Consider the following 72,089-nt stretch of genomic DNA (forward strand, 5'->3'; position numbering starts at 1 on the left):
TTGAACTCAGGACCTCTGAAAGAGCAACCAGTGCTCTTATCCTCTGAGCTATCTCTCCAGCCTAGGAGATTTTCTAGATTCATCCATTAGCCTGCAAATTTCATAAAGTCATTGCTTTTAATAGCTGAGTAGTAGTCCATTGTGTAAATGTACCACATTTACTGTATCCACTCCTCTGTTGAGGGACATCTGGATTGTTTCCAGCTTCTGGCTATTATATATATGGCTGCTATGAACATAGTGGAGCATGTGTCCTTATTACATGTTGGAGCATCTTCTGGGTATATGCCCAGGAGTGGTATAGCTGGGATGTCAGGTAGTACTATGTCCAATTTTCTGAGGAACTGCCAGACCTTAGGATCCATCCCACATGCAGTCACCAAACCTAGACACTATTGCAGATGATAAGAAGTGCTTGCTGACAGGAGCCTGATACAGCTGTCTCCTGAGAGGCTTTGCCAGATTCTGACCAATACAGATGCGGATGCCCACAGCCAGCCATCGGACTGAGCACAGGGACCCCAATGGAGGAGTTAGGGGAAGGACTGAAGGAGGTGAGGGGGCCTTATCTGACATCAATGGAAGGGGAGACCCTTGATCCTGTGAAGTGAAGGCTTGATGCCCCATTGTAAAAAATGCTAGGGTGGTGAGGTGAGAGTGAGTAGGTGGGTAGGGGAACAACCTCACAGAAGCAGGGTAAGGGGGGGGGGTGAGAGAGGGGGTTTGCAGAGGGAAAACCAGGAAAGGGGATAACATTTGAAATGTAAATAAATAAAATGTCCAATTAAAAAAGGAAAAAAAAAAAGAGCCGGCCTTGGAACAAAGGTTCATAATGTCATGTTATGTATTGAACTTTCTTAGTGTGGATTAACTAAAAGGTAATTGGCTCCATTGGAATCTGCCAGGAGAGTTGGCTTCTTTGTCTTGTTTTTGTTTTTGTTTTCTTTGAGAAAAAGAATACATTTTAAAATAACATAACCTCTTACTGTTAAGTAGACAACTTCATTGAGAAAATATTTATTGAGTCTTTGTGCTGCTGCCTTCTCTGTGCACTATAAAGATAGTAAAGTGTCTATTGTCGTGGAAAAAAAAAAGGAAAATAACTAAATTAGTCGAACAGGGACTGAAACTCAAGTCATCCCTTTAAGCTGTTTCCCAGCTGTGCCTGCAGTATAACAGGAAACAAAAGCAACTCTTACTAGAGCAGATTCTTCTAGCTTATGAAGTGGAGCAAATCAGATAAAAAAATGACACCTGAGAAATGTTTAAAATTATATACTAAAGCAATCTGATCCTTTATTTTACATTATTCTAGCTGTATATCATAGAAGAAAAAATATCTCCTGAAAGCTAGGAGCATAGTTATGCAATATACATTCTATAGACAGTTTTTAAGTATCTTACTAATTTGAATTCCATATGAATAGGAGGTAAGGGGTAGGAGCAGAAATCTTAGTGTAAGAGAACTGTATAGAATACAAAAGAAGATGAAACAATTTAATACATACATTGATTAAAATGTTACTGGTGTCTGATGGCTACTTATGTGAATAAATGATAATGTAACAATCAAATAAAACATTTTAATTTGTATTATTATGAATTGAATTGGAGCCATTTAAAAGTACTTTGTCATTTCATAATTACTTGCTTGATGTTTTGAATGGGTAATACAAATTAAAGAATGAGAAGAATGAGAATATATCGTTACAGACAAGCACTTTTTTTCTGCCTCCAAAGCCCTTTAATTGATTTTCCCCTCCCTGTGTGGTACTGGACACCAGAGCAAAGACCTTTCACATGCTACCATCTCAGCATGCTTTCCCAAACCTAAGGGACTCCTAAGAGAATAAATGTCAGAGGAATACCAGTACTAATCAATCCTAAATTTTCTAACAAAAGAATCTTTAAATAGTTTTGAAATAATTTCTAATTTTAAGGAGAATGCGCATATATGTAAATTATTGGACAGCTCAATATGTCAAGGAAGCAAAGTACAGGGAGAAAATATTAGAATTCTTGACGTTACTTTCTTATTCTGCTTGTTTTTATTACTGAAAAAAAGTTTTGTATGTTTCTTTTCATTTTATTGGTGCCTAACCCAATCCTGGTCAGAGAGATTTTTCTGTGGGAGCAGACACAGAGATCCCCAGCCAAACATTAGGCATGACTTACGAGAAGCCACAGAAGAGGGAGAGGATGGAACCAAAGGGGTCAAGGACACCAGGTAAACAAGGCCTACAGAATCAAGTAAGCAGGGCTGGTACTGGCTCACAGAGGCTGCACTATCACAGAGCCTGCATGCATTTTCTTGGGGGGGGGGACTCCTAACAAAAGGACTGTGTGTGTGTGTGTGTGTGTGTGAGTGTGTGTGTAACTCTTTTGCTGCTCATGGAAGCCTTTTTCTCCTACTGAGTTTTCTCCTCCAGACTTGATATGAGCGTTTATGCCTAGTCCTATTGAATCTTAATATACAGAGTTCGATTGATTTACTGGGAGTCCTGCCTTTTTGCTGAAGGGGAAGCAGGATGAGGAGTGGATATGGGGGAGAAGAGAAGTAGGGAGGAGAGGACTGAGGGTGAGGCAAAAGAGGAGAAGGTGGAGTCAGGATGTGTAGTATGAGAGAAGAATAGAGAAGAGAAAGAAAAAAAAACAGTTGATGGCAAACAAACAAACAACCCCCCCCAAACAGTTAATGGCTTAGGTTTCTATGGCAAAACCTGTTAATAAAATAAAAGATATATACATATGGTATTGGATGGTATTGGTGTGTGTGTGTGTGTGTGTGTGTGTGTGTGTGTGTGTGTGTGTGATTTTACACTAAGATTTGATAAGTGTTCTTGGGTATATGACAGGAGGACAGAAGCACCTTTCACTGTTGATCCACTGTAGAGTCAGTCTTCATATGTCCTGTGTGCTCAGAAGGAAGGCTGTCTTTTTCTCTCAGGTTTTTGAGAGCGTATATCCAATAGCATTCCACAGCCTGACAGAGGGTGATGGGAGCTGAAATTCAGAGCGTGACCTTACTTGTGTTCATAAGATGGAGGTTCTGCAGTTCCCTTCAGTGCAGAGGTGTTACATTTCAAGAAACTATGCCTGGAATTCCATCAGCTTTCAATCTCTTCTTGAGGTGTATTTAGAAATGAAAGGAAAGCTAGGCTTTGTGGCACTTGTTGCCTAACAGAATCAGAAGCATGCATGTCTCTACATTGGTGGTGGTGGCATTCACTTAGTAAGAATGAATAAGGAATCTGCTAAGGGCATCCCAAAAGAAATAGGCAAAACACTGTGGTTTTTGAAGGTGTCCCCAAGTTAATGGGTAAGTGAACAGGTACATTTGGTGTCTGTGGCAGCCATCAAAGAGGTCACATGACTCCCGGCTGACCTCCAATTTCCTCAGACAGAGGCTGAAGCTACAGGACAGCATTCCTGCTTTAGGAGTGCATGTTAGAGCTATGGTACAGCTCTCTGTTTAATTCCAACGCTTTTAAAGGACATTTTAAGTTAGAATATAATTACATCACTTCTCCCTTTTCTTTTCTTTCCTCCATCTCTCCTCATGTTTCTCCCTCTAACCCTTCCTTTATTTTACCCATATCAAAACTGAAAGCCTCTTTCTCTTTATAGTTGTGACACATATGCACCAATATATAAACAAAATGTACTAACTCCATTTTTGTTGTTTGTATGTTTGTGGTTTGGGGGCCAGACTACTTTGTATTGGATAGCCAGTTAGGATGTGCATCCCAGAGAGAACTGATTCCCCCTCTCTTAGCAGTCATTAGTTGCCTAGGCATCTTTGTGTAGGGATAGGACACCATAAATGTTACATGTTACATGTTAGCATGTCTATTGATATTGCCATTGTTCAAGTCCTGCTTATGCAGACATTTCTATGAGAGACAGTCTCACAGCTAAATTCCTGATATTTTGGATCTTATAATCTTTTTCACCTCCTCTCCTTTGATGTTCCCTGAGGCATGGGTACAGGAGCTGTGATGTCTATATGTCCATTGAGGCTGGGCTCCTATGATCCCACTAATCTCTGCAATGCATACAATTAGGCTTTCCTGTAATGCTTTTCATTTGCTGTAAAGAGAAGCTTCATTGATGAGAAATGTGATAGCTGAAGGTTTTTAGTTTGTTTGTTTTTGTCATCTGTATATATTTAGAATGTATCTAGGAATTATACTGGCCTAGCAAAGTGGCAGTAGTAGACGCTTTAGGATTTATGACCTCACTAGTCATGGGAAAGTACTTACTTTTTCAGGACCAGGAAGATTTTTCTCCTGTTGAGTGGATCTTAAGTCCAATTAGACTTCCAGATTACTGCCAGATGGGAGTGCCATTATAGCACTCTTACAGATATCTTGTCGTTGCTGTAGTTCATTGATGTCACAGCTGGGAAGGACTCTTTAATTCCTTCTCTCCATTAGCAGTTCCAACAATATTTTATGATACTATGAGAGCTAGATCACAGGAAGACTTTCAGATTAGATATATCTCAAATCATAGAAATCCTAAGACGTAAGAGTACACTGTCTCTTCCAGTAGGGTCTTATATTCAACCTCTGAGGGGTAACCACAGCCACAGACATAGCTTCTATTGTTTATGGATTTCCTTCTACTTGGTACTGGAGTTTTTGGTCAGTCTATGGCTCTAGAAACTTAATTCTAACTCTTGTTTCATAAAAGTAAACTCCAAAAGAGACAGAACAGGCTACACACGGTAAGGATATCCAATAGCTCATAAATTGCAAAGTTAAAAATGTGGGAAAAGGATGTTGTAAACTCTTTCTTGTTTGATGAATCACCATAACCTTGGGCTTTAGGACAAGGATTTATCATGCCCTGGGTATAAAAACCTTGGCAGAACCACTTCTCTGGAGATGTAGCTTTGAATATTCTTTATAAATATAATGATTCTCACATGGATATACCTAAAGCCCACTTTATTTTGGACATTTTCCCAGAGCAGATTAAAAGTTTAATATCTAACTAATTTTTGTTGCTAATTAGCAATGGATATGATAGGAGACAAATGGATATAAGCACAGCTTTTGTTTTTTGAAATAACACTCTTCATACTTCTAAATCTTTGCAGGCGTTATTTCTTTTGGGTTTAGGCCTCTGGATCCAAGCTAATTTGCAAGACCAATTAAAAGTGTCTGCAAAGTTGATATCTATTTCCTGAGTATAAATGGCAACAATTTATCTTTCCCTAACATCATTAAAATGTAATCTTAAATTTCCTATATTATATCCCTAAGCAGATGTTTGAAATTTTTTTTCATGATAGAATGTCAAGAAAGTGGATATATGGAATAATAAGTAATTATGCATAACAGGTTAACCAATAAAGAAGGCACTGGTTTTTCTTTTCCAGAATTAATAGTGTAATTCACTCAACTTATTTAGGTAATATATATTAAATAAATGTCTGTTTCCAGTAGAGTACCGAAAGACCCGAGCTCAATTTAAACTTACCCACCTAACACTTCATTACGTAACGTCTAGTATTGCTGACAATATGTTCGGTTCAGATCTTAGCTTCCCTGGCAAATCATGAGTTTCCTGAGGATAAGAACTGGGTTTATATTACGATTGCACCTTCATAGCACCTAATACTTGTTCTTGGATAGAGAATATGCTTAAGGTGTTAAGAATGAATTGTGTTCTCTGTATTTTGAAAGTAATCCATTTTCTACTTCAAGGGCCCATAAACTGCACTTTAAGCCTTGTCCATCCATGTTTTTATAAATAAATATCATGGTGGCACAGGCATGCCCAGTTGAAAATGTATTAACTAGGATTCTTTCTTACCATAGTGGCAGAGCTGAATAGCCAACACTGAGTGAGACCTTACGGTCCACTAAATTAAAGTGCTTACCAATTAGCACGTGCAGATCTATAAAACTGCTGACTTCTGTGCTAGATGTTTATCTTCCTTAAAAACAATAAGTATTTGAGGTTTATTGTTGGTGTCCTTTTGTTGTTTTTAATACAGTTTGGCTCTCTTCCAGCTTATACTTGCTGCCACTGTCTTTTAAGGATTTAGTTATTATTTTTATTTATGTGTATGTGTGTGACTGCATAAGTTTATGTGCACCACATACATGCTGGTCCCCATAGAGGTCAGAGAGAATCAGATCCCTTGCAACTGGCAGTAAAGATAGTTGTGATGTGGGTGCTGAGAACCAAACTCAAGTCTTCTGCAAGAGCAGCAAGTGCTTTTAACCACTGAGCCCAGACCTTAAGGTTTGAACCAACTCATTTTTATCTTTGTTAAAAATGAATTAGACAATATTTTTTCTAATGTTAAATGTTTATTTAAGAATTTCTGGTAAGTACAAGTATAAAATATGATAGAGACAATACTGATTTGTATTTGAAGTTCCTTGTTACAACTACTGTATTTCTTTTGATTGAATCTAGAACCAATGCTAAAAATGGCATTTGGTGTCCTGCCAAATGAGTCTTTATTAAAGCCAAAATTCAGCTTAAATTAAAAGGTTGAAACAGTCATATTATATTAGAGAAAAGACACAGCTTCTTTAGCAGATGAATGTGTTTTCTGGTTGTTGTAAGCTGCGTGTTGGGGATATCAGTCTATCCACGGTGTATTCAGAAAGCACTATCAGCTGGCTGACAGAACGGTGTGCTTGCTGATGTGAAGAAAACATTGTGTTGATTTTACACGCGTGTTCATACTGCAAAGGTGAAGCTTTGTCCGGCCATTCTCTGTTGCTTTAAGATAATATGATTGCACTGCAGAAATTAATCAGTCATTTCTTTATTATTATTTCCATTGGGCATAGTGAATGGCATCTATTTATGTCACTTCTGGAGCCAAGTAAAACACCATTGAAAAGTTAACATACAAATCATTATATTTAAATATTTTATGCAAACTATAAATTTGATATTTGGTGAATAGAAGCCTATTCCAATTATTCAGCATCTCATATTTCCTTATTTCAGCTATATTTTTCTTCATTTCAGTGTTCTTCCATAATGCTTGTCAGTAGATATTCAGTTCAATATATTTCACCTGCATGATTGACATAAAAGTATTTCTCTTTATTATAACAGCTAGAAAATTTAGAAAGAATAATGATAAGACTAGAGACTCAAAAAGATCAACATTTCATAAGTTTTGATCCTTAGCATCTACATGGAAATCTAGGCATGGCTATGCACGAGCCTGTAAATCCAGTACTAGGGGTTAATTGGAACAGAATATAGCTTTTCCCAAAGAAAGTGAGAACCAGGTCCTTTAAGTGACCCTATCTCAAGGGAGTAAGATGGAGAGTGATAAAGAAGGACACTAAATGCCTTCCTCCGGCTTTTGCATTACATGTGTAGGTGTGTACACCTACATATAAACATGCATCTATACACATACAGCACACCCAGAAAAAATAACTGCCATTTCTACATATTGATATTGAATACTTATATATTATTCCTGTGTGTCAGGATATGTACCTACATAGGTAATAGTATTCCTACTCTGCAGATGATTCATTTTTATCTGATAATATTCATCCAATTAGCAATCTATAGATCTGGGCCAGGTGCCACTGACTCTGTTATATTTGTGAATTGCTTCAGTGACTTCCCAAGTGGATAGAATACCACAGAGCTCCTCTAGACTAAGAGAAGTTTGGGAAATCCAACAGTCCCATGGAAGGTACTAGAATACTCAGAGGCAACCTGGAAGCAGGACGTAGTTGCACACTGAACTCTAATCACGTAGCTAACTTTTCTGGAGAATATTCTATTTTGTGCATACCTACTGTCACACATTCCTCCCATACTATAGATGAGAATCTTAAATGTTAAATTCAGTAAAACCAACATTTGTTGGCTTTGTTAAACAACATCTTTAAATTTATGAACATGAGAAATTTAAAGTGTTTTAGTTAGGAAATTAAGAGTTGACTAGTGAAGAAATAGCCATTGCTCTATTTTATCCATTAAATACTAGAATTTGTTTACTGTAATGTAAGAAAAATTTCCTGTCCTATATGAAATGAAGTCTCTGATATATATGTAAAATGAGTACATTGTAACTGTCTTCAGACACAACAGAAGAGGTCATCAGATCCCATTACAGATGGTTGTGAGCCACCATCTGGTTGCTGGGAACTGAACTCAGGACCTCTAGAATAGCAGTCAGTGCTCTTAACCTCTGAGCCATCTCTTCAGCCCAGGCTTATAATGTTTATTGTGTTAGTATATAGAACTATTTACTATATACTTCTTTATCAAGTTCTTGATATGTTTATCACACCACCAAGCAAGATTCTTCTTGAGGTTGTATAGCATATTTTTATAATTATTTGTTTTGAGAATTTTCTGCATTGGATTTACTATAAAATTTTAATATAAAAATGGATTTCATATTCTAAACTGATTCAGTTAGACAAATGCACAACAACTAGAAACTGGCTTAGTATTTAGCACTTAAAACTTCGAGTGGCTTTGTTCTTTTCTTCTTCCTTCATTTTTCTGCTAGGGTGTGAATGTGTATGCCTTTTCAAAAATGTATCTGTTGAAATCTCATGATGGCAGAAAAGGGGCATTTGGGGGAATTGGTTACATAATAAGGGTAAAAGCTTTATGAATGAGATTACTCTCTTCACAAAGGGATTGGTTATTTGCACTATGACTGAAGCAGACATTATCTTAAGGAAACGGAGTCTCACCTGCCTTCAATATGTTGCTGTCCTGAACTGTGAGCTGCAATTTCCCGTTTGTGTGTAACACACCTATTTATGGTATTTTATGTGGATTCGAGTTGGATTGAGGTATTTGCATACTATAAATAATTTAAACCATAGGAAATAAATGAAAGATAACTAAGTATCTGAAACATTTAGTTAAAACACAATTATTCAATTAACAAATACATATCTGAAAGGATTCTCTACCCTACTCTGTCTAAATGTGTTTTGAGTGGCATAATGAAATGTTTTAAGAGAATGTTCAGTTACATTCTTTATTATTCCTCCCTCAAAGAGAGACAACTGAGAGAACCCAAGGGATTCAGACAAGCTGTGAAATCTCCACTTCATGGAAGATATTTGCTAGACATACAATCAGGCTAAAATCAGTGGTGAAGGTGATTCACCACTTTTTACTATGAGTATTGATGAAAAAGATTTTAGCCTTATTTCTGGTAAGTTATGACACCTTGAAATTTTCCACGATTTCACTTGTGATTGCATTAATGAAAGGGCTTAAGGGACCAGGAATATGTGACCAAACTGGCTCCAGACAAAACCAGAATGCCCTGCCCAGAGCCAGGGCTCATCAGTGACTGATGAAAAATTACATGGATCTGGGGCTGAGAATCTCACTGCTAAAGCTGGATTTTCAAAAAACAGGAGAGAGGTGTAGGTGCTTCACATTTGAAAAGTCATAAAAACAAAAATCAGACAAGTTCTAGTTTAGGTTGGGTGTCTTTTCTAGATTCTGATTTTAAAAACAAGAAAGAAAATTTGTAGTGTGTTGCTCTCCAACAAACACCACTCACAAATCTTGAGAAATGAATGCACACACTCAGCAGTTCTACATGCAGGGAGGTACATGTGACTTTTAGGGTCAACAAATTGTATCAGCTTGAGAAAACCATTCAAATTTATCTTTTTTCCAACATCTGAGATGAGTACTCTCTTTCCTTTTGATAAATTAACACTTTGTGCCTTAGGCTTTCAAGTGTTAGACTTTGTTAAGAAGTATGTACAACTGGGCAGTGATTACACATGCACTTAATTCTCTGTAATCCCAGCACTCAGGAGGCAGAGGTAGGCAGATCTCTAAATTTAAGGCCAGCCTGGTCTACAGAGCAAATTCCAAGACAGTCAGGTATACACAGAGAAACCCTGTTTCAAACAAAACAAAACAAAACAAAACAAAACAAAACAAAACAAAACAAAACAAAACAATCATTTAGAGACTTCCATCAAATACATACTTATAGGTGCATAGTCAATAGACCATATAATTCTCCATGGCTTTACTGTTTCTCAGTACATTATGGAACGTTTAGGTTCTTCATGGGAGGATGCTCTGGTTGGCACTGCCCATACAGGTGAACTTGCTATTATTTTTTGTCTAGAACTATGAGAACAATTTCATGTATATGCTGGAAATGTCAGTGTTGTGAGTATCCTCTAATACTGATCTGAACCCAGCTCTAGAGAGCTATGAATGGATCATACTACACAGAAAGTTCAAGGGAGTGTTTAAGCTTTGTGTTACATTTAAAAACTTGTTCTTTTATCTATTTTAAATCATAATGTGTATCCCTCTTCCTCTATCTTAGACTTAATCTTTTCAAAACTTCATTTCTTTTTCTTGTCTAATCCTGAGTTAATATCGTAATTATTTAGTATATTTTTACCTAACCTAGCTTATTTGTAAAATGTTTTCTACAATTTTAAACATGGACAAGTGACATTACAATTAGCTCTACTCCAAGACAACATTGTAGACTTCAAACTATTAAAGTTCTCTAGCTCCTGCCTCTTTTGTGAGAAGGCAAAGATTTACATCATTTAAGCTATAATGATACAGTAATACAGTTGTCTGTGTCTAAGGACATACTATAGCTCTAACATCTAATACCTTCTATCTTGGGTGAACTTATTTACTACTATGGAGTATGATTAAGATGTAGTTATTATCCTTTGAAGGGCTGGGTTCCTGGACCCACAATATGAACTAACCAGTACCCCGGAGCTCATGTTTCTAGCTGCATATGTATCAGAAGATGGCCTAGTTGGCCATCAGTGGAAAGAGAGGCCCATTGATCTTGCAAACTTTATATGCCTCAGTACAGGGGAACACCAGGGCCAAGAAGTGGGCGTAGGTGGGTAGGGGAGCGGGAGTGGGAGGGTATGGGGGGACCTTTGGGATAGCATTGGAAATGTAAATGAAGAAAATGCCTAATAATAATAATAATAATAATAATAATAATAATAATAATAAAAAGATGCAGTTGTTGGACTGGAGAGATGGCTCAGAGGTTGAGAGCACTGACTGTTCTTCCAGAGGTCCTGAGTTCAAATCCTAGCAACCACATGGTGGCTCTCATCTGTAATGAGATAGGATGCCCTCTTCTGATGTGTCTGAGGGACAGCTACCGCATACTTATAAACAAACAAACAAACAAACAAACAAACAAAAAGATGTAGTTGTTGAATACCAACCATTTTGTCTTCCTTTTTTATCCCAGTGGTCAGATAGCAAATCTGGGCTCTACACTATTTGGCTCTTACAGGAGTTTTATCTCAGTAAAATAATCAGTTATTAATTGCAGGCATAAATCAGAAAGATGAGTAGCCATTTTCTACAGAAAAGGATATTTCCTATAATAGTTTGGTGCCTCTCTAACAGAGTTAAGAGAAACAATCATTTTGGAACACAGACAGGATTGGGTAACTTTTTTTTCTCCAGAATCTCTGTAGCAGAGAAGTGCACCTGGGAATTATTTTCAATACACAGAAGTACTTAGACTTGAAGCAGTTCTCAACCTTTCTAATGCTGAGACCCTTTAATAAAATTCATCTTGTTGTGGTGGCCCCAATGATACAACTATTTATGTTGCTACTTCACAACTTTAATTTTTGCTACTGTTATGAATTGTAATGTAAATATCTATATTTTCCAGTGGTCTCAAAGGGATTGCAACTCACAGGTTGAGAGCCACTGGCTTAAAGAAGTTAAAAAGGGCTGAATTAATTTCAGTGTGCCTCATGATTTGCTCACAGAGAATTCAGCACAGTGACCAATTATCTCAGTTGTATGCTAGTTGATAATTATGACCATTTAGGGAGACAGATTAAAACGGTGATGTTATCCATTAATTATCAGCTTTAAAATGGTGATAATTTCAGCCTTTCCACTGACGTTAAGATACTATAAAAAGTCCCCTGAGATTTAATGATATCTGGTGGAAGGAGTAGGAAGAATTTAAATCCACTTGGGACATAATTAAAATGACTAGACTCAAAAATTAAGCTCTTTTACATCATTGAGGTAGCATAACTAAGTTCATGTGCTTTCTTTTCAAGACTGTTCTCTTCTGGACCTCATCTCTTGGCAGGTGTATCTCAGGATTACAAAAGGACTGCAATCACAGTCATTAACTGTTTGGCTTTTGTTTGTTTCCATTTAGACTAGGGGTTTCTCCATTTAGGTAGCGATATTCTTCTAATCAAGAAATAACAATGCTATATAATTATGATCAGATCATTTAGCTACATACCTACTCTTAATACTATTCACCATATCAATAAAAGCTCATGTTTTTGTCAGCTTAGATTTAATATTTCATATCCCTGAATCTACAAATGATCTAGAAGGCTTAGATATCTGGGTTTATGTTTGTAGCTGGAGTGCTATCAGAATATTCTACAATGGTTCAGTACTCTGTAAATAGGCCAACATGGATAAATGCTTTCTTTATAATTCTTTTACCAGTAAGTCTAATCTTTTTTCCTTTCTAGAATTATTATGTTTCAAATTATTCTCATGAAAACTGCCAGGGCATTAATTTTGTCAACTTGATAAACTAAGCTATGCCATTGAGGGTATTCGCAAGAAAATATATGACTCTCTGTTGCTAATGGACTGCTTCACTTGTTCTAAAATTAAAACAATTTAAGGCTTAGTAGATAAAACTCACTGCTGAGAGCATCTTTGGGGTGCCACAAATTAAATAGTTTTTGGAAAATTACCAAATCTAAATTTTCTTTTTACATATCTTTAAGGCTAGAAGGTTAGTGATATATCAATCAATTAGAGACTGTTCTTGGCTCTGACTAGGTAAGTTTTTGGACAAGATGAGTCATTGATAAATTAGAATAAAACGACTCAGATCTTTGTGTATTGAGAGACTCTTAATATGCACTTCATAGATCCTAGGGAGTGATTTCAGTCTGTATTTGAAAGTCAAATTGAGAGCTTCTTTTTGCAAGCTTATTTGACACAATAGGCTATAAGGGGTCTTTTAGGGTTCTTTGGTCTCAAACTACTTAGAAAATTATTCACTGTAATGGCTACTTTGGAGCAGAGACAGGACTTAGTATAAATGTTTGTTAAGAATACTAGACTTTGCTGATTACATTTCCAATAATGTCAAATAGAAGCTAAAAGGGAAAGCAATGATTTTGGAAGCAAGATACTATGCTACTTGGAGATGACAATACTACAATTCAGGAAAGAGCCAGTGTCAGTCATTGATAGAGAGTTGGTGAGTTTATACATGTCAGTTTTATTTGGCACAATGAGAATAGCATTTTACATAAATTATAGTGTATATAATACTTTCAACATAAAAGTATATTGAAAATGTAGTGTATATATTTTTCTAACTTTCTTTGCTTCATGTATATTAATCACAAATAGCAAATAACTATTGTTTGTACAAATAAAATACGTATGATATTTTATCTGATAATTCTCTGTAAGTTTTCAGAGCTAATTAGCAATTATGAAATGTTGACTCCTAGTAGACACATAGTTACAGTTAATTAACTTCTATTCCTATTATAACTTAGCCTATTAAATAATTTTGGATGCTGGTGAATATGCTTTCTCAGGACAATTACTTTGCATTAGTAAAATAATAGTAATTTATTGATAATTTTGGTAAGCCTATGCTTGGAATGAACATAATTAAGGGTATGTAAAGACAAAAAAATTCAGTATCAAGTTAATATTGAGCTATGATACCAATTAAACTACATTTTTAATAGTTAATCTACCATTTGACTAAGCTAATGAAATGCTACATGAGACAGAATTACATGAACATTGAGCTCTGAAAAAATTTATGTCCTTTACCCTTAACTGTTTTCTTTCAGGGAAACCCAACCAACCAATCAGCCAACTAACAATCCAACCAAACAAGCATGTTAAGAAAGCACCATTTTTTTTTTTTTATAACATGGGTCACTTTTATTAAAAGCATCATTACTAGCTTTGGCAGAAATTTACATTTTATCTTACATGATAGTAGTTTTCAGAAAAAAAATTAAAAGGACATCACAACAAAGAAAAACATTTACAAAGTCCTGTCTGTAAACTTCAAGGCTGATTTAGAGCTGAGGTAATGCTGTTTTAGCTTTGTGGCTAAAGTATCAAAGTCTTTTAATTTTTCTTTTTAAAAAAGGTACCTGATTCTCACTTCTCTCAATCTTCTATTTACTCTTCTATTTATTTTGTTTTTACCAGTGCATCATAAGACCACAAGCCAATGGAACTGCAGTTGTCTGGCAAGAACCCTCCTAGAAGGTTAGTTTTCCAAAGGGACCCTTCACATTCAACAGCTGCCTTATCATTGCTGAGCCTCGGGACAGAGGCATTCACACTAACGTGGAGATTGTCAGAGTATATGGATGTGTGTATGCAAATGTGGGAACCCCCATAAACTCAGAAAGGGAGACGAATGAGCAAGGTATGATATGTATGGTAAATTTCATCTTGACCTTCACAGGAAAAAAATTAAAATTAAAAAATTAAATATATAACTCCATAGTTCCTCCGAGTAGCACTTCCTTCCACTAGTGCCGCTCTGTTACAGATTGCTCTTTAGTATAATACCAGTGCTACCCAAAGAAAAAAGCAGAGCATTATGTAAGTTTCCTTAAAAAGACATGATCACCTCTCAAATGTCATCTTTCCTAGGGATAATAAATAATGCACTACACAATACTCAGGACCAAGATACCTTCTGACACACCTAATAATGTACCGTCTTTACTATGGTTGAAGTGAAATACAGATAGGAACAAAAGGTCAAGGAAGAATAGGGAGACAAATCAGAAGACTCCTACAACAATCAACAAGAGATTCTGAGACTAAGAAATAGAGATTTTTTTCCCCTCATCACAGTACTTGTAACTAAAATAATAAAATTAGTATTTGGAGCGAGACAAGGAAAAATGTGCTAGCCTTCTACCCTGATAATATAATTGATGTTGGGGGTGTGGAAAATGTTTACAGATTGAGCAAAATGAGGATAGTGAGTTCTAGTGAGTGTTCTTGGTATAGAATGATGATCTATGTCAAAACTGCAATATCAAGTTTGGTGTAGATAGTCTTAATACCATGGTAATTCCTGTGTTCTTTTTTTCTTTTTTGTTTTTTATTTCTTTTATTTTTTACAGTCCAGTCATACAACCCTCCCAGTCCACCCTTCCACAGTTCCTTATCCCATTCCTCCTCTCCCCTGTCTCTGAGAGGATGTTCCCCTCCAACCCCCACCAAGCTTCCCCTCTCCCTGGGGCCATAAGTCTCTTGAGGCTTGCACCCTACTCCTACTGAGGCCACACTAGGCAGTCCTCTGGGGTATATGTGTCAGAGGCATCCGATCAGCTTGTGTATGGTGGCTCAGTGTCTGTGAGATCTCAGGTCCAGGTTAGTTGAGACTGCTGGTCTTCCTATGGGGTCACTCTCCTCCTCAGCTTCTTCCAGCTTTTCCATAATTCAACCACAGGGGTCTCCAACTTCAGTCCAGGAGTTGGGTGTAAGTATCTGCATCTGTCTCAGTCAACTGCTTGTTTGGCCTCTAAGAGGGCAACCATGCTAGGCTTCTTTCTGTAAGCATCCCAAAGAATCAGTAATAGTGTCAGTCCTTGGAGCCGCTAACTTGAAGATGTATTCCAAGTTGGGCCTGTCACTGGATCTCCTTTTGCTGAGTCTTTTCTCCATTTTTGTCTTTGCAGTTCTTTGAGACAGGAACACTTCAGGGTCAGAGCCTTTGACTGTGGAATGGCAATCCCATCCCTCCACTTGATGTCCTATCTTTCTACTGTAGGTGTACTCTACATTTTCCTCTCCCCTCTGTTGGCATTTCATCTAAGTTTCCTCCCTTTGAATCCTAAGAGATAGTACTACCTGAGGATCCAGCAATACCTTTCCTGGGCATATATCCAGAAGATGATCTAACATATAATGAGGACACATGCTCCACTAAGTTCATAGCAGCCTTATTTATAATAGCCAGAAGCTGGAAAGAACCCAGTTTTACCTCAACAGAGGAATGGATACAGAAAATGTGGTACATTTACACAATGGAGTACTACTCAGCAATTAAAAACAATGAATTTATGAAATTCCTAGGCAAATGGATGGATCTGGAGGGTATTATCCTGAGTGAGGTAACCCAATCACAAAAGAACTCACATGATATGTACTCACTCATAAGTGGATATTAGCCCAGAAACTTAGAATGCCCAAGATACAATTTGTAAAACACATGAAACTCAAGAAGAACAATGACCAAAGTATGAACACTTTGTCCCTTCTTAGAATTGGGAACAGAACACCCATGGAAGCAGTTACAGAGACAAAGTTTGGAGCTGAGAAGAAATGATGGACCATCCAGAGGCTGCCCCACCTGGGGATCCACCCCATAATCAGCCATCAAACACAGACACCATTGCATACGCCAGCAAGATTTTAGTGACAGGACCCGAATATAACTGTCTCTTGTGAGGCTATGCCAGTGTCTGGAAAATACAGAAGTGGATGCTCACAGTCAGCTATTGGATGGAACACAGGGCCCCCAATGGAGGAGCTAGAGAAAGTTCCCAAGTTGCTGAAGGGGTCTGCAACCCTATAGGTGGAACAACAATATGAACTTACCAGTACCCCCAGAGCTCGTGTCTCTAGCTGCATATGTAGCAGAAGATGGCCTAGTTGGTCATCATTGGGAAGAGAGGCCCCTTGGTCTTGCAAACTTTATATGCCTCAGTACAGGGGAACACAAGGGCCAAGAAGTGGGAGTGGGTGGGTAAGGGAGCAGGGTGGGGGAAGAGTATAGGGGAATTTCGGGATAGCATTTGAAATGTAAATGAAGAAAATACCTAATAAAAATTTGGAAAAAGAAAAAAAAAGTCTCCCACCTCCCAGGTCTCTGGTACCTTCTTGAGGATCTCCCCTCCCCTACTGAGGTTGCATATTTCCTTTCATTCTGCCTGCCTTCATGGCTTCTCTCTTGTTTTTCCCCTGCTCCCAGCTCCATACCTAATCATGTTCCCTTTTTCCCCTTCCACTCCCCTCTCCCACTCAGGTCCATCCTTCTGCCTCCTGTGATTGCTTTTTTTCTCCCTCCCAAGAGGACTTGAAGCATCCTTACTTGGACCCTTCTGCTTAATAACCTTCTTAAGATCTATGGATTGTATCCGAGGAATGCTGTACATTTTTGGCTAATATCCACTTATTAGAGAAAACATACCATGCATGTCCTTTTGGGTCTGTGTTACCCAACTCGGAATGATTTTTCTAGTTCCATCCATTTACCTGCAAATCCCATGATGTCCTTGCTTTTAATAGATGAATAGTATTCCATTGTGTAAATGAACCACATTTTCTGTATCCATTCTTCTGTTGTGGAACATCTGGATTGTTTCCAACTTCTGACTATCACAGATAAAGCTGCTATGAACATGGTGGAGCATGTGCCCTTTTGTATGGTGGGGCATCTTTTGGGTATGTGCCCAAGAGTGGTATATCTGGGTCTTCAGGTAGATCTATTTTCAATTTTCTGAGGAAACTCCAGATTGATTTCCAGAGTGGTTATACCCATTTGCAATCCCATTAGTAATGCAGGAATGTTCCCTTTTCTCCACATCCTCCCCAACATGTAGTGTCACCCCAGTTTCTGATCTTAGCCATCCTGACTCATGTAATGTAGAATCTCAGGGTCGTGTTGATTGCATTTTCCTGAAGGCTAAGGACTTTGGACATGTCTTAAAGTGCTTCTTGGCCATTCGATCCCTCTGTTGTGAATTCTCTGTTTAGCTCTATACCCTATTTTCTGAATGGATTGTTTGGTTTCTTCAAGGTTAACTTATTGAGTTCTTTATATATTTTGGAAGCTCTCTACTGGATGTGGGTTTAGGGAAGATTTTTTTCCCAATTTGTAGGTTGCCGATTTATCTTATTGATTATGTGCTTTGTCTTACAGAAGCTTTTCAGTTTCATAAGGTCCCATTTATCAATTCTTGATCTTAAAGCCTGAGCCATTGAAGCTCTTTTTATGATTCCCTTCCCCACCCTCCCCCATCAACGAGTTCCAGGCTCTTTCCTACTTTCTCTTCTATGAGATTCAATGTATCTGGTTTTATGTTGATGTCCTTAATCTGCATGGTCTTGATCTTTGTGCAAGGTGACAAATAATAGTTCTATTTTTATTTTTTTACATAGCAACTGCCAGTTATACCAGCACCATTTATTGAAGGTGCTTTCTTCAATTCTATTCAGTTGATCAACTTGTCTGTCTCTGTACCAATACTATGCAGTTGTGTTTTTTTTTTTTTTTTTATATCACTATTGCTCTGTAGTACACCTTGAAGTTAGGGATGGTGATTCCCCCAGAAGTTCTTTTATTGTTAAGAAATGTTTTCACTATCATGTTTTTTTGTTTGTTTGTTTGTTTTTTCAAATGAAATTGAGAATTGCTCTTTGCATGTCTGTGAAAAGCTGTGTTGGAATTTTCATGAGGATTGCATTGAATATGTGAATCATTTTTGGTAGGGTGGCTATTTTTACTGTGTTAATCCTACCAATCCATGAGCATAGGAGATCTCTCCATTTTCTGAGGTTTTCTTTGATTTCTTTCTTGAGAGACTTGAAGTTTTTGCCATACAGATCTTTCACTTGCTTGGTTAGAGTTACCTCAAGATATTTCATATGATTTGTGACTATTCTGCAGGATATTGTTTCCTTAGTTTCTTTCTTGGTCTGTTCATCTTTTGTATAAAGGAAGGCTACCGATTTATTGGAGTTAATTTTATATCCAGCCACTTTTCTGAAGTTGTTTATCAGCTGTAGAAGTTCTCTAGTAGATTTTTTTTTCAGTTGCTTATGTAAACTATCATCTGCAAAGTGCTACCTTGACATCTTCTTTGCCAGTTTGTATCCCCTTGTTCTCCTTTTGTTGTCTTATCACTCTAGATAGAACTTCAAGTACTATATTGAATAGATGCCGGGAGAGTGGGCATCCTTGTCTCTGATTTTAGTAGAATTGTTTCAAGTATTGATACTTCAAGTATTTGATATTTTTGTTGGTTTGTTGTATATTGCTGTTATTTTCTTTAGGTATATATGCCTTGAATTCCTGATCTTTCCAATACTTTTAACATGAAAGGGTGTTGAATTTTGTCAAATGCTTTTTCAGCATCCAATGACAGGATCATGTGACTTTTTCTTTGAGTTTGTTTATACAGTGTATTACATGAATGAATTTTCCATATATTGAACCAACCATGCATTCCTGGGATGAAGCTTCCTTGATCATAGTGAATGATGGTATTGATGTATTCTCATTCTCAGATTTGGCTTGGTAGAGTTTTAATGAGTATTTTTCCATCCATATTCATAAGCAAAATTGGTCTCCAGTTCTCTTTCTTTGTTGAGTCTCTATGTAGTTTAGGTATTAGACTAATTGTGGATTCATAGAATGAATTATGTAGTGTTCCTTCTGTTTCTGTTGTATGGAATAGTTTGAGAAGTGTTGGTATTAGGTCTTCTTTGACAATCTGGTAGAATTCCACACTAAAACCATCTGGCCCTGGGCTTATTTTTGGTTGGGAGGCTTTTAATTACTTCTATTTACTTAGGGGATATTAGGGGATATCAACCTGTTCAGATAGTTTACCTGCTCTTGATTTAACTGTCTAGAAAACCATTCATAGATTTTCCAGGTTTTTTTTTTTTTTTTTGAGTATAGACTTTAGAAGTAGGATCTAATGATGTTCTGAATTTCTTCACTTTCTGTATTATGTCTCCCTTTTTATTCCTAGTTTTGTTAAATTGGGCACTATCTCTGTGCCCTTTAGTTCGTTAGGCTAAGGATTAATCTATTTACTTGATTTTCTCAAAGAACCAACTTTTGGTTTTCTTGATTTTTGTTGATTTCTATTGTTCTTCTTGTTTCTTTTTGTTTCATTTCTTCTCTGAATTTGACTATTTCCTGCCTTGAACTCCTCTTGTGTGTGTCTGCTTCTTTTTGTTCTAGGGCTTTCAGGTGTGATGTTAAGTTGCTAGTGTAGGATCTCTCCAATTTCTTTACAAGGGAACTTAGTGCTATAAATTTTCCTCTTAGCACTGCATTCATTGTGCCCCATAAGTTTGGGTATGCTGTGTCATCATTTTTATTAAATTCCAAAGTCTTTAATTTCTTTCTTTTTCTTTCTTTTTTTTTCTTGATATTTTCTTTATTAACATTTCAAAAGCTATCCCCTTTCCTAGTTTCCAGTCCGAAAGTCCCCTATATCCTCCCTCTTTCCCCTGCTAATCAGCCCACCCACTCCCACTTCCTAGCCCTGGTATTTCCTCACACTGGGGCATAGAGCCTTCATAGGACCAAGGGCCTCTCCTCCCAGAAATGACCGACTATGTCATCCTCTGCTACATATGCAGCTAGAACCATGAATCCCACCATGTGTTTTCTTTGGCTGGTGGTTTAGTCCCAGGGAGCTCTGCGGGTACTGGTTAGTTCATATTGTTGTTCCTCCTATGGGGCTGTAAACCCCTTCAGCTCCTTGGGTACTTTCTCTAGCTCCTTCACTGGGACCCTGTGCTCCATCTAATAGATGGTTGTGAGCATCCACTTCTGTATTTGCCAGGCATTGGCAAAGCCTCACAGGAGACAGCTATATCAGGCTCCTGTCAGCAAGCACTTGTTGGCATCCACAATAGTGTCTAGGTTTGGTGACTGTATATGGGATGGATGCCCAGGTGGGGCAGTCTCTGGATGGCCTTTCCTTCAGTCTCTGCTCCACACTTTGTCTCTCTAGCTCCTTCCATGGGTGTTTTGTTCCTCCCTTCTAAGATGGATAGAAGTATCCACACTATGGTCTTCCTTCTTCTTGAGTTTCATATGTTTTGTGAATTGTATCTTGGGTATTCAGAGCTTCTGGGCTTTTGGGCAAATATCCACTTATCAGTGAGTACTCCCCTATTGCTGGTGGGATTTCAGCTGCTACAACCACTCTGGAAATCAGTTTGGCAGTTCTACCACTCCTGGGTATAGACCCAGAAAATGATGCAAAATGTAATAAGGACACATGCTCCACCATATTCAGAGCAGCCTTATTTATAATAGCCAGAAGCTGGAAAGAATCCTGATGCCCCTCAGTAGAGGAATGAATACAGAAAATGTGGTGCATTTACACAATGGAGTACTATTCAGCTATTAAAAACAATGAATTTATGAAATTCTTAGGCAAATGGATGGATCTGGAGTATATCATTTTTCCTGTTCTCTTCTTTCACTGTTTATGTTTGTCTACCCTTTAGTGTCGACACTGAAATCATGTAATGTAGTATAGTTATTTCTTCTATTGTTTTTGTTTCTAATTACAAGTAGGCCGTGATAATTTGAACTAATAAGAAAGTTGACAAATAGTTTCTGTAAAACAGACGTCTTACTGAAAAATTTGGACATATAAGCAAGTGTCAGAAGCCAAAAGACACTAGCCTGAATTTGTGAAGCACTAAAACTAGACATAGAGAGAAGCAGGACTTTGCCAAGGGAGGTTTGCTGATGTTTCTATTGTGTCCCTCAAGTTTGTGTCACATCTACAATATGTTCTGATTGTATCAATGGGGTTCTTGATAGCATCTCCCCATATGTGTTTAATACAATTGGAGAAATTTGCATATTCTATTCAGGCAAATGGCAAAAGTCTACAATCTATGTATCTACCCTACGTTTTTTGAGTTCCATCACCTTGACAGACAATACAAAAAACAATGACATGAGTGCTTAATTTCCGGTAAAATGGTGTTTACTTCATAATCCTCACTTTCTTCTTTAAAAGCAAACATCTATAAACTAGAATCTCTGTGAAGACAGAAGGTGACTATGGTGGTGGCCTTGCATGGTTTCTGTGTTTGTTTGTTTTGTTTTGTTTTTCTATTTTGTAATACGGCAACTCTTTATTGACTTACACAATCAACATCCTGCAGCTAGACAGGTTTCATTGTGTGTAAAATGTCCAGTGAGACCTCAGTGTGCTCTTTCTGGATTATTACATATTCTAGATCTTTCCTCTTCTAACTCCTTGGCAGCTATCCTACAAATTAGCAAGATAATTGATTCTCCTGTGGCCCCAGAAAGATGCAGTACAAATATGTCTAATGCAATTATCTAGTTATTCTTAACTGGGCCTGCTGGAAAGAAATTGTTGATTTCCTCATCTACCAAACAAACAAACAAACAAACAAAAAACGAACAAACAAACAAAAAAACCCAACCATGGTAAAGAAAATAAATTCAATACCAATCCAAACAAAAAACAACCTGCAAACAAAGAGCTGTAAGACATAAACCAAGATTACCCTGGTCTTTGTGTCTAATGGAGAATCTTGGGAGTTTTTCACAGAACTCCTGCTTCAGGTGGCATTTCTTTATCCTAGACTTCCTCATTATAGCTTTTCTGCATTGTGAGAAACAATTTAAATATAAGTAGTAAAGCATTTATAAGGAAATCATTACTCATTGGATAACTGCCTAAGCCACACATTTATTAAACATGAGAAATTCCTTTAGGCTAATACTGCCAGTAGACTGGATTATACTGTTTTTGTTTAAAAGACTGATCAGTACAGGTAGTTTTATTATCCAAGAAATAGTCAGTCATTTACTGAAGTACTGTACTGGCTATTTTTGTGTCAACTTGACACAGCCACAGCTGGAGTTATCACAGAGAAAGGAGCTTCAGTTGAGGAAATGCCTCAGTGAGATCCAACTGTAAGGCATTTTCTCAATTAGTGATCAAGGGGGAAAGGCCCCTTGTGGGTGGGACCATCCCTGGGCTGGTAGTCTTGGGTTCTATAAGAGAGTAGGCTGAGCAAGCCAGGGGAGGCAAGCCAGTAAAGAACATCCCTCCATGGCCTCTGCATTGGCTCCTGCTTTCTGACCTGCTTGAGTTCCAGTCCTGACTTCCTTTGGTGATGAACAGCAGTATGGAAGTGTAAGCCGAATGAACCCTTTCCTCCCCAACTTGCTTCTTGGTCATGATGTTTGTGCAGGAATAGAAACCCTGACTAAGACAAGTACTTAGGACTATTTACCATTGTATGGGCTTTAAACTAAATGAAACAATTCGTGCACAGGTAAAAAGATCAAATCTTCCTTTAGTTGCCTGTCTTCTTCCCAGTTTAGAATGGGGAAACAGCTTCTGGGAATGAAAAGAAATCATATGATGCTCTGTGTTCTTCACACTCTTTGTACAGTTCTTTTTCTCTATACTGTCTGTATCACATTTTTTGTGTAATTTATGGATTAGAAATTACCATTTTAAAGATGAACTAAACTATAACTAGCTTAAAAATTAGAATATGACACACAGGAAGAGACAATACTAGGACTGCTTGAAAGACTTATTTCATACTAATATAAAAACTATCTTTAAAGCATCCACAGTACTTTCCAGATGGGAGACATGCTCACTTGGGAAAAATGAATATGAAGTATTCCCTCAAGGCAAACTTAAGGACTATCTTTAGTTTTGGTATGAACGTTTGTATTTATCAATAGTACCAAATATGCCCCCTCTTTTAGGTCAATAATAGCAAAACCCAAAATCCCAAAAGCAGCAAAATAAATACATTTAAAAAATATAATTGTATATTTTATATGTGATAAAGTTTTAATGAATCTTTAAAAAGTAACCCAAAGGTTCTAAAGGTGAATAAACTGACTACATCATGACCTTGAGCTCTCTCTGGATCCCAAGATCCCAATGCTGTGTTGAAGATCAGCAAATACAGTCTCTGATACTCAAGAAGTACTGTACCTTCTGACAACGTACAGTTCTGAATTTGCAGTTTTTCTGGTGACATCACAGGACACAGGAGGAGAGGAACTGCTTTGGGTGGATCTTCTGAGTAAATGATCATTGTTTCAGCATAGCTGTGTCCTCTGCAATATCATCATGGAAACAACCTTTGGTGTCAAAGTCTTGAAGAAGCTGCCAAAAGTGAAGTGCTTTTAATGTATTATCTACTTTCATTTTAGGTGTATAAGGTTCTTGGTTTTGTTTGTTTGTTTGTCTTTTGTTTTGGCCTGGATGTTCATAAGTGTACCACATGCTGCATGTGTGCCTGGTGTCCACAGAGACCAGATGACGTGTCCACTGGGATTAGAGCTACAGATATTTGTGAGCTTCCATGAGGGTTCTGGGAATACAATCTGGGCCCTCTGCAAGAAAAGAAAGTACTCTTAGCAACCAAACCATCTTTGCAGCTCTAAGAGGAGTGTTTTCAAACTGCCTTGTAAGAATGCCACCAGAAAATCAACTTGATTTTTACCTTAAACAACTGAAAAGTTAATACACAGGTTATATGAGAAGTAACAACTTGTGAAAAAGATTTTTCTTCTCTTTCATTTGTCATCTCACGATGTTAGAATCTATAGAATACCAGTGTATTCACAAGCCACAGTTGTTTTCCAGAAACCAGTTTGTCAGGGAGTCATGCTTTGCTTAGTAGCTGGCTAAGACAGATGCAAATTCTTTGATATAAATCTTAACTCTCTGATCATATGGTACACACCAAATAGTAAATATACATACACATGTATGTTACAGAATGGCTAGAAATAGTTAGGGAAGCTATAGCAGGGTTCGAGAATTTTAAATAGACTGGCATCAGCTTGGATTCCAAGAAAGATGCAAACACCTCTGGGGTAGCAGTAGTTAGATAACTAACCATGCTGGAGGTATGATAAAATGGCAGGTGTAGATTCACTCTGACAAGTTGCAGCCTTGACTCAGGGTTGAGTCTAGCTGCAGAAGTTAAGTACAGGTTTAGAGAAGCTGTTAAGGTAAAGAGCAGTCCTTGGGTCTCAATAAACAAACAGGAAGACTGATGGACAATAATTTGAGTAGGCGGTGGGGATGGAACCCAACTAAGACGCCCGGGTACTTGGAGTCCTCTGTCTATAAATCCTGTTCCCTTGACATACATTGGATAGTCAGAAATCAGATATGTAAAGTGGTTGCCATTGTAGTGCTCTTTTTATGTAGTATTGGTGAAGACATGCCTTCACTTTTTTATCTATTGCATCTACACGCTTTGTGTCTAGTTTTATGATATGACTTTAGTCTACCTATATGCTTCTATAGTTCCAACTAACTTTGATACATTTATAACATTGTAACTTTTCTGGTTTTACAAGTCAATCTATACCTCTGGGTGGTGCTAGATAGATGTTGTATGCAGTATTCAACAAAATGTAGAATCATCCTGCTTCTGCATTTGTGCTCAAAATATAGTCAAAAGATGCTGACAGAGTGAAGAGTCTCAGGGCATGGTATGGCCTGAGAAACTACTGTTTCTGTGGTAGGGAGTAATTTAGGAAAGGATACAGCCAGATGTCAGCAGGGAAATTGAGAATCAGAGACAAAATATGAGTGGTCAATATCACATAACAGTCCAGCCACTGCAGAGGCTCTAACTGCCCTGCTTAACATGAACAACTAGAGCTCAAAAATGACCCAGAATTCCCTACCCAAGGCAGTAGAAACCTGCAACTTACCTGAATCAACATATAGAAAAGACATTTATATTAATAAATGAAGGGAGAGTAAGTGGTGAAGGCATTTGGAAGGTTAGAGAAAAGAAAGTTTGGATTGTTCTCCTTTGCAAGGGAGAAATGTTTATGCACAGATAAGTCCAGAAAACTGAATGGTGGCTAGATAGTGGGGTTCTTCTATTTCAGGGTCAAAGTTGATATCTTGAGTCACAAAAGCTTTGGAATATAGGGATAAATTTAAATTTAAAGTTTGGACATGATGCCCAAGCTTAGAATCTAGACTTTAACTCGGGGTTCACACACACACACACACACACACACACACACACAAACTGGTGGTATTTAATAGAAGTCTCTCTGGTTTTGGTGTTGGCCCTAACTCCTGGCTTTGTATTAAAAATAATCACTGCACGTAGTCAAAGTTTTTGAGCTAAAAGGTGAGTCTGTTATTCTTAAAGAGTTACATGCTAATGAACGAATGACATGAAAATTTTATTTACACTTATTTTATTGGACAGAAGGACATATCTACTTCCAGCTGATCAGAAATCAGAGCGAAAATATTCAGCAAATTTAGTTGAAAGATCTAATCACCAAAGTGAGCATTTTAGGGGACTTTATAGTTATATTATATAGTCATATATAATATGAATGTCATGTTAGGCAAGACTCTGCAATGAGTCTGGCAGCTGAATGGAAGCCAGGTTTGTGTCTCAACTACATTCCCTCCTATGTGCTTTCTTTTTTAACCCCTTGTTTAAGGAAAACCAAGAGTGTCAGAAAGAGGAGCGGGATTCAAATAATTGAAGTGCTTCTTTTGTTCTCTACTCTGCCTCCTTGCTCCTGTTGGGTAAGTGTTGTCTGGTCCTCTTTACATTCCCTGGCCCTCAGGACTCTCTTTTTCTTTTCTTCCTCTTACAGCAAATTATTGTGTTGCCTGGATCTCATCCACACCATGATTATTTAAACCTTCATTTTTTTATAATGATGCAGAAACAATACATAGCACAAAAACATGTATGGTCTAATCTTTTGCAATATAATAAGTATCAGTAGGGTGGGGGGGGGTGAGGGAAGGGTTGTTTTAAGTGAAATTCAAACCAGACTACATGTGAATTAAACATTAAAGGGATTAATGAATTCTAACGTCTCAACAAGAGAGAAAGCACAGACCTCATTTTACTTAAATAGAGAGCTCTCAAATCCCACGATGGAGGTGTATGAAATGATACGTTATTAAATCTCCAAGCTGGGGTCTATCTTGGTTTCTCTGAGGACCGAGACTAATAATTGCTATGCAGAAAGTGTGCATGTATTATGATGTGCAATGCTCAACAGGGAAGCAGTACAGTAGCCACATTCCCCCTGAAATGTATGCATTCAGAACAAGCAATGTCCTAGGGCTTTATTCAGCACACAGATTAAGAATTTAATACAATTTACTATGTGAGAAGGCTTTAGATTCTATAGCCTGACTGTGTCTTTGGCTTCAATTGAACAGGATGTGTGCATCTTACTGGTGAGGGAAAAACTAAAAATTCTGCAAGATAAACTGGGGACTGAAAAATCAAGCAAAAAAGGGAAAACAAAACAAAACTAAACAAAACCAAAACAAAACAATCCCCCCAAACCCACAAAAACCAAAACTAACCAACCAACCAAACACCCCTCCCCAGACCTGTTGTTTAAGCATATGCCTAAAGACAGAGACAGCTCACTTCTTAGCTGACACTGTGTCTTGTGAAAGTTGATAGATGTTAGATCAGACGTCAAGAAGATATATATTTACAATTTTGAATAACAGCCTCTCTGGACCTCTTTAAGTCTGGTTTAGTGCTTTTCAAATTTTTTTCTTTGTGAATTGTACCTGTTTTCTTGCTGCCTCCACTTTCTGGGAGGTTTCAGGTCTGTCCCCACTGGAAATGCTGGATCATAATACTATAATAACCAGTGCTGTTCCTGGATCCTTCCAATGAATGCCACCCACACAAATTCTTCTAAGTCATGGCTATTTCTCACAATTTCCTGCTTCTCAAAAAAGCAGACCAGATGGCTTGGCTCTCAGTGGCTCTAGTTTTGAAGCTGTCAGAAGGATTTGATCTAGTTCAATATATTTAGAATTTAATGTAAATATCAACTTGGAATTGAAAAATGGACAAGTACAAATCTGTGGTATATATTAATAGTGGTATTTCTGAGGATCATTTCACAGAAAACATTATAAACATTGCTACAGAAATATGAGATTGGCTCATCTTTTGGGGTTAGGTGAGGGTGGGAGACAGAACCCAGGGCCTACTGCATGCTAGTCAACTGTTCCAATGCTAACCTACCACAGCCCGAAGACATCACTTCTTTTGCTTGTAAAACTGTGTCAGGAAGGTTTCTGTCACTCCACTAGTGTCATAAGGATGAAACTTATAAATCTTTAATTTGCTTTAATTAATTTCAGATAAAATTGTAAATTTTATATTTTGGTAATCTGATGGGCTTTTGGCATTTTGAATTTAATAGCTGTGCAATGCATGCCTTCTATGAGAGTGAAAACACTATATACTCAGTTGTGGGTACACAGATAAGTGAGGTAAATGTCTGTCTTGACAGTCTACTTCGGGAGACATTTATGAAAATTATTAGGAGAATCCCAAAGGAATAAATTCTATTTCCAAGATCAGTACAAAGATGGCACAATTGAATAGAGGCCAGAAGGTAATTGATTCTACCAGTGGGGCTCAAGTCACAGCAAAAGGGAGATGTTGTTTGCTTTGTGGTTTCCTTGATTTTTCTTGTTCCTACATTTCTTCTTTCCCCTCTTATTCAGGACTCCCTGAGCTGAACCTATTGTTTGGGTGTGGATCTCTGCATTTGCTTCCTTCGGTTCCTGAGTGAAGCATCTCTCATCATGGATATTTTAGGCTCTTGCCTTCAAATATAACAGAATATTATTGCCATCATCAGTGGTAATTGTTCTCTTATTGGATTAGAGGATTCTCATCCTCTGCTCCATCTTTACTCCTACACATTTTTAGACAGGATAAAGTGTAAGTCAAAGGTTTTGTGGATGGGATGTTTTCTCATTTCCTACTCTGGAAAACTTGCCTGGTTCTGGAGATGGACACTTCAGGTTCTCTATGCTAGGAGATTTAGCTAAAGTCATCCACTCTTTTCAGTGCACAACCCTTTATCCATGACGTCTGTTCTATTTCCCCTTATCAGGGGAATACATTGGTTTCACCTTGTGCAATCTTTTTTTACTTAGCTTTTTTTTTTTTAGGTTTGGGGATTTTACCACATCATGGACATTCTTAAATGAGGAAAGTAATAATTATGTCTTTCAAAACTTAAGAGATATAATTTCCAATCCAGTTACTATATCCGGTGAGTTTATTCCTTATAATAAAAGGAGACAGAAAATCTTCATGATGAACACAATTATAATAAGTCATAACTGATAATTGAGCACTATGAAGGACTTTAAAAGAACTCCATCATATATAAAAGTAAGATGAGCACAAGAGGTCAAAATAACATATGAACAACATTCAAATGCCTGACAGAACAACAACTGCTAAAAATTTATCAAATATTAAAATAGCAACAACTGAACAATAATTATTTCTTTGTCTCAGTTGAATTAGATGAAATATAAGATATATATATATATATATACACATATGCAATATAAGTAAATTTTTCTTTAATTTATTGACTATTTAAAAATCTTTTGAGTTCTCTGTTCTCTCCTTTTAAAACTTTTAAAATTTTGGGTCCATGCAAATGTCAAAACTTTCAGGTATATTCAATTATGAAGATAGTTTCATTTTAACAATGAAGACCAATTTTAAAGGTAAAAAAAAAACCCATTCTATTAAAGTTTCAATTCCTATTCCAACTTATAGAAACAAACCTCTTTCTTTACTCCCAGTATATCTGTCATACGGGTTAGCAGGCATCAGTAGAGAAGAAAATGTGCTTTTCTGAAACCCTCAACTTTTATGTGTTCAGGGTTTTGAAACGGGGAAGAGGGAATCAGGAAACGAATGGGTATCTTTTTGTACATGGTATTCTTAGACTGTTGTCCCTTTAAGATGGTAATCAGTCTAAATCTGTTTTCTTTAGAGCCATACCTAGGTCACTGATTGCACATACATACCTGTGATTAGTCTTGTAAGTAGATGATATACTCTATGTGAGAATTTTGTCAGGTTATCGTCTACCTTAGTAGAGATGCTTCTTCAGTGAGATGCCTTCAAACTGGCTCAATCTTTATCCACTTCATCTTCAGACAACTTCCATGTACTTAGTTTCCATGGAAACAGTTCTAAGTATATTGCCTTACTTTCTCTCTGCCTTTAATGAAATGTGAATATGGGCAACTTCTTGTATTGACATGAGCAAAGCAAAAACTGCTCTCTCAGTTTGTACTAGAAAATTTGAGGGAAACATGACATGATTTCTCCTATGTTGTTTTGGACAATGACCAGAGTTAGTGTAGTGAACGTTTTACCAAGTGTTTGTAGCCCCAGTCTGTTTGTATGATCTACTTTAAACCTATGATATTCTATCCTGAGTTGTTCCTTTCATTTCATGGGAGATGAAGGCAAGATGCAGCTACTTCATAACTTGCAAGAGAAAAAGGTATAAAATTTCCTTTTTATTAAGATGTGAGGATGGAAGTACAGGTAAAAGAACCACTTTGACCTATTCTGAGAAATCTGAAAAGATAGAGGCATCTGATGGTTTCTTGATGTCTCCCATTAGATTGTACCAATACCACCTATTGCCCTCTCTTTCTGAGGTTTTAGTTAAAATTGTGGGAAAGTCTCATTTGATATTCTTTGTGAAATCCTCTTGAATATTTTACTGTACTTTCTTTCTCAATTTTTAAAATGTTTGCTTAGACAATTCTTGTCTGTCTTCTTGGGATAATGGGAACTAATGAAAAGCAGGGTTTATAAAATGCAGAGTGATGTCCTGCTGGAAGCCAAAGTGACAAGTGTCCTTAGTCAAGGTGAAGCTCAAATGAAAAGGCCATTTGGGGATTCTGGATTGAGCTACACCCACAACCACTTTCTTCCTTTAGAGAGTTGTGCACAGAGCTTTTCCACTGAAGAGCTAAATGTCATCAGAAGAGGATCTCATTTGGAAAAAGATTCCTTTATGCCAGGCAAATCATTCCCATGTTGTATTTAAAAATATTCTTTACTATAAGAAAAAAAAATGAACCTATCTATTCTAATCCTAGGATTTAGGTGGAATCTAAATATCAAAGGCCTGGTAATTGTAATATATCATAAGCAAATAACTCCTAGCTATTATTTTTCACAGTCTGATGCCAGATAATCAACTTAACAACTGACTATGAATTTAGGGGAGAGATTAGAAAACAATGTGGAGGTGTGCTTTCTTGAACAGACCATTTTGATGTAGAAGTTCTATTTTATTGTGATACCATATATGCACAATCTACTTATAACAATTTCTCTTAATTGTTGTTTTCTGCATGCATGCATGTATATATGCATATATATCCATATATATATATATATATATATGTGTGTGTATATATATACTTATTTTTGTGTGTATGTGTGAGAGCCTCCATGTATGCGTGCCTGTTGCCTATAGAAACCTGAAGAGTATTGGGTCCTTTAGCACTGTGGTTGAAGGTGGTTGTGAACCACCTGTGGAAGGCTTGGAGACAATGCTGTGTGCTCTCACTCTAGAGATTCACTGTTCAGAGCCATGCTAGGGAACTTTTTTTTCCAATGAATACTTCCAAAATACAATTGAACGTACATTCTTGCACGTTGATGTGAAAATAGAGATGTAGTCTGCACATTGTGGTGCAAGACATACATAGAAATAAGTTTGCTGATACTACACCAGAGCTAAGCATGGAAACACTAGAAGAATTACATTTAGTTTTTGGCCTTGGCTTTATTGAGGCACTGAATCCAGCTATACTTTTCTTGGTTACAACTGATACTTTCCTTAATATTTACTCAAACAAAAGGGAATTGTTTTTTAGTCTGTGTCTTATCATTCTAAAGTGATGTGTATCTTATATGCTATAATTCTAAAAAAAAAAAAAAGCAAGTTAAGCATGATATTTTAGTTAGAAAATGCCCCCAATGGAGGAGCTAGAGAAAGTATCCAAGGAGCTAAAGAGATCTGCAACCCTGTAGGTGCAACAACATTATGAACTAACCAGTACCCCGGAGCTCTTGACTCTAGCTGCATATGTATCAAAAGATGGCCTAGTCGGCCATCACTGGAAAGAGAGGCCCATTGGACACGCAAACTTTATATGCCCCAGTACAGGGGAACGCCAGGGCCAAAAAATGGGAATGGGTGGGTAAGGAATTGGGGGGGGGGGAGTGTATGAGGGACTTTTGGGATAGCATTGGAAATGTAATTGAGGAAAATATGTAATAAAAAAAAAAAGAAAATGCAAACCTATTTATCTCATTTGTCTTCTCATCTTTCTTCTCTCTTCCTTGTCTCCTGTGGCAGTTGGATTTGTTTAAAGAAATGGCAAGTTGTTAATCAAACAGAGTTGGATACTTATTGAAATTACAACCACTTTGAACTCAATGTTCTATCTCCCCAGTGGAAATGATAATGGTAGGATGACTCACCTCTTAAAGCTGAGACCACATGTAAACTTTATAGAAATTGTGTGATACCTGCGCTATTACTGTTTTCATTTTATGGAGAAGAAAACAGAGAATCACAGAAGTTTAGCCACTTCAAAGTCATACTTCTCATAAATGGAAAAGATGGAAAAGGCTCTGGCTTGAACTCATGTCTATCTCTCCTCAAAGCTTTGTTCCACACTCTTTTATAGCCTGAGTGCTTACTTCTGGGCTGCTATGTCTAGCCTGAGTGGGAGAGGAAGCACCTAGCTTTGCAGATACTTGAAGTATCAATTACCATTGGAGATAATGTCTTCCATGAAGTTTCTGCTGGGTAGTTCTGGGAATGATTGTTCAGTGTTAGGCACATGCATAATCCCTGGAGTCAGGGGTACTGAACTTGCCAAGGGTTGTCCAAAAGCTCATTTGCTTTTAGAAAGAGGAAGGTATCACACCTAATGCCAGTCAACAATAATGACATGATTGAGTTCCAATTTCAAATTTTCTTCCTAAACTTTGCAAGGTTTTCATTTTTATGTATAGGAGGGCTTTAGTATGAACAAATGATAAGGGATAATTTTTATATTGTAACTCAAATATTAAAACATTTGATTTACTTTAAATAATGCATCTGTTAATTTATATAACCACAAATGTTCCTGAGAAATGTCTTCCTATCTTGGCCATAGTGGAATGAGTACATGAACACATGGTACAGCCATTCTGAATGTTCAAAACAGAAGGCATTATGGGGCATTATGGGGGCTGGTGTTTTTTGTTTCCTGTTGTAGTGTCACATGCTTAATGGGCAGAGAGTGGGAGAAACTGGCAAGCTAGTCACATAGTCTCAATGTGTGGTATCTGAGAAAGTTAATAAAATTCTATGTAATATATTGAGGTAAGTATATTTATTTAGAGTGATAGAAAATGTATCCAATAGCAAATGAGTGTGATATGCTTGATGAGTGAGGTGAAAAACATCAATATTTAAAGTAAGGAAATAAAAACATTGTATCTTCATATTAATAGTTTTGTCAAAGAAACAGCTGTTACATTAGTTTTCACATAGAAGAACTAGCACAGGATTGTAATTTAATTTCTTGGACCCAATGTTGCTTGGTTGTAGCACCACTACATGATTTAAACACTGAAAAGTTTGGCTTTACTACTAATTCAAATTTTATACTGTGCCATCTTTTAAATTGAGATTTATCCAAACTAAAGGTTATTTTCAGGCCTTTTTTTTTTTTTAAACTAGACTTTCTCAGCGAATTTCACTTTCTGCCTGAGCTCTAAGCATTAGGTTGAAATGAGCTAATTATGCTAGGCCATGGTGTTAGCATGTGTCAGTCTCTATTTTCATCAGCATTTTGTGCTTTCATGTGTGTTTTTGTTCCAAATACTAATATTTTGGTGCTTTAATGTCAGGAAGATGATTTTTCAGGAAGAACTGCTACCCACAAAGTCTTAGAAAATGTCACAGGACAGGCAATTAACATTCTGCACACACACACACACACACACACACACACACACACACACACACACACATTCACATGTGCATGAACACACCAGTTATGTTGTTTGCCATTATATTCACTTTTATTTTGATGGAGTTACTAGATAATAAACTATACACAAGAATCATAGAATACAATGAAAAACCTAGAAATTCTCCTGTTTATCATAATCCTCAATTTCATGGGCAGTAGTGTTAACTGTGGAAGTAAAGGAATTTTATTTATTTTAAAAATAAAGTTTCACCAAATCTTTATTAATACCACACCTCTTATACAAGTAGACCAGCATCATTTTCCTTTAGATACTACATAGATGTTAAAATTTATTTAGTCGCTTGAAAAATATGTACTGAATGTTTGTACTGTGGGGTTCAACTGTAAAAAGGATGGATTAGGGCTCTGAATCCTTGTAACTTAAGTTTTAATGTGGACAAGTAGAAGTAAGTCAATTAATAAGCAAATTATAAATATTCCAAGGTTTTAAGTATGAAAATAACTATGTTTTATATATATATATATAAACATATATATATATATATATATATATATATATATATATATGTTGTATTTTAAGGCAGAACTTGTGAAATTAATGTCTTCCTGAGTATTTGGAATTTCAGTGGGGTAGGTAATTGTCTAACACTTCTCTCCAACAAATGCTTTGCTTGCCACTGTTTACTTTCAAAAGTCAGGACTTTGCATTTAATCTAGCTTATAAAAGAAAGGGTATGGATGATTTGACTAAAATACTAGATAGAAACAAACTGCAGGTAAATGGATATAGAAACTGAGTGCCTGATGTATTTTATAGTAATAGTTTCCTTCTAAATGTAGGTAGTAGGAACAAAGAGAATACATGGAATGAATAGAAAGTTATTATTCTGTGGAAAAAAGGGAACATGTTGGCTTTCACCATCATAAATCTCAAATGGCATTATTGTATCAAGAAGCTATGACTAGATGTGTTATAAGGCTTAAGACTGGACTTAGTAATATTATTTTTCTATTTCATGGACATAATATTAAGTCAACTACCGATGGCTTATGGTTTTAATATAAATTAATAAATCTCCCAGTCACACACATCAAAGGTGCTTCTATTTGAATTAGATTAACAGAGATCTACAAAGTGCAGAGAATAACAGAGTGTGGAATTTCCAGCCTTCTGTATCATCCACCCTCTGTCCACTGAAGAGTATAAGAGCTAGATGTGAGACTAGCCCTCTCTGGGACGAATTTGAAATTAGCAGGCAAATGGATGGATCTAGAAAATATCATTCTGAATGAGGTAACTCAGTCATAAAAGAACACACATGGTATGTACTCACTGATAAGTGGATATTAGGCAAAGACTGTAGAATACCCATGATACAACTCACAGACCACATGAAGCTCAAGAGGAAGGAAAACCAAAGAGTGGATGCTTCAGTCCTACTTAGAAGGGGGAACAATATAATCAAGGGAAGTAGAGGGTGGGAGGGACTTGGGAGGAAGAGAAGAGGGGGAGGGGAAAAGAGGGGCAGAATTGGTATGGGAGGAGATGGAGAAGATGTATAGAGGATCAGGAAATTGAACAGTGTTATGTAGCAGTGGGGGATGGGGAACTGGGTGTAGCAACCAGAAAGTCCCAGATGCCACGAAAGCAAGAGGCTCCTAGGACCCAATGGGGGTAATATTAGCTTAAATACCCCACAAAGGGGAGGGAGAACCTGTTGAGACAATATCCAGAGGTTAGGCATGGTCTCCCCCAACCCCCAGCCCCACGACTGAGGGATTTAGTCACCCATCCATCTCTAAACTTTTAATCAAGAATTGCTCCTGTCTAAAGGAAATACAAGTGACAAAGGGTGGAGTAGAGACCGAAGGAAAGGCCATCCAGAGACTGTCCTACCTGGGGATCCATCTGATATGCACACACCAAACCCAGACACGATTGCTGATACCAAGAAGTGCTTTCTGATAGGAGCCTGATGCAGCTGTCTCCTGAAAGGCTATGCCAGATCCTGGCCAATACAGATGCAGATGCTCACAGCCGACGATCAAGCACAAGGACCCCATTTAGGAGTTGGGAAAAGGACTGCAGGAGCTGAAGGGGACTTATTTGGCATCAATGGGAGGAGAGGCCCTTGGTTCTGTGAAGGCTTGATACTCCAGTGTAGAGCAATGCTATGGCAGTGAGGTGGTAGTGGGTAGGTGAATGAGGGGCACCCTCATAGAAGCAGGGTAAGAGTGGAAATGGGGGAAGGGGATAACATTTGAAATGTAAATAAATAAAACATCCAATTTTTAAATTAAAAACAATAAACTTCTGCTAGTTTCACCATGTCTTTGTTTAGTTTCTGTTTCAGTGACCTGTCCATTTGTTAAAGTGGGGTGTTGAAGTCTCCCACTATTATTGTGTGGGTTTCAATGTGCATTTTAAGCTTTACTAAAGTTTTTTTTTTTTTTAATGGATGTGTGCCCTTGCATTTTCTTTTGATGACTATGAAGTTTCTTTCCCCATATCTTTTGATTACCTTTGAGTTAAGGGAAAGACTAAAGGAGCTGAAGGGGCCTTATCTGGCACCAATGGGAGGGGAGGTCCTTGATCCTGTGAAGGCTTGATGCCCCAGTGTAGAGGAATGCTAGGGTGGTGAGGTGGGAATGGATGGGTACGTGGGGGACCACCCTCGTAGAAGCAGGGTAAGGGGGGTGAGATAGGGGATTTGAAATGTACACAAATGAAATATCCAATTTAGAAAGAAAAGAAAAGAAAAGAAAAGAAAAGAAAAGAAAGAAAAGAAATGAAAGAAAAGAAAAGAAAAGAAAGGAAAGGAAAGGAAAGGAAAGGAAAGGAAAGGAAAGGAAAGGAAAGGAAAGGAAAGGAAAGGAAAGGAAAGGAAAGGAAAAGAAAAAAGAGCTAGATGTGGTGGATGACTACAAGGAAACTATGCCTTCTGATCAAGCAGGTCAACTGTACATATGAAATCACATTTTTTATTGCAGCATGCACAAGACTGGTGCATGATCAAGACAGATCAAACCCTATCATGGAGAAGGGCAAAGGCACCTTGCCCCACCCTTTACTGAGGAGCTATTAAGAAGTATTAGCTGTTGGGACAGAGAGTCAACTGTGACCACGCTGCAGTAGAAGACCATATATCTAACAGTATTTAGCCAGCAGAAACGGTTCTTAATATGTTTTTAAAACTAGGACACAACGTTTGGTGTTTACGGAAGGGGGGTTATATCTGAGAAGAGTTGAGGGAAGGGTGAAGATGATCGTGTTTGTGCTGGTTTGTATTTTGTTAACTTGGCACAATCTAGGGTCATGTGGAAAGAGGGAACTTCAACTAAAAACATGTCTTCATTATATTGGCATGTAGGCAAGTGTAGGAGGTAGTATATTTTTGATTAATAGTTATATGAGTGGGCACAGCTCACTGTGTGTGGTACCCTTCTGGACAGGTGGTACTGAGTTTCACAACAAAGTAGGCTACTCAATCTATAAGAAACAAGCCAATCAATAGCATGTCTCCGTGGTTCTGCTTCAGTTGTTACAACGGCTTTATTCTTTGAGTTCCTACTTTGACTCACCTAAGTGATGGACTATAAGCTATAAAATGAAATAAACCCTTTCTTCCCCAAGTTGCCTTTGGTCATGGTGTTTATCTCATTAATAAAAACTTAAATAAGACAGTGTTGTATGAAATTTTTGAATAAAAAAGAAAAAAGCAAACAAGAAATACCAAGTGGTTAAAAAAAAAAAGAAAAAAATGACTCTTTTAGCTACTTGCAGTCTCCTTGCACAATGGGTTAGGGAACTAAGCCTTCATGTACCATGATCTTTGAAGCCATTTTTTTTCAAATATCCATTGTTGAAGTTTGTTTTCTGTTTCTTTCATGAAACTTATTAGAGCTGAATTCCTTTCCTAGAATCTGGGTATTATTTCCTGTCCTACAAGATCACCCATGCTTTCATATCATTCAAGAAACTATATAGGCAGATATTGTTTTTATATGTTTTCCATCAATATATATTAAGTTTATGTAATTGTAGGATACAATGTGACAACACAACATATTCATACAATTTATAATTATTAAGGCCAGGTAAGAGGCCCAGCTGTCAATTTAGACATACATCAGTTACTTGAGTCAGAAGCACTTAAAGTTCAAACATCAAAGTTATATTACAGATTGAGAAGAAGACATTTCATTTGAGCCTAGAAAAGAGTTGGTAAGAATATGTGTTTGTGGGCATGTTCAGCAGTAGTTATGTCTTGGCAAAGATTGTACCAAATGACCCTAGCAGGATATAAAAGTTTTTTGTCAGAATGTGAAACAAACATCAACTATAGAGCTTAAGAAGAATAAAAATTGCTTTAAAAAACATCCACATTTATTAGGTCAGAATACTGCTATTCCAGAGAATGGAGATGACAAATCTGCAGTGGCACAAATGTCTACTGTTACATGACTTTCTTCCCAATGGCTGTTTTGTTGAATAAGAGGAGGAGCATGATTTAAAAGTATTTACCCAGTGTTAAAGTTTTCCTAATAAGAAAAATGTGAATTAGAGGCTAATAGTGTGGTGTTGCTCAAAGGTTTTGATTCTAGTACCCACACAAGAAAAGAAAGAGTAGGAAAACAAAATATTTTATGACCAGATGCTCCTATATAAATAATTTCTCCATGAATGTGAGGATCAAATAAAGTGGGAATAAATGCTTTAAGACACACTGAACATTATTTTTCAATATTTGAAAAAGTCATGTGTAGATATAGGTTATGAAACAATCCCCTGGGTAGTTCTGGAAATGGGTATATACGGAAATGGATGTCTAGAATACAATTTTTTGGAGAATTTTTGTAAGAATTTTAAATAAATGTAGAAAATAGAATACCAAGAAGGTAAAACTGTAAAAATGGAAAGAAACTAGAGATTTTGTGGCTAGAATTGAAAGTAGGATCCATAAATAAAAAACATAACATAGTAATTGAAGAGAAAGGTGATGAGGTTGAGGTGGACTAACACTGAACACAGCTATTATAAAAAGTGTTCCATTTTGGATCATGCAGGGACCTCTGAGTTCCCATCCCTAGCAGATGAGCCATTGTAAGTTGTTTGCTGCTAAGGGAGGCAGAGTCACTTTCCTTTGAGGATATTACCATTGGTCGTTGCTCATGTCTGAAGTAGAAATTGAAGCATTCTTTGGAAAGTCAGTTGTGTTGGAAGATGTTTCTCTGGGGCAAACAAGTGAAGGAGTGTTTTCCTGAAGTAGACACAGGTGAAATACTAAGGCAGACTTGTGAAGGAACATTTTACTGAAACAGACACAGGAGGAAGGATGTTCAGCTAAAACAGGCATGTGAAAGGGCACACGGTGAAGGATTCTTCATAAGGACACACATGTATTGTTCTGCTTTATATTGTGTAGTTGAGCTACAGTTGTCAGGACTCCATACAGAGAAAAGTACCAAAAAGCTTTTGGTGGTGTACTGCAGTTTCTTGCCACTTCCACAGGCTCAGGCTGATTGGCAGAGTGATGTCAGCTGAGACAGATGCATGTGCTGAAGCAAGACAGGTGCTGTGGCAAGTCATGTGCTGAGCCAAGACCTGTGAAGGACATGAGATATTTGGAGGATATGAGTAGGACTTAGACTTGCTTATAGAACTAGCTATGTAATGCTTGTTGGTCTCTTGTCTTTGCTGGTCTTTGATTCACTGAGAGAGGCACAGCTGAGAACTTTTTCGAGCATTCCTCCTGGTCCCACCTACTGACTGGAGACAAGGCTGAGGCTTGTCTGTCTCTGTCATCACTGCTGATTCAAGTTTGCTATCCTGACTCTACTGAACTAGACTGCTGGTGTATCTGTGAAGTGTTTGCGAGTGGATCAAGCTGCCATTGCTAACCTGTGAACTGAACTGCTGATTTCCAGACAACACTTTACTCCAAAGAACCTTTCTAAACAGGTCCACTTCCCCATATCCTTTATTTTCCACTACCTTTTGTGAGTGGTGGGCTAGAAGGGAGGTTAAAGTGTTTAAGAACCATCATTAAAAATAAGTCTTGAAAAGATTAAAGTTATACATGCCTGTTTTAGTCAGGGTTTCTATTCCTGCACAAACATCATGACCAAGAAGCAAATTGGTGAGGAAAGGGTTTATTTGGCTTACACTTCCATACTGCTGTTCATCACCAAAGGAAGTCAGGACTGGAACTCAAGCAGGTCAGAAAGCAGGAGCTGATGCAGAGGCCATGGAGGGATGTTCTTTACTGGCTTGCCTCCCCTGGCTTGCTCAGCCTACTCTCTTATAGAACCCAAGACTACCAGCCCAGGGATGGTCCCACCCACAAGGGGCCTTTCCCCCTTGATCACTAATTGAGAAAATGCCTTACAGTTGGATCTCATGGAGGCATTTCCTCAACTGAAGCTCCTTTCTCTGTGATAACTCCAGCTGTGTCAAGTTGACACAAAAATAGCCAGTACAATGCCCCAGTGGGTAATCATATAACTGTGTACATATAGAAAGCATTAATGCAACTTAGGGGTTATAAATGATGAAATAAAAGTAAAAAGAGTCTATGAAGCTGGGAAGGAGGCATCAGGGAGAGGTGGAAGAAGATGGTGCTGGATGGGGGTGATCACTACATATTGTATAAGTGTATTGGATGTTGAAGGGATAGAAATTACTTTAAAAATTAAGAAGGACATATTTTTATTTACTTCTACAGTAAATATTATGGTGGTGATAAAAAAGTATTTTTGAGACCAAAATTCTTGATTTTACAAGGAAATCTTATGTTTCTCTCAGGAGTTATGCTTGTGAATAATACTTGGGTGGCTGTGTGGCTTCTCTGCATATGTGTCCTAGGTGTTTTGTTTGTTGCTTTGTTTTTATTGTATTTATATGACAGAGTCTGAAGTTTCAGGATACCTAAATCTAAAAATTTCTTCTGAGTTTTAGGCTTAAAATCTGTAACACTGAAGATATTCTGTTGGTTTTCACTGACGATAATTTGGAAGAAAGAATTTGGATATCTTCTATTTCCTGTTGTTCCTCAACCATGTTTATCCATTGGCAGAGTTGGGTTAGCGCCTTGAGTTTTGCCATAATTCTTTCTACCTTCATTTATGTTGAAAAAGTGAAAATGATTCTTTTTTTGGTGATTTTTTATTAGATATTTTCTTTATATACATTTCAAATTTCAAATTCTATCCTAAAAGTTCTCTATACACTCCCCTCGCCCTGCACCCTACCCACCCACTACCACTTCTTGGCCCTGGCATTTCCCTGTATTGGGGCATATAAAGTTTGCAATACCAAGGGGCCTCTCTTCACAGTGATGGCCGGCTAGGCCATCTTCTGCTACATATACAGCTAGAAACACTAGCTCTGGGAGTACTGGTTAGTTCATATTATTGTTCCACCTATAGGGTTGCAGACCCCTTCAGCTCCTTGGGTGCTTTCTCCAGCTTCTCCATTGGGGGCCCTGTGTTCCATCTTATAGATGACTGTGAACATCCCCTTCTGTATTTGCCAGGCACTGGCATAGCCTCATAGGAGACAGCTATACCAGGGTCCCTTCATCAAAATCTTGCTGGCATACACAATAGTGTCTGGGTTTGGTAGATGATTATAGAATGGATACTTTGTTCCTCCTTAGAATAGGGAACAAAATACCCATGGAAGGAGTTACAGAGACAAAGTTTGGAGCTAAGACAAAGTATCCACCCGTTGCTCTTCTCTCTTCTTGACTTTCTTGTATTTTGCAAATTGTATCTTGGGTGTTCTATGTTTTTTGGGCTAATATCCACTTATCAGTAAGTGCATATCTAATGATTTCTTTTGTGATTGGGTTACCTCACTAAGGATGATATACTCCAGATACATCCATTTGTCCAACAATTTCATAAATTCAGTGTTTTTAATGGCTGAGTAGTACTCCATTGTGTAAATGTACCACATTTTATGTATCCATTCTTCTATTGAGGGATATCTGGGTTCTTTCCAGCTTCTGGCTATTATAAATAAGGCTGCTATGAACACAGTGGAGCATGTGTTCTTATTGCCAGTTGGAACTTCTGAGTATATGCCCAGGAGAAGTATTGCTGGATCTTCTGGTAGTATTATGTCCAATTTTCTGAGGAACCTCCAGACTGACTTCCAGACTTGTTGTACAAGCTTGCAATCCCACCAGCAATGGAGGAGTGTTCCTCTTTCTCCACATCCTTGCCAGCACCTGCCGTCACCTGAATTTTTGATCTTAGCCATTCTGACTGGTGTGAGGTGGAATCTCAGGGTTGTTTTGATTTGCATTTCCCTGTTGATTAAGGACATTGAACATTTTTTTTTTTCAGGTGCTTCTCAGCCATTCGGTATTCCTCAGTTGAGAATTCTTTGTTTAGATCTGTAGCTCATTTTTTAATGGGTTATTTGAATTTCTGGAGTCCAGCTTCCTGAGCTCTTTGTATATATTGGCTATTAGTCCCCTATCAGATTTAGGATTGGTAAAAATCCTTTCCCACTCTGTTGGTGGCCTTTTTGTCTTATTGACAGTGTCTTTTGCCTTACAGAAGCTTTGTAATTTTGTGAAGTCCCACTTGTCAATTCTTGATCTTATAGCCCAAGCCACTGATGTTCTGATTAGAAATTTTTCCCCTTTGCCTACTTCGAGGCCTTTCCCCACTTTCTCCTCTATTAACTTTAGTGTCTCTGGTTTTATGTGGAGGTCTTTGATCTACTTATACTTGGGCTTTGTGCAAGGAGATAAGAATGGATCAATCCACATTCTTTTACATGATAACCTCCAGTTGTGCCAGCCCCATTTGTTGAAAATGCTGTCTTTTTTCCACTGGATGTTTTTAGCTCCTTTGTCAAAGATCAAGTGACCATAGATGTGTGGATTCATTTCTGGCTCTTCAATTCTATTCCATTGATCTACCCATCTGTACCAGTACCCACTGTACCAGTACCATGCAGTTTTTATCACAATTGCTCTGTAGTACAGCTTAATGTCAGGCATGGTGATTCCAACAGAGGTTCTTTTATTGTTGAGAATAGTTTTTGCTATCGTAGGTTATTTATTATCACAGATGAATTTGCAAATGGCCCTATGTCAGTGAAGAATTGAGTTGGAATTTTTAGGGAGATTGCATTTAATCTGTAGATTGCTTTCAGCAAGATAGCTATTTTTACTATATTAATCCTGCTAATCCATGAGCATGGGTGATCTTTCCATCTTCTGAGATCTTCTTCAATTTCTTTCTTCAGAGACTTGAAGTTCTTGTCATACAGATCTTTCACTTTCTTAGTTAGAGTCACGCCAAGGTATTTTATATTATTTGTGACTATTGTGAAGGGTGTTGTTTCCCTAATTTCTTTCTCAGTCTGTTTATCCTTTGTGTAGAGAAAGGCCATTGACTTGTTTGAGTTAATTTTATATCCAGCTACTTCACTGAAGCTGTTTATCAGATTTAGGAGTTTTCTGGTGGAATTTTTAGAGTCACTTAGATATACTATCATATCATCTGCAAATAGAGATATTTTGACTTCTCCAATTTCTATCCTCTTGATGTCCTTTTGTTGTTGAATTGCTCTGGCTAGAACTTCAAGTACTATATTGAATAAGTAGGGAGAAAGTGGGCAGCCTTGTCTAATCTCTGATTTTAGTGGGATTGCTTCAAGTTTCTCTCCATTTAGTTTAGTGTTAGGTACTGGTTTGCTGTTGATTGCTTTTGTTATGTTTAGGTATGGGCCTTGAATTCCTGATCTTTCCAAGACTTTTATCATGAAGAGGCATTGGGTTTTGTCAAATGCTTTCTCAGCATCTAACGAGATGATCATGTGGTTTTTGTCTTTGAGTTTGTTTATATAGTGGATTACGTTGATGGATTTCTGTATATTAAACCATCCCTGCATCCCTGGGATGAAGCCTACTTGGTCATGATGGATGAACATTTTGGTTTGGTTCTTGGATTTGGTTTTTGAGTATTTTATTGAGTATTTTTTGCATCTATGCTCATAAGGGAAATTGGTCTGAAGTTCTCTATCTTTGTTGAATCTTTGTGTGGTTTAGGTATCAGAGTAATTGTGGCTTCATAGAATGAATTGGGTAGAGTACCTACTGTTTCTATTTTGTGGAATAGTTTCCGAAGAGTTAGAATTTGGTCTTCTTTGAAGGTCTGATAGAACTCTGCACTAAACCCATCTGGTCCTGGGCTTTTATTGTTGGGAGACTATTGATGACTACTTCAATTTCTTTAGGGGAAATGGGACTGTTTAGATCATTAATCTGATCCTGATTTAACTTTGATACCTGGTATCTGTCTAGGAAGTTGTCCATTTCATCCAGGTTTTCTAGTTTTGTTGAGTATAGCCTTTTGTAGTAGGATCTGATGATATTTTGGATTTCTTCATGTTCTGCTGTTATGTCTCCTTTTTCATTTTTGATTTTGTTAATTAGGATATGGTCTCTGTGCCCTCTAGTTAGTCTGGCTAAGGGTTTATCTATCTTGTTGATTTTCTCAAAGAACCAGCTCCTGGTTTGGTTGATTCTTTGAATAGTTCTTTTTGTTTCCACTTGGTTGATTTCAGCCCTGAGTTTGATTAGTTCCTGCTGTCTACTCCTCTTGGGTGAATTTGCTTCCTTTAGTTCTAAAGCTTCTAGGTGTGCTGTCAGGCTGCTAGTGTATGCTCTCTCTAGTTTCTTTTTGGGGGCAGTCAGGGCTATGAGTTTTCCTCTTAGGACTGCCTTCATTGTGTTGCATAAGTTTGGGTATGTTGTGGCTTCATACAATTCTTCTTTTAAATGCTTTGGGCAGATTGTTAATGAATTGCAGACACTACTTATATAGAAGTACCTTGCTGTCTTACTTGTTTTTGCTTGCATATTTTGCTTTTCTGATTTTGTGTTTTTATGTTGTTGTTTTCTATGTGTGTATATCTCATTTTTTTATTTCTTTTTTTTTTTTAACTTGTTTTCTAAAGAGAAAATGAAGGAAAGGGTGAGGGGTTGGGATGTTGGGAGGTAAAGATGATCTAAGAAGAGTTAGGGGAGGAAAATCCATCATCAGAATATACTACACAAATAAAATATTTTTAATATAAAAAGTGGCTTGTTTATTCCTAGTAGGAAACTGTAGCATGGTTAATGCATGTGGCAGATATCTCCTGTATCTGCTCAAGGAATCCTGAATGTCTGTATGTAGCCTGAAGTAGCTCCTGGCAAACTGGTGAGAGAGAACAAAGGACCAGAGCCCAGGGTAATGGCTGCTTCCTCTGTCTTCACAGAAATGCCTCTGAGTGATTGACACCCTCCCCCACAGAGTTGCTGGAAAGCAAATTAGATTTAGTGGGACAACACATGTAATCCCCTGTTTGGCCCTTGATTGTGTAACAACATCTGTAGTATTACCCAGTTGAAACCTTACATTAATCCTGATGGCAGTTGTGTGCATTCCTCTCTACCCACCCCAATAGATTCCTGAATGAAAGACACAGACACACAGTCTTTATATTTTAATATGCCTTAATCAGTTCAATGGTTGGGCCACTTCCCAACCTCCATGTGGCTAATACATTTCCCTCTGATATTCCCAAGTTATTACTTGCTAAAATCTATATTCCATCTTTTCTGCCCTCCACTCAGTCAGGTAACTCTCTTGGGCTGCTCTTCTCCAGCTCTTACATGGCAGCTATGCTCTCTGTCCCAAATCTTTTCAGTTGTGGCATTTTTCCTCTTTCTCCCAGTATGGCAGATCTCTCTCTCTCAATCTCTTTTTTCTCTTTCTGGTCCCTGGCTCAGGATTCTAAAAGTCCTGCCTCTGTCTGCCATGCCCAGTCATTGGCTGCTAGCAAATTTATTTAACAATCAGAACCAACTGGGTGCAGGGTCCCTTCGTGTCTTAAATGTGGGAATGTAGATTCATGGCACAAATAATTTTGGGGACCCAAATAAACATAATATAAGCAACATTAGTCCAAGCCCACTACATACACCCTTATTGGCTGAAAAGTTGTATATAAATTTTGTACTGAACAATAAAAGTTCGAATTGCACACCAGTGCTGTTCTCCTGGGTCTGAAATATCTGTGGGTCCCATATCTGTTTTTCCTTTATTTCTTGGTCTCAGTTTTGACAAATGTAGAAGTGATTCCATCTGTGCCTATTGATGTATACAGTAGCTGATGTATACAATAAATGATGTCTACAGAAAAACACTCATGTCAGATTCTTCAAAATGATATGCCAATCTAATGTTCTTTAACTTTGACCTGAAATAAATCACTTAATCATCATGCATTTCAGCTGTCTTCTGTAAGTGTGAGGCTACATTGATTAGCAAACAGAAGATTGAGGAGGGATGGAAAGAACTGCTTGCAGGCTAGCATTTCATTGATACTAGTGACTCTTGGTGAGTCAATACTGTGCACAAAAACTTCCGTTTCATTCCTCTTTCTCTCACACTCACATACTACCACCATCGCTACCCACTCCCATTATTATGAAGACATTGTGAGGATTAATGTACATTTCAACGTGATGTGTATAAAGCATTTAAAAATATCTACTTGGTGGCCAACATATTTCCAAGGAATAAAAATTATCAGCAAAAAGTGTCACTGTTGAAATTGAATCCCCAGTTTTCCATCCTGTAATTTTCCATTTTACTTGTGTTTTAACTTACAGATTTTATTTTGAAGATATAACAGGAACACCATCTATAGTAAAAAAAAAAAAAGTCTAGTACAACTGGATGGTGTTTTATTGTGTTTGCATCCTGTTGTCACTGAAGCCGGTATGGGGGAAGAGTGATAGGGCTATATCCTTGTCTAGTATATAGTAAGATCAGAAAACTATGGAGTTATTTGCTCCCTTGTCTCTATAAGCTTATTCTCTAGACATTAACACATGGTTCAATATATATTGATAGAAATATTATGGAATGTTTAAGAAATCTTAAAGTCAGTTTTTGTCTTTTAGCAAAGTAGAAACCCTTCAGACTGTAGAAAAATGTAGACTCTACTTTTCAGAGCAATTTTAGGTCTACAGCAATACTGAATGGAAAGTCTAGAGATTTTAATAGATTCGTATAATCACAGTCTCTTCAACCTTACACCAGAGAGCTCACATTTTATAGTCAGTAGATCAGTTCTGGAACAATGTTACCCAAGTTCCATATTGTACATTTGTGTGAATTCTTGTTGTTATGATCTTCTAAGACCTTTGACATGTGCAATGTGGATCCACCATTATGGCTGAAATCATGAGTTCTTTTACTATCATAAATACCTTTTTCATCTCTACTTTTATTTCTTCATACGCCTTAGTGCTATATAATTAGGTGTGCCTTTATAGAATCTATATTCCTCCATTTTTCTAAAATGAAATTGTATGTGCATGCCTTTCCAGATTTTCTTCCTTCATTTAATAAGATACATTCACATTTCCTTCATTTGTTCTTAGAGCTCAATGGCTTGTTCCCTTACATTGCTGACTAATATTTCATTTTCCTGATATGGCAGAGTTTTTTTTTTTTAACCAGGTCATTGAAGAAAACTCCTCTTGGTTTCTTATGTGTTTTGGCAATCATGATAAAGATGAAAAAAATGTGATAAACATATATGTGCAGGTTTATTAGCATACATCCATTTCCAGCTGACTTAGGAAGATACTAAGGAGCACACTTGCTTACTTGAGTGGCACATGAACTAATTACTATTCAGTTGCTGGGATTAAAACACAATGACTATAACTGACTTCAGGAAGTGAAGGTGTTTATTTAGGTTTAAAGTTCTTAAGGGGTGAGTCCATGATGGCAGGGTGGAGGAATGGCAACAGGTAGCTGGTATGGTGGCAGGAACAGGAAGCTGAAAGCTCACATGTTAACTTCAGGCATGAAGCAGAGAACAAACAAGAAAAGACCTTTTGCTATCAAAGCCTGTCTGCAGTGACAAACCTCCTGGAGCAAGGCTGCATTTCCTTAAAGAGCATCATGAGCTCTTTATTTAAATATTTAAATGCTGAGTATAAGAAACATTTCTCACTTGAACCACAGCAGTAAGAGCATGCTGTAATAAATAAACTAGCCTCTAAATTGGTTATATAATTTTTCATATCTTCTACCAAATAATGCAAAGTCATGTTGTTTGTTCTGCATACTTACCAGATTTGGATATTTTTCTTTAGGTTTTAGCCATTCTACCCCATTATGTAGTGGTATTCTACCTCACTGCTGTTTTTATTATATTTGGATTGTTGACTTAGGCCTTGTCAGTTCATATATGGTATAATATATTGTAATAGAGCACAGGCTGACAGGTTAGTTTTACAGATAATTCATTTTATTTTTATTCTTTACATCTCCCTTTTATCACTGCCTCACTGTGGGTATAAGACATACTTTCAAAACAACTTTGTTACCTTCTGACAGTGTCGTTCCCATGTGTGGAACATGGATGTGCTTTTTCAGTGAGGGGCAGGTCAGGACTTCTTTCTGAAAGCAACACAAACACTTCATATATATGAAATTTACTCTGGCCACCCCAGAACTGGGACCATTTCAAGAAAGGAGCAGCAGATATAATCAAAAGCTTGTTTAACAGTGAGCAGTTTGTTTCAGGGAAAAAGGAATATGGTTCTAGAAAAGATCACTTCAACCACTATGTAGTAGAATGTGCAAAGCATTTCAAAGTCAGATTTGTAGATTGTTGGGTGGGAGAGAGGCAGTAAGTGGAGCATAATTCCAAATGGCAATAACACTGGTAGAGCATGCCTGCCGGTCTCTTTGCTCTCATTGAAAGCTCAAACTATTGATGTTTCCAGTGATTTTTCTGTGTCTTCCTGCTGGGATCTCAGCAATTCCCAGTGTAAGATGTATACTCTGCTCTTTGGGTTATTAGAATAGAATTGCAAATGGATGTGAATTTAATGGGGTCACTTACATTTCTGAGAGATTTTTCTATTTAGCATAAGAGTGGTCAGACTCGTGAACTTAATAAGCCACATACTTTTATGTAAGGTGATAGAGTCACAGGATAAGAAAAACATCAGCAAGCAGAAGTGTAAATAAAAAGGATAAAAGAAAACAGATGAATGGATTGACTGTTTGATAGTGTTAATTTTTAAGGATGTGGAGGTGTGGGTGGACTAGGATGCAGTGAAGTCAGATTCGGGCTCACCTCAGAGTCAGGCCTAATAGGTCAGGACATGAGCAGGTGGTTGCTACTCAGAGCTCCTTGTCATTGTTCTACATAAGAGTAAACTGCCACTGAGTGTGTCCTTTGACACCAGTAACGATACTGCATGACATGTTTCAGTGTTTCCTTAGAGAGTATATATAACAAAATTTCTCACCAGCATTGAGAGCCCTTGCCCCTTCTCTCCAGTCCCTCTTTCTTTACCAAGTTCATTCTTTGAACTGTTGCTTTATATATTCCAAGTAGGTTTTTCACTTTCTCTTGCTCCATTCCCTCCCGTGTTCCTAGCCTACACTGAAGAGCTGATCTCTGCTGTGCAGGGCCTCTGCATCTTAGGACCTAGCTTTCTGGTGTTAGTTTCTAGTTAGGCCAAGAAGTTGCCATGGGCTGCTCTCCATCTAGGTAAGGCCTGAAAGAACATACAAGTATCATTTTCCTGGATGTTCTTCAAGACTAATACCCAAAGGACAAAGACAAATCACAGTCAGTCCATCCACAATGAAGTGACACACACAGACCTAATAAATAGGACGTCACCACAAGGGAATATTTTAAGTAGGTAGGACAATATTTTAACACATATTGTATTTTCTCATAGTTATTATTAATAGAATCATGTCTTTTATTGTTTGATATTATAATGTGATAAATTATGTTTCTTTAAACCTTTCATCATACCTCTCCTTGATCTTTTCCCCCAAAATTTATGGCCTCTATTTTTCGTTAATTGTTGTTAAATATATGTATGTATATACATATATGTGTGTATAGCTAATATTAACATGATAATTTTTGTATTGAGGTAACTAAGTCTGACATCTTATATTCTAAAGAAAAGAAATAAATGATCCCTTCAGACTCAAAGAGTAGCAAAGAAGTATCTTATGGCTCTGAGTTTGTAAACATATTTTATGGCTCATTGAAGAGGCACACATTTGCATTTTGGGAGCTTAGGATGGAAAAACTTAACCCATTTCCTTGGAATCATAAACTAAGCTCCAGGTTATATTGTTCTCAGAATAAGCAAATATGGTTACAGGATATTGCATCACACTGTGAACCCCAATATTGTATTATTTATTGAAAAACAAAAACCTGTTTGTAGTTGTGATGTGGCTTAGCGCTTAGCACACACTTTTAATACCTTTCTGGCTGAAATACAGACACACTCTTAGTACACACCTTTAATCTCAAACAATGAAGGTAAAGTTGTCTATAGAAGGAAACACCCGTGTTTAAAAGTGATGTCTAATTGAGTGGCAGACAAGTCAGAGAAAGATTTGACAGTCTAGAATATGCCCAACTCTTCTGAGAAGAGAGAGGAAAAGAAGGCTACTCAAGAGAGAGCAGAGCAGAAAAAGAGAGAGAGAGAGAGAGAGAGAGAGAGAGAGAGAGAGAGAGAGAGAGAGAGAGAGAGAAGAAGAAGAAGGAGGAGGAGGAGGAGGAGGAGGAGGAGGAGGAGGAGGAGGGAGGGAGAAAGAGGGAAGGAGGGAGGGAGGGAGGGAGGGAGGGAGGGAGGGAGGGAGGGAGGGAGGGAGGGAGGGAGGGAGGGAGGGAGAGGAGAGTCAGTTTTCCCAGAAGAGTTAGGCAGATGATTAGAGCATAATGCCAATGGTAGTATGAACATGGAGAGGAGTTTTGAGCCTGAACAGTTGAGTTGACCAGCCACCTAGCATTCATAAAGAGCCAGAAAAAGTGAACTTATTCAGCAGTAAGTCTCAGAAGCTGAAAATGTCCTAGGCCTACCTAGATTAGATGGTACAGGGATTAAAAGTTTCCAGGACTAGGCCTAGCTTAGTATCAGAGTCAGTAGCCTCAGAGATGACAATTACAGTAGAAAAATAGAAGTTATAGTTACAAAATACAAAATGTGAGGATTTAGGAGGAAGAAGTTAGACATAAAATGTGTGTTGTGAAAGGATCATTGAACGCCTGTATTCCCCAAGCCTGCCAGTATTATCTTCTTTGAGGAGGTAGGAGCTCTAGGGTAGTTTGAATCACTGATGCTGTGAAATGGACATTGAAGCTTTCCTAGCCTCATAGGAACTCAGTACCCCAAATTATCTATGTTTCCCACCAGTAGAATGACAATATCTTTTGACCATCAGAACCAGGCCAATTTTGAGACTCATAAATAATATAAATGTAATCTCCTTTCTGGTAATCACATACCAACAAGAGTGACTATGATCATCAATGGGACTCTTCAACATAAATCTCTGATCAGATATAGATTTTTTTTTCTGACAGCATATTGTGGCACAGAATGCCTTTTGTTTTTCATTTAAAGTACATTCCAAACATTTGTCTTTAAGAAATTTTCTTGTATTTTCTCTTTTTGTTTATGAGACATACCTTACTTTGTAGCTTTTAGGTCTTGAGACTCACTGTGTAGAGTAGACTGGCCCTGAATTCACAGACATTAACCTGTCTCTGCACCCCAAGTGCTATGATTAAAGGCATGTATTACTATGCCCAGCTTAAATTTTCTTTATGAGTAAATTTGATAATCCTTTAATTGTTTATCATTCCTACTAATTAATGGAGATAAAATTTCATCTTTTTAATAAACACATTTTCAAAGCATATAATAGTGAATAATATGATTATTTGACATTATATACACTTTCTGAATTTTGTCTACATTCTTCCCATTAAAAACAACAACAACAACAAGAACAGTGAGATATAAGTGGATCTCTGAGGACTCAGTGGGTACAGTGCTGCTCGTGAACTTTTTGTTCAACAGGTAGAAAATCCAACCATTCTCCTGTATTTAGGATTCCTTCCCAACTCTTCAGCATTAATGTGAAAATTAGCTTCTTGTAAATGTAACTTCACTAAACTTCTCAGCGAATATATGTTTAAATGAAGTTTAATTTAAAATAAATCTTTCTATAAAGATACTATATTATTATGTCATGCCTCATTAAAGGAGCTTCTCTTTGAAGCAGGCAGAGATGAACACTGAAAAGCACAGTGGGAGCATATATCTACAACCCAACTGCGGCACCTAAGGCTTAGGGGAAATTGTTCAAGAGGAGGTGGAAAGAATCTAAGAGCTGGAAGACCAGTCAGTGGTGAGACTGTGTCTCCTAGAAGTAATAGGGAAGCTAAAACTTATGATACTACAAAAATATGGCAGTCTACACAAGACCTGGATACTGACATTACTGACTGTACTTGAGGTTATTAATAGTTAATATTATGTTTATTTCCATGTTTTTTAAAGGATTAAATTGATTTGTGCCAAACCTGCTTTTTTAACATGTATGCCATTCTTCTAGGAACACAAAGAACATCATGCAGCTGCATTATTTCATAAAGGAAAGATTCATCTACATAGCTATAATTAGGCGAGAGTCTTGTATTCCTCCTCTTCCTAATCCATACATTGTCTCTCAGACCATACAACACTCAGAAAAAAATCATAATCATTTAAGGGCTGTAGATTATAAGTAAGTTGTTCTGATTAAATTATGCAGCCTGGGAAATGGTAGATTTGTATGTAAATTAAATTTTGCCTCTTCGGTGGTCTTTAGTGGTTCAATCTAGATATTAGAGATTTTGATTAACTCATAGATTTGAATTGGTTGTATAAAGTGAAAATGGCTTTTAACTCTATTTCCAACACCTCCCATTTCATAAAAAGAAATAACAGAAACCCCTATCTTTTATAAAGATGGTAAATACTAAATATATATTAGATTAGGACATAGTATGACAATTCTTATCAATACATGATTCATCTTCACATGCAAAATAGAGACAGCTTCTGCTATTCTTTTTTTAATGTATCATTTAGTTTCATCATCTTAATTTCATCCATCATGTGTTATTTCCGTTCATCTATAGATATTTCAGTACTGGAAAGCTGTATTTCCTCTCATTGCTTGAATTGTTTGCAAGCATTAAACATGCTGTGTAAATAGAACAAGGCAAGCTTATCTCCTTCATTGCTAATTAAAATATAAAGAAAACCATGCAGATGGAGTGTCTCTTCAATCTTAGATAAAAAGTACTGTGGTCACCAATAGTTACAAATTAGACAGTTTTTGTATTGATGAATATAGTGTGATAATCAGAAATTTTAAATTGGCTTGAGGCTAATCACAAGAAGTGACTATGATTCTTCTATTCTTTTCCTCCATTAGCATGGAGCATTCAGATAGAATTAGATGAAACTCCCCTCTTACTCCACCCTCTCCCCATGTCAAGGTTTCTAAGTGGCTTCCTACATACCTGCCCTCCACTTGACAGCAGAGCAGAGTGTGGGCAGTGCTCCTTCTGCAGGATAATGGGAAATTTGGAGAATACAGTCCACTGACTATGTGCTTCGGTTCTACTCTTCCATCTGTTCTCATCCGGACTTACATCATACTCATCCATTTTGTACATAACCATTTCTTTCATACTCTATTTGGGAAACGAAAATAGGTCGATTTCTGTGAGTTCAAGACCAGGCTGATAGTGAGGGCATCTAGGGATACATAGTAAAACAAACAAACAAACAAACACCCCCAAACCAAAAAATGACACCCTAACTTAACATTATGAGATAAAGAACCTCCACAGATGCCATTGGTGCCATTTCATCTTTGCCATCTACTGCTGGGCATGAGTCCTATACTGTCTCACAAGGGAAGGGATTATAGGTATATATCACATGCCTAATCTAAGGCTTTTCCTGATACAAAGAGAAAAACTGAGCAACCTAAGCATGACTGACAAATGGAGCATGAGAGAATTGCTTAAGAATGGTTTGCATACCCAGTAAGACTCCCTTGAATAAAACTATTTTCTAATTTGTCTGTGGTTATCAACTGGAGACAGATTCTGAGTACAGTATGGGAGATGAGGGATCTTATCTTTAAGTTATGGCAGAAAACCAAGGGCCATGGCAATTCCCTGCATTTTCTGGGGCGTCACTTGGAGTCCTCTAAACATTTGTGATCTTGTTAGAAAGACTATGGTTCTTGACAAAAGGGTTGTGTTTTTGCAAGTTAGTATATAACCCTTACAAAAAGCCCTTAACACATTCTAATAAATATTAATTTCCTGTATAAAAAGCCATTCCAGTTCATATTGTCCTTCTCACCAATAATATTGGTGTTTGGTTTCAGACCCCAGGACAAGGGTCTAAGGTGCATATTTTACATATCAAAGCAGACTACCCCGCCTCCAAATTTTCCCAGCATCCCCTCAGTCCCTACCTGCCCCAACCCTGAACATTCCAGCCCAGGGCTAAATGCTCGCTTTCTTCTTCCCCCCCCTCCCCCTCTCCTCGTTTATTTGTCTTCTTTCTCTTTACTGATTCCTCTCTCTTTCTTCCCATGACGACTTCCCTGGTCCCTCCTTCCCTGGGGTCAATGACTCACCAGAGAGCAGTTTCCCAATAAACCTGTCTGGGATGTAATCTAATCTGTTTTGAATTGGCTCATTTTACTGGTGGAGAAATAACTTATCAAATGGTACTGAAACCTGGGAGGAGTTGAGTCCCATTCTTTCCTGGCCACATGGGAACTGCTTCTCTTCCCCATCCCATCTTTCTCTGCTAGATACTGCAACTTTGGACTCTGTCAATAGCCATCTCCCAGCAGCCTTGTTCCCAGTACCAGAAGTTCATTCCGGGTCCAGGACATTTTGGGCTTTCTCTGTTGAGCTGTGGCCTCACCAGAGTTAGCCCCATTCAAAGACCAGATCCTTGTTTGGGAGGGTCCTGTGATATAAAAACGTTTGATCTGAGGTTACTGTCCCATATAAACAGTTTGATCCCAGACTATGGAGTGGGATGCCATTTTCATAGCCTTGGGGTCCCCAGCAAAAACTGGGAATATGGATACTGCTGGGTCTGAAACTGATTCCCAGAAACCTTTTGGATATCTGCTGCAAAATTCATCCAAAGTGGTCTGAAACCCCTCTGTCCAAATTTTTGGGAACTATGCTCTCATCCTTTCTCTCCCCCACTGCAACTCAGCTTCAGTGGTTTTCCCACTCCTACCTCCCAAGTAACCACAGAGACACTACTGAGGAAGGCTGGCATGAGGCAGTACTTGGATCTCTGTGTAATAAATTATTTCTCCGATGGTGAAATGAGCCAATTCAAGCCAGATTGGATTATTATTAAAAGCAGGTTTATTGGGAAGATGCTCTTGGGTGAGTTTACTGGCCCCACGGAAGGAGGTCAAGGAAGTCGCCATGGGAAGGGAGAGAGAGGAGACAGAGAAGAGAAAGAGAGAAAGCTCATGTGCAGAGAGGGAGGCAGAGTGGAGGAGAAGATAGAGGAGAGAGTAAGGGAGACAAAGGTGTCTGGATTATATAGGGAGGAGCCTTAGGAGGAAAGGCAGCTCAGTCACTGGCTGAAAAATTTAGAGTTGGAGGCAGGGTATGTCAGGTAGGGACTGAGGGTTTCTGGGAGAACCCAGAGGTCTGGAAGTCTGCATTGATTTGTAAAATATGCATCTAAGTCCTATGTCCCTTGTCCCGGGGTCCAAAACCAAACAATTGGAGAAAAACAAGGAGAGTAGGGCAAGGGAGAAAGAAGGCGCTCAGCAGAGAGAGAGTCAGTCTAGAAAGCAAGAAGAGGGATAGCCTGGCCCATACCTGAAGTAAAGGCAAGTCAAGCCAAGCTCAAGCATCTGTAGACTTCTTCATTCTTGCCTAATTCTGTAAATGAACAACACCTTCTGATGTTTCTGGGAAAGGGGTGATTGAGTACCATGTAAACATTTTAGAAATAGTTCACATATTATGAATTAATTTAGTAGTTCATCCCAGAACACTGTTTGCAGTGGCAGTATGGCAGAGGAAAGTTGATGTTCTGTTGGAGGAGGGTATTGTGCATTGCGTATTCAGATGCCGATTTCTGTGCCTAAGATCTAGTTATAGTCCAGACATGGGGATTGTCATGAATATTGAAGAATCTCATCTATCAGTGTGATGTAAAGAATACTCCCCATTATATCTGATTGCTTAATAAAAGCTGAACAGCCAATGACTGGGCAACCTGAACTTCAGATGCTAGCCAGGGGTCCCAGGGAGAGGAGCCAGAGAAGGAGTTTGTCACAGGATAGCTGAGGGTCCAGAAGGGTCATAAGGTAGAGGAAGCAGAAGAAAGTTGTCATGTGGTTGGGCATGAGGCAGAATCGCCAAAGGGCTGACAGCTACAGCAGAGTGAGTCAAGGAGAGACTGAATGCAAGGCATGTGACTGGGAAGTAGCTAGATAGCATAGAGGGTTAAGAATATCAGTTAATGTGCTTAAAGCTTGTTGTGTAAATCAATAGGTCTCCAACTCAATTCTATTGGAACTATCCAGGTTAAAAAATGGGGCTCAGAGCTAAACAAAGAATTCTCACCTGAGGAATACAGAATGGCTGAGAAGCACCTGAAAAAATGTTCAACATCCTTAATCATCAGGGAAATGCAAATCAAAACAACCCTGAGATTCCACCTCACACCAGTCAGAATGGCTAAGATGAAAAATTCAGGTGACAGCAGATGCTGGCGAGGATGTGGAGAAAGAGGAACACTCCATGCTTGTACAACCACTCTGGAAATCAGTCTGGCGGTTCCTCAGAAAACTGGACATAGTACTACTGGAGGATCCCGCAATAACTCTCCTGGGCATATATCCAGAAGATGTCCCAACCGGTAAGAAGGACACATGCTCCACTATGTTCATAGCAGCCTTATTTATAATAGCCAGAAGCTGGAAAGAACCCAGATGTCCCTCAACAGAGGAATGGACACAGAAAATGTGGTACATTTACACCATGGAGTACTACTTAGCTATTAAAAAGAATGAATTTATGAAATTCCTAGGCAAATAGATGGACCTGGAGGGTATCATCCTGAGTGAGGTAACCCAATCACAAAGGAACTCACACAATATGTACTCACTGATAAGTGGATATTAGCCTAGAAACTTAGGATACCCAAGATATAAGATACAAGTTGCTAAACGCATGAAATTCAAGAAAAACGAAGACCAAAGTGTGGACACTTTGCCCCTTCTTAGAATTGGGAACAAAACACCCATGGAAGGAGTTACAGAGACAAAGTTTGGAGCTGTGGCAAAAGGATGGACCATCTAGAGCCTGCCATATCCAGGGTTCCATCCCATAATCAGCTTCCAAATGCTGACACCATTGCATACACTAGCAAGATTTTGCTGAAAGGACCCTGATATAGCTGTCTCTTGTGAGACTATGCCAGGGCCTAGCAAACACAGAAGTGGATGCTCACAGTCAGCTATTGGATGGATCACAGGGCCCCCAATGGAGGAGCTAGAGAAAGTACCCAAGGAGCTAAAGGGATCTGCAACCCTATAGTTGGAACAACATGATGAACTAACCAGTACCCCGGAGCTCTTGTCTCTAGCTGCATATGCATCGAAAGATGGCCTAATCGGCCATCACTGTAAAGAGAGACCCATTGGAATTGCAAACTTTATATGCCCCAGTATAGGGGAATGCCAAGGCCAAAAAGTGGGAGTGGGTGGGTAGGGGAGTGGGGGGGAGGTAAGGGGGACTTTTGGGATAGCATTGTAAATGTAAATGAGGAAAATACCTAATAAAAAGTATAAAAAAATAAACAAACCTGACACTTTTAAATTTCAGCCTATAATATTTTCTCTCTCCAGATTTAGCCACTTATTGTTGATCCTAAAACTTTTGCTTAACACCAAACAATGAATTCATCGTTTGGTTCTGTAGTAACTATAAGGCAAAGTGGGAGAGGATTTAGGATTGAAACTCACAAAGATTTTTCAATGTCATATAGCACCGAGGAGGCACTTGATTTTTGTTTTATTTTAATTAATTAACTGTCAATTAAATTTTTTTCAATGCTTGGAACCAAATGTATGGCTTTGTGGAAGGAAGACAAGCTCTCTACCACTAAACTCCATCCAGATCCCTTTTCTGCCTCCTTAGGAGGGTCTCATATCTCTTCCACTTTGTACTGGGATTATAGTGAGGAGGTCAGTTCAGGACCTTTGGAAAATTCCACCAGACCCCTCCCTTCCTGGAAGAGAAAGGTCATGGAGCAATAAGCACTCCTCCCCTCCAGAAGGGAGAGAATAATTACATTCCACAGACCACAGTGAGGACTGACCTTAGGCCACCCACAGATAAGGGAACCCCTTGCTACCTCATTCCCTAAGGATCAATCAGTTTAAAAGTCACACTGTCCTGCTAATCACCGTGTTCCTGGTAGCTGTTGCTATAGTCTACCCCTGAAAACTGTATAAGAACTTGTTCAATGAGCAACTCAGGTCACCACCTCTCCTTTGGGTGTGGAACGAACCCATCTCACTTGAACAATAAATTCTTCTTGCTTTTGCATCAATCCCTGGCTCTAAGTTGTCCACTGGGGTAGGGGAGGGGGTCCCCGTTAAGCTATGGCTAGTCAGAGTCTTACAATAGGTTGTGCCACTCCCCTAAATTACACTTGGATGCCATTTCCTCCAATCTCCTTTGGTCTGTTTTTTACCTAGCTGACAGTATCCATGCTATTATTTTCTAGTAACCACTATTTGATACAACAAAATCCTGCTTTTTCTGTGCGAATAACAACTGCCTACCAATACTCTAATTATGAGTTCTTTGGCAATAAGTTGTTTTTGAAACAATATTTCTAAAGCTCTTTCTTTTTTTTTTAATTTTTAATATTTTTATTACATATTTTCCTCAATAACATTTCCAATGTTATCCCAAAAGTCCCCCATAGCGCCCCCCCACTTCTCTACCCACCCATTCCCATTCTTTTGGCCCTGGCATTCCCCTATATTGGGGCATATAAAGTTTGCAAGTCCAATGGGCCTCTCTTTCCATTGATGGCCGACTAGACCATCTTTCTTTTTATGTAATCAGAAGAGGAATATGTACAGATAACACTCCGGTTCAAATTCAAATGGTTATCTTGTTTGTTAGTGTTCCTTTAGAAAGCACCTTCTCCTCCTTGGCTAACTCTGTGAAAATGCAGTGGGTCTCTTATTGTCTGTCTAAAATCAGCTTCTACACTGAGTAAATTACGTTGATTCCATTTCCTCATTTAATTTTCATGCTGTCAAAATAATAGAAACAACAAAATGCTGCCAATGCCAAGGGTGATTTTAAAAAGGACCAAAAGGATAATGATGTACTTTGTTAATTTGAATAAAAACTTGTCTTTTCATTTACTTTAGAGGAAAAATATTGAGAGAGACCATAGAATGCGGTTTTGTGCCATCAAAAATTAGCATAAATATCTTGATGAGAAACATCGATCAATGACAGACATCAATAAAGGAAAGCCTACATCAAAAATTAGCATGACTATCTTGATGAGAAACATTGATCAATGACAGACATCAATAAAGGAAAGCCTACATGAGCCCTGTGTTTTTCATATTAGGTCTTTACACGCTAAATTAAACAAATGATCATAAAATGGTATTCATAATCACAAACATTGTCCCTTTAGTAGGCTGTAAACTATTTTGACCTTTTGAAACCATCTCAAGCTTTTACAGTTTAATGGGATAGTGTACTAATGAAGTTTTATAACCAATAATGCCATCCTATTTAATGCTACAGTTATATTATAAAATAAGTTCTAAGCTAAAATTGCAGAAAAACAAAATTAAGAATAACATTAAACAATTCATTAGCTCTAGCTATTTTGCCACAGAGTTTTACTAGCATTTGAACAGCAGAGGCAGGAGGACTTCTGCAAGTTCAGGCACAACCTGGTTTGCAGAATGGCTTTTATCCTAGTCATGTCTACATAGTAAGATTTTGTCTCAAAGACAGACAGACACTGTGAAAGGCTCAGTTCTTGCTGGTGGAATTTGAGAACTGAGCCTCACAAGTTATTCTATAGCCTTCTCATGCACGAAGGAAATCAATGTAATTAAAAAAAACTATTAACTTTGCAACTCAGGTGTTATATATAGAATGAATTTTGAGAAAAAATTTTTAAAATAACCTTTGCCTGAAGTTACTGAAGTTTCAATTGGTTTTTTCCCCCCAGTTTCTTCTCTTCTCTCTCTCACTACCGGGAATCAAAAGCATAATTTCTCCCATCAGAGTTTACTGATGCTCTTTGTATTGTTAAAACCAAACACTTCCAGGGCCCCATGCCTTATCCTTACAGTGGGATTTATTCACTTTGTAATGTGCACTAGGTAATTCCTAGTTCTGGAGGAGATGCTTGTATATCATTCATGTTTAGCAACATCTTTGGCTTCCATTTTGTAGCTAAAGGAAACCTCCTTCCAAATACAATGGTAATTTGTATTATCACAGTTGGGTATCTGTGAATACATTTGTGCTTTTGTATATAGAAATGTGTAGAGGCTGCATTATTTCCCACTAACACATTTTATGATTTTTCCCAAGTAAAGATTCTGTTAATATGATGACTGAGGTTGATAATGTAAATCTTTGTGAGTTAGGTTAGCCACATGACTTCCCAGTTGGGCTGTAAATGAATCAGCACTCAGTTCTGGGTTCCTTTGGGCAGCATTTGGAAGATTAACTTGTCCAGTTTGGTCCACTTACAGTGCTTGCCTACCATTTGCAATTCTATAGACTTTCTTCAGGCACCAATAATCTTTGGTGGAAGGCTTTCTCATAACTCACTCAGCCCCAAATGAACAAGGAACTTAGTCTTGAGCCAAAATAAACCCAAGGTTCAGTCTTGAATTAATTTGTTAACACAGAAAATATGGCTATTCTTTAGAGGCCATTCAGGAGCTAATCTAGGTAATAAATGTATACTTGTCCCCCTGGTGGCCATTCTGTATTCATTTCTTCTTCATTAATGTCTTAGTAATAGCTCTGCAAAGAATTAAGTACAAAAGTTGTGTTTTTGCCTCTTCAAATTAATCCTTAATGATAGACCAATTTTCTTGCCAAAGAAGAAAACAAAATATGATTCTATAATGTCAGCCTTCCGTTAAACAAGTAAGTATACTGGCAAGCCAGAAAAGAACAGGACATATCTAACATAATGTGGAATCTATTCAAGTTTGAAGCCTGTGCCTTCTGAATATTCTGAAACTGGTGCCAGAGGAAAAGTATATACTGGAGAAGTTGTAAGTATCTTGAATTCTTTCTGTGTAGAATTCCATTTTGAAACTATTCTCCTTTGATATACATCTGATTGTAGAATGATTCTGTGTGTGTGTGTGTGTGTGTGTGTGTGTGTAGAAATGCATTCTTATGGTGCACATGTGGAAATCAGAGGACAACCTTTCATCCATGTGTTCATTTCTTCTACCTTGTTTTAAGGCAGGATCTTTCCTGTTTTGTTGTTGTTGTTTGTTTGTTTGTTTGTTTTCTGTTGTACTCTGTGCTGTGGACTCCATCTGCCCTGAGAGTTTCTGGATGTTTCTTCTATCTCTGCCTCATATTCTTCAATAAGAATTCTGGGATAACAGATGTAAAACACTATCTGTTTGTTTTTTGTTGTTTTTTTTGTTTGGTTTTTTGTTTTTTATATGAGTTCCAGAGATCAAACTCAGGTTGGCAGGCTTATGTTGCAAGTACTTTTACCCACATAGATATCTCCCTGGCTTCCTGATTAATTTATGCATCACCCTACCTGGGATACAGCATGCCTACTGTTTAGCTAAACATCTTTCTGTTAGTGTCTCTGAAGTTATTTCTGATTGATATTAATACTTGACTTAGTATACTAAGTAAAACAGATTATATATGATGTCATTTTTTTCTCATCCAATCTGATAGGAGCTTGAGTAGAACAAAAGTTAGGGTAAGGGAGAATTTTCACCTTTTGCCTGACTATTTCTGAGTTGAAACAGTCCTTTTGGACTCATACTAGAACTTCACCACTGGCTGTCCAGCTTGAAGACAAAAGATCACGGGATACCTTTGAAGTGGAAACTTCTAGTCTCTTTAGAAAGTTATGTCAAATGATGTTTTTTCTGAGGCACACAGGTGAAAGAATATTTTGATATAGCAAACACAAAAAAGGCCTGTAATAAGAGAGTATAAATGTGACCCTACAGACAGTGGGAGATTAACACTGCGCATAGGTTTGGTTTGCTCTGCCTGACTATTCTTTGCTAACTACAGGCACATAGTTAGTGTATTGGTGCACAGCATTGCCTCATTGAGCTCAACTTCTGGTAATGCCAACTACCATCGAGAGAAATTCGCCCAAGAACTGCTCATGAGGTTCTTGTGGCTACTTGCTGCTTCTGTGGCCTAGCCTTAGGCTGGTTGGCAAGCCTTGTAGTTTCTTCAGGCTTGGACTACAGTTGCTGGTTTCTGTCTAGTGTCCACCTGCCTAGAGGACTGGCCTGCAACTGCTGAGTGGTATTTGGTGTGGGACAGAACTGCTGCCAAAGAAGATTAAGCTCATTCCTAAGAACTATTGCTGAACAGGTCCACTTCCCCATATCCTAAAAACTTTTCTTTTCTACCTTTGCTGGGTGGTGGGCTAGAGGAGAGATTGAACCCTTACTAAAAGTAGGTTGCAAAAAATGTATGCCTACATGCCTTTCCATAATTGTGAACCAGTTCATTATAATACATTTTTGTACACATACCTCTGTGATGCATTCATTCATACACACACACACACACAGACACAGAGATTCACATACACCTGTTCAGTTTCTTTGCTAAACCACACACTGACACACCTATGCACTCCAGGAGCAGATAAGGACAAAATAGGCAAACTCCCCAAATGGGCATTCTGGAAAACATGTACTAGAGAAATATCCCAAATTAAATTAAAAGTTGTAGATCACAAACTATAGGCCTTTCTACTATCCCGCATAAAAAAAACCAACCAAACAAGCAAAAATACCAGCCAAAACCAACCATCCCCCCCGAACTCCAAAAACATATACTAGTCACTTAAAATTGGAAGACATAAAGAGTTTTGGAGGGGAGGTTATAGATTCTTCATTAATGGAGGAGCCATGACTTAATGTCTAGGACATGCATGGTATGTACTAATAAGTAAATATTAGCCAAAAAAAAAAACCCATAAAAACAAAAAAACAAAACAAAACAAAAAAAACCGCAAAGACTCCCCAAGATACAATCCACAGAACTCAAAAAGCTCAACAAGCAGAAGTTCCCAAGTGAGGACACCTCAGTCCCACTTGGGAGAGAGAAGAAAGCAATCACAAGTGGGGAGGGAGGGAGGGACCTGGGAGGGAAAGTGGATGGTGGGATGAGAGGAGGGGGAGGCCAGAGAAGGGGAACCTGATCTGGTATTGAGTGAGGGAAAATTACTGGAGCACTGAGGGCCAGCATGAAGAACGGAAACAGGCAACCTCAGGATATAGGAGGTTGGGGGGACCCTCCAGAATGCACCAGAGATCTGGGAGGTAAAAGACTCTCAGGACTCAAAGGGAGGGACCTTAGATGAAATACTCAACAATAGGGAAAGGGAACTTATAGAGCCCACCTCCAGCAGGAAGACAGGACATCAAGGAGGGATGCGGTTGTCATCCCACAGTCATACCTCCGACCCACAATTGTTCCTGTCTGAAAGAATTACAGGATGAAAATGGAGAGGAGCCTGAGGAAAAGAAAGTTTAGTGACAGACGCAAAGTGGGATGCAGCTCAAGGGGAGGCCATGAAGCTATGGAGCGCTCACAAAAAGCAGAAGTGCCCAAGTGAGGACACCTCAGTCCCACTTGGGAGAGAGAAGAAAGCAATCACAAGTGGGGGGAGGGACCTATCATGACTGCCCTCTGAAAGACACAGCAAGCAGCTGAAAGAGTCAGATGAAGATGTTTGCACCCAACCAATGGCCAGAAGCAGCAGAAGAAGACCCCTGTTGTTGAATTAGGGTAGGCTGAAAGAAGCTGAGGAGAAGAGCAATCCTGTAAGAGGACCAGCAGTCTCAATTAATCTGAACCCCAGAGATCTCTCAAACACTGGACCACCAAACAGGCAGCATACATCAGCTTATATGAGGCCCCTAACACACATACAGCAGAGTACTTCTGGGTCTGTGTTTTTTCAGACATGATGCAACTAACCCTCAAGAGACTGGAGACCCCAGGGAGTTCACAGGTCAGGTGGGGTTATCAACATAGAGACAGGTGGGTCGCAAGGAAGTATGGGATGTGGAACAGTTGGAGGGTGGATTGGGATTGGATATAAAATATGGAGTGTAAAAAATAATTAATTTTAAAAAATTGAAGAGAGCCAAAGTGATGAATATGTAGAAGCTGAGAATGATTTGCATAACAGCTAGTAACTTTATTGGCTACCCCTATTATAGCCATGCTATTCTTACAGTAAAGAGCACATGTTGTTTAACATGTTTTTATAGCTTCTGGGATTCACATCTGGATAAGACTGTTGGTGGTTTTTTTCACAATAGCCTTCATAGCGCCTTCTGGCATTATGAAGATTATCTGGTAGGAAGAAAGCTTCCAGATCAGCCCTAACTTATTTCATTCATACCTTTTGAGTGAATTGTATGTTGTCTGCTGCAATAGGGACTTACGATTAAGGTCTGATTGGCAACCAGGAACAATGGCAATACATGTATGCTTTTTAGGGCCTCTGCGGTGTTCCTGGTCATGGGATAACTATCCTATACTGCGATTTTTATGACGTAAGACTTCTGTGAAGAGTATTATTTTTGCAAACTATACTTCCATTCATGAATATGTATTTTAATGTGATTACAAAATAGTAGGCTTTCATATCCCCTTAATTTTTGTTACCTTACTCCTCTGTTTTATCCCAATGTTCCCACCTAGTCCTTGCTTAGGTCTTTCTACATCCAGCATTCCTCATTACTTTCTGCTCCACTGAGTTCTACCCCCACTCCCACCCTCTAGAGGCCATTTTGTATCTTTCTGATTTTAGTTAACACACAATGTTAAGCATACTATAAATTTGTAGAGGGCTAATATCCAATATATACAAAGAACTCAAGAAGTTAGACTCCAGAGAACCAAATAATCCTGTTAAAAGTGGAGTACAGAGCTAAACAAAGAATTCTCAGCTGAGGAATATCAAATGGCTGAGAAGCACCTAAAGAAATGTTCAACATCCTTAGTAATCAGGGAAATACAAATCAAAACAACCCTGAGATTTCCCCTCACACCAGTCAGAATGGGTAAGATCAAAATCTCAGGTGATGGTAGATGCTGGCAAGGATGTAGAGAAAGAGGAACACTCCTCCGTTGTTGGTGAGATTGCGAGCTGGTACAGCTACTCTGGAATTCAATCTGGCGGTTTCTCAGAAAATTGGACATAGTACTACCTGATGACCCAGATATACCACTTCTAGGCATATACCCAGAAGATGTATATAACATATAACATATGTTATATGTTATATGTTATATGTATATAACATATAACAAGGACACATACCTCACTATGTTCATAACTGCCACATAATAGCCTGAAACTGGAAAGAACCCAGATGTCCTTCAGCAGAGGGATGGATACAGAAAAATGTGATACATTAAAAACAATGATTTCATGAAATTTTTAGGCAAATGGATGGAACTAGAAAATACCATCCTAGTGAGGTAACCCAGTCACAAAAGAATACACATGGTATGCACTCAGTGATAAGTGGATATTACCCCAAAATCTTGGAATACTCATGATAAAATTCAAAGACCACGTGAAGCTCAAGAAGAGGGAAGACCAAAGTGTGGATGCTCCGGTCCTTCTTAGAAGGGGGAACAAAGTACGGAGACAAAGTGTGGAGCAGAGCCTAAAGGAAAGGCCATCCAGAGACTGCCCTACCTGGGAATTCATCTCATATACAGTCACCAAAGGCAGACACTATTGTGGATTCCAAGAAGTGGATGCTGACAGGAGCCTAATATGGCTGTCTCCAAGAGAGCCTCTGCCAGAACCTGACACATACAGAGGCAGATGCTTACAGGGTCCCCAGTGGAGGAGTTAGAGAAAGGACTAAAGGAGCTGAAGGGGTTTGCAACACTACAGGAAGAAAGACAATACCAACCAGGCAGAGCCTCCAGAGCTCCCAGGGACTAAACCATCAACCAAACAGCACACTTGGAGGAATCCATGGCTTAAGTTACATATGCATCAGAGGGTGGCCTTGTTGGGCATCAATGGGAGGAGAGGCCCTTAGTCTTGTGAAGGCTTAATGCCCCACTGTAGGGGATTATGGGAGGTGGGAGTGTGTGGGTGGGTGGGGGATCACCCTCATAGAGGAGGGAAAGGGGGGATGGGATAGGAAGTTTCTGGGGGAAAATTTTGAAATGTAAATAAAGAAAATATCCAATAAAAAATTGCAGCTGTGATCCTCATATAGGAATGGCGATGCACTGTTTGTTTTCCCAAGTTTGAGTTACTGTATTCAGTATAATTTTTACATTTTCATTCACTTTCCTGCAAATTTCACAATTTCATTCTTCTTTTTTGCTGAATAAAATTAAATTGTGTAAACTGTGCATATGTGCCATATTTTCACTAACCATTTATCAGTAGATATGCATTGAGGCTTGTCCCACTCCCTGACTATTTCAAATAGAGGCAAAAATAAAACATGGAAGTACATATATCTCTGGCATAAAATATGGAGTCCTTTGAGTAAACAACCATGAACTGTGTAGCTGGGACATTTGAGAATGCTACCTTAGCTTTGTGAGGATCCTCCCCATTCATTTCCGTATTGGCTGCACCAGTAGAAGATAAGGGCTTCCCTCTCCCAAATTCTCACCTGAATTTGTAATTATCTGTTTTCTTGATAATTAGATTGTGGTATTCTTAGCCTTTAAAGGTGCATCCACATCATGCCCTCTCCCAAGGCTCAGGAATCATTTCCCCAAAGGTAGTAGAAACAGCATAGATAAGAGCCAGAGGTCATAGATAACTACAAGGAAAAGTTGTTTTCTGGATATAATAGGACAGTTGCATATATGAACTCATAGTGGTAATGAGAACACTCACAAAACTTGTGCCAGTTTAGGATAGAGAAAATCCCAGCCTATAAAGAGCAACACAAAATTTACATGAAGGATTTTTTAAAAAAATAAGAGCACAAAGTTGGGTATGTGGGAAGGAAAATGGAATTGGAAGGATGGGAGGATGAATATAATCAGAATCCATTTTAGGAGATTCTAATTCTCTTAAATAAAAAAATATCTTAGAATTTAAAAGTTTCTGTTATATATGATACTATAATACAGTTACATTATTACTTCTTCCCTTGCCTTCCCTCTAAATCCTCCAATATATTTTGCCTTGATTTCTTCTAAATGCATGGCCTTTGCTTCATTTGCTGTTGTTGCATACATATGCATAAATGAAAAAAATACATACATATATATGTGTATATATATATATATATTCAGGGCTGTTTGGTATTGGATGAGCAATTGGTGTGCTCTTCCCTGGGAAGACTATCTCTTCCACTCTCAGCACTACTTAGTTGCCTGCAATTCTTTGTGTAGGAATGAAAACTTTGTCAACTTGGCATGTCTATAGTTGTTGTCCTTGTTTGGTTTGTGTTTATCCACCTATTGTGGTGAAATTTTATTTGTGTAGATTCTAATGCTCCTACAGAATATAGTCTCATAGCAAATTCCCCTATCCTCTAGCCTTTACATTCTTTCTGGTCCCCCTTCCACAATGCTCCCTGGACTTGATGTGTGGTGGTTGTTTTGTAGATCCATCCATTTAGACTGAGATCCACAGCTGTATTTTCACTGGTTACGGTTTTTTATAATGGTCTTCAGTTAGAAAGAGATATTTCCTGTGAGGAAGCAAGGAGCTCACTTTTCTGTGGGTGTTAAGGACAAAAGTTTAGAATGCACTGAAGTATTCTGGTTCAGTAAACTGGTGGTTTAAGGTTCTTTTCCAAGATCCATGACCTCAATACCCTGGGTAATCAGTACCAGGCTTGATTTCTCCCTTGTTGAGTCAGACTTAAGTTCAATTAGATAACAGTTTGTTACCACTAAGATATGTGGGCCACCACTGCACCCTTAGGGTTATTATGCCATGCTTGTCTTTGTTGTAGTTCATACATATTATATCTTGGTAGCACTGTTGGTTGCATCCCTCCTTTGGAAGTCTTACATTTCCCTGATGACTCAATGAATTGAACACTTTTTAGAGTATTTATTTCTTTTGAGAACTTCCTGTTCAGTTCAGTATACTGTGTTCTTAGTTCTGTTGTCTGTTTTCTAGATATCTGGTTTGTTTTTAAAAACTCTGTATTCTAACACCAATTTTCTCTCACATGTATATTTGGCAAAGATTTTCACTCACTCTTGACTTTTTTTTTTACTTTAGAATTGTTTGACACTTTTGTGAGTTTATATAGTTATATAGTTAATTTTAGTAATTTTTACCCCCTGTTCTCCTCCCCCATCTACCTCTCTAATCATTCTCCCTCTCCTGTTAGAATCTGCTGTGTTTTATAAAAGTAAAGACAGAAGGATTATGTTTGGTGGATGTGTAATGAGGTGTGGGGGAAGGGGATAACTCTGTGGGCCCATGCTGAGGCATCTCTTCCCCCTGAGGGACCAGCTATAAGTCAGTATAGTATAGAATAGAATTTATTCAGGACATGAGGATGGGAGTTTAGGGGGTAGAGACAGAGAAACACACACACACACACACACACACACACACACACACACACACACACAGAGAGAGAGAGAGAGAGAGAGAGAGAGAGAGAGAGAGAGAGAGAATAGAGGAGTAGAGGCAAGTCCTGAACACATGGAGAGAGGGGGAGGAGGAGGAGAAAGGAGACAGAGCAAGAGAAAGAGGAGGGGGCAAGCATCTCCTTTTATAGTGATTCAGGTATACCTGGATGTTGTCAGGTAACTGTGGTGCAGAGCCTAGACAAAATACCAACAGAATTCTTGTTCCCAAGAGTCTTTCTCCAACGCTCAGGTCTTCTTTTAATTAAAGTCAGTTACTTGTTTAAGGATGGGTGAGGAGTTTTCCAGTGGATCAAGGCCAACTTATCTGTAGTGATCCAAGTGAAAAGTGGCATGGATTGCCTACAGTTCCTCCAGGAAGGGGAGGGGTGAGACTTTATAGTCATCTACCTCTCCCACAGTGAAATGCTAAAGGGCCTAGTTCTATGCAGTCACCCATGATTCCAGTGAGTGCATGAGTACAAGATCTGTGTCATGTACAGAATGTAGCTTTGTGCTGCACATTTCAACTTCAATTGTCATAATTTTTTCTTCTCCCATGGCTGTACTTTAATGACACAGGGTATCATGTTTCTTTCTTAGCAAAACACTGACATTTTCATCAACTGACTTTATGAAAGTTGTTTGAAGATGTGTTGGTTTGCAATTTATTCTACTGAGATCTCTAATTGGGAGCAACAGTTGTTAGAAGTACCGTATGAATTTGGAGACTCAGATAGTGTATGTGCCTAAGTATCAGTCAGCAAGGCAACCAATTCTAGATAACACCAGTCATTCTGGGGCTAAACGGCAGGTCTCAGAGGGAACATAAGCAGATATGAAAACTAATGTTTTCCAATCAATGAGAAAAGTATCTTTGGGGTAATGCATAAATAATGCTGACATATTTCTAAAGAATTTATATTTTTAAGCTACAGGGACTGTTTTGTGAACTCCGATAATTTTCTCTTGTCATCGTGACGCAGAAATAAGATAGAGGTTATCAAACAGGGTCAGAGAAACTATTTTATATCAAAAAGTAGTGAAATATGCTCTAGAGATTTCTAAGTGATCTTGGACTTCCTTCGACCTTCTGTAAACACCTATATATGCAGACTGTGGTTGAGTTCACCGTACAACTCACAATCTGTCTTCCAGGTACTGAAATTCTTGTAGAAGTTATGGGCAAAAAGGAGCAAACACCCAGGACAGGACTCTATAATTCATGTTAACACAGGACTACACATAAGATACCTGTCCTACCGTGTGGGAAATCAAACAAGGAAATGTGCACCTATATTGTATGTCAAAGAATATATATATATGAAGAAGTGGGGATGTTTTGCAAGCAACGATGACAGAAAATGTGGGTTACTTTAGAAACAAGCATTTCCTCTGAAGCCTGACACTACAGGGCGTGGAGGGGATATGAGGAACAAAGAGGGGTGCAGACATGCGTAAGGGACAGATGAGGTGTATTAAAAATTTGGAGTTTATCTCTACCTGTGGCACATGCAGCGGGCCACTATAGTTTTGAGCATAGGAAGAACATGGTAAAGTGTTTGGTTGTAACTTGTAGTATTTACAAGAGGAAGATGTTAATTTGCAGAGGGAGACCTACTGAGCTGGTACAGACATCACAACAGGGAGTGATGCCAGTAGTAGTTTCAAGAAGTGGAATTATTCCAGAAGTTAACACACAAGTATTTTTCTCTCCTGTATGGGATTTCATCATCAGACCGAATTCCATCTGTAGAATCATCTGCACTCTAGCCCTTGCTGAAGTTCCCCAGATGTATGACAGCCTAGTGAGAAAGAAATTACAAAAGCAAATGGAACTCTTTTACTTTTTAGTATTGTGGAAATTGAGACATCACAAAGTGGGTGAGCAAACACTGTCAGTTGGACATGGGAAATTATATAGTAAAGTGATGGATAAGGAGAAAAAATCATTCAATTGATCAACAAAGAAAAGAAATGAAGTGGAGCACTGTAGAGACAGCTGGGACAGAGGGTAGCATTTGAGACAGAGTTGTTTGACTTGATCATTCCTTCATTTGCTCTTAGACTACTACAACAGAACATCTGCACTATTATCACCTCCTTTCTGTATTTGAACTACCAAGATTGAGTTGTTACTAGAATTTGCTTTCATTTTAACTGGAACCCCAATGCCCTTTGTCTCCTCTTTCAGCATTACTGTGGCTTTCTACCACATGACTTAAGACTCACATTGAGAAAATTAATTTCATAACTAGATGATTTCTCTTATTATGTAATCCATTCACTTGAAAGTAAAGACATAGCAAGTCTTTCTAAGACTGCTGAACCTTTCAGTGTTACATCAGGGCTCTTTAGAAATCTCTATTTCCACTAACAAAAACATTATGAGGTTAATGAAAGCAGACCACCCAGCTTGGTTGAGGCCTTGTGGAAGCCTTGTGGAATGTTTATATCATCCTGTTACTGATCACACTGTCTTACTGAATCCTATGCTGTTTGTGACCATGAGAAATGACTGTTCCATTTGACAGTAGGCCTAAAAGCATGAGGGTGCTCAGATTTAATGTTCAAACTCCAGTCTTTTTGGAACAAATAGGCTCCTACAATTTGAAAAGTCTGGAGCTACTAAATGGAACTGAAAGCATCTTAGGGCTCCTTGTTGACACCACATGCTCATAAACCCTTCAGACTCTCCAAAGAGGTCGTAAAGCAAATTGCTCCTTCACAAGTAAACCGATTAAAGAGAGACAGTGCTTAGACATCTTGGAGCCTAATGAGGTTGTTTCAGGGAAATGATGCCCCTATTCTAGAACAAATAATAAATTTTTGTTATGTGTGAGAAATAGAATTGCTCATAGAAATAAAATCAAGGGACAGTGTTGGCTTCATGCTCTATTTTCAGAAACATGGGCTTAAAATTTGGAGCCTCAGGATTCTAATATGTTAACTTAGTGATCTTGGACAATTAAACTAACTACCCTGCCTGTTTTTTTTTTCCATCTTCTTGTAAATAAGAAGGTCCATTCATGTAGCAGATATTTGTTGAGTAATTGTTTTAAACAAGCATTTGTTTTACTTTTCCTGGGATATGTGAACAAAAGTCTATTCACTCTAGATAGGGAACTGATGTCAGACCAAAGAACTGATTCCATCTCAGAGTAGTTTGAGGAACAAATTAGTTATTCATGTGAGGATGGCTAACTAGAGTTACTCCTGTCACAAGAAGCTGCCTTTCTTATAGTTGAACTGCTTTATTATTATGCATTTTTCTCATGTTATTATTTGATAAGTGTTACTATCCCATTTCTCATTTGTATATTTATTTTTTCCTTCTAAACTCCATTATCTTCAAAGGTAAATATCCTAAATTGTTTAAATCTTTTTTATCTTCATCATTACTTTCTATACTACAGAGGGATGATTTTCATCCAATTGCTGACCCATTGTCTTAGTTCACTGCTGTGAACAGACACCATGACCAAGACAACTCTTATAAGTACAACATTTGATTGGGATTGGTTTAGAGGTTAAGAAGTTCAGTTTGT

This window comes from Mus caroli, unplaced genomic scaffold (assembly GCF_978045245.1).
Source record: "Mus caroli unplaced genomic scaffold, Mus_caroli_1 scaffold_18, whole genome shotgun sequence".
Lineage (NCBI taxonomy): Eukaryota > Metazoa > Chordata > Mammalia > Rodentia > Muridae > Mus > Mus caroli.